We start from the raw sequence: 71,512 nt of genomic DNA on the forward strand, positions 1-71,512 counted from the left end.
AAATCCTAATTAATCCCTTACCCTCCCTAACAATGGGGCCTGCGCGCTCAAGCGCAATTATCCCAACCCTCCATGACTATGCGCAACAGCCCCTGTGACCCCGCTATTCATGCTGTCTCGTGCCTCCCGTGCTTGCCCCGTCGACTCGTGGGGGTGTGTGTGGGGGGAAATGCGCCTCAACCGCGGTGGCCGAATGCCCCACGCCGCGACCACACCATATTAAGGCCGGCAGCAGCGCCGCGGTACCACGTAGCACGGGGGAGGTCATCCAATTCCCTGATCGCCGGAAACCGTGAGAATTAATCCCGATAAGGGTCTCTCGGATAAAAACCGGTCGATCAGGTAACCTTCCCTTCCAGCTCTATGGGGGGGGGGGGGATGCGTGCGGGTGTGTGCTTATGTGGGGCGGGTGATGGGGGGCAGTGCGGTGGGGGAAGCCGGGCGGCTCCCTGGCTCGGCAGAGCGGCCCCGTCGCTGTGGCACCACAACTACCTAAAACCAAATGAGAATATAAAAAAAAAAATTCTGATTATCAGTGGTTTGTCTGGATCTCAATAGCTAATTCACGTGCCCGTTTAAAAACTGATCAGAAAAGTTTGTATTTATTTTATTTTAATTAGGCCCCATGGCGTTCCTAGGCAGTCTCCAACCCTTGTCCACTCTGTCTCTCCAGCCTATCTGTTTACGCGTTCCAAGAAGGAGCTATTGCCCGTAAAACGTCGCTAATATATATTTTTTAATCTTTTAAACAATGTTATTTTGATTTAAAGCTTTCGTGACTACAGCGATTCATATTATTGGTTCTTTCGGTAAAGTCACGTAGAAGGGAAATAATAAAATAATAAAAATATAAAACAATTAAATTCTCACGACGTTTTCACAATAAAATTCTCACGTCGTGAGAATTTTATTGTTTTATTTTTATTATTTATTCTTTCCCTTCTACGTGACTTTACCGAAAAAACCAAGAATATAATAGGGTTATTATTGACAAATACTTTGAGGGGTTTTTTTCCATCTTGTTAATGATTGTGCACCACTGCCAATGAATTATACGTCGCTAGAAATGTTTGTTAATTAATTAGTGGGGAGGTTCGATAATGAAGAAGTGACGTCACAACATCCACCCCCCCCCCTCCCCCAGACCTCTCCTCCCCCCAAACCCGCCCCTCATAAGACGACAGAACCACGTGACCACGGCTCAGGGGAAGTGGGTTGGGACAGAGTGGTTATGTAATCGCCCCACCCAACCTCTCTCCCGACTCGAACAACAACAAAAAAACTCAACACGCCCGTCAGCATACAATGTTTTTATTCAACAAATACATAATAGGCGACGTTTCGGACAATGGCCCCCTTTTTTTTCTTAGAATAATAATAAGTATTGCTGCCACGCCCATTTCCCCACCCGAATTGTTCACCCCCCACCTCCCCCAAACCCCCCCCCCAAACCTCCCCCTCCCCTCTTCTACCCATAACCCCCCCTCCCATCTGAGCCCCCCCCCTCCAGAGCCCCCCCCCCCCGCTTGAGCCCCCCCACCCGTTCGTATGAATGACCCCCCCCCCCGCACTGCGGCCCTCCACGACCGCATGTCCGAGCAGCACACGTGGCTGCTTGCTGGATTGCTTCACTTGAAAACGTGGGCTTTGCCAATGCTACAATGATCTGTATTTGTTTTATATGAGAACAAATCTGAATCAATAACGCTGTGTCGCGGCCTTGAAAGGAAAATAATCTAGGAGGCTGGCGACGTTTCCTAAGCACGTAGATGAATGGAACATTGAATGGAAGGCCATGCAAACCAAACTATTTGACCATATACTGTACTACGAAACCCACAGAGTTGCGTAGAGACTCATAGACACACCCGTAGAGATACATGAAGACAACTAAACATTCATATAGCAAACCATTGCAGTCTGCGCTCACTCCACGAACGCTCCTGAAGCCCACTCAGACCTCAACATGTATTGGTTTAGCCATGTTTATTTGTTGTAGTACAGAGTTAGACTGATGGCCTTAATCTAAGTTGTCTTGTGGTTGTTGTTGTTGTTGTTTGACTTGCATCCCACTGGGATTTTTGCACACAGCGTTGGTGTACGGTGTTTTTTTCTGCAATATTTTGCTGTCTTTTCTTGGATTTTCTGTTTGCACTTAGTCACATATTCACTTTAAGATGTTTTTTTGTTCATGTTTTTGTTTGTTGCGGTTGCACCCGATTCAAGAGCCGAATGGCTCACAGGGCTATGCCTAATAAATGAACTTGAACTTGAACAACATTGGCACTTAATTCTAGATTTGAAGCTTTCGTGACTGCAAGGATTCATATTCTTAAGTTTTTTTCGGTAAAGTCACGTAGGAAAACATAAAAATTAATAAAAGTAAAATAAAAAAAAATCACGACGTTTCGGAGGCAACACAAGCTTCCGTCTTCAGGTGGAACCGTCACAGCCACGACAGCTGTATCACGTAAATGAGAGATTGCAAGAGCTTCTTGCATTTAACTACCGAACTAATTGCCATCAGACACGAGGATAGAAGATAAACCAGAGAGATATATAGACTGCACTTTACGCCATGGGGGCTGATGAGAATTAAATTTCACACCTCAAATTAGCACGGTTGGCTACGTACGGTGCAAAAGAAGTTCAGCATATTATACATGCTTATAATGTGTCCTCTTAAGCATGGAGTAGAAAAAAATAACACATTTGTCAATAACAATTTGGCCTTAATAGGAAAAGTAATAGGTGACGTTTCGGACACAAGAACAGAGAGACTTGAGAGGTAAAGTGGATGAGAGTTGGAGAGTGATACTTTAAACCAAATGATGCTTCATGATATTTCAGTTTAAAAAAATAAATAGTTGTATGTTGAAACTGGCATATTAATTTTAAGCATTCATAAACATGATTTGGTGATGCTGCTGCTACTGCGTTGGCAGTAGTCAGTCCCTCCAGAAAAACGCGATTATGCGATCGCAAGATTCCACGCAAAATCAGCCAAAGTCCGCATATTTATGCGGGGGGCGCGTTTTTTCAAATACGCCGCACTTTCGCCGCATAAATTGCAGATTTCCGCGCGCAAAATATGCGGGCTTGCATGATTTCATAATCCACGCATTTTCGTTGCAAAAAGTCACATATATCTTAGCAGAAAGTTGAAAAATGTTGCGTTTACTTCACACAAGCGCAGCCATTTCCCCTGTTGCCATGGGAACGTTATGAAGTGTTAGAGGCTACGTAGTTAGTTTTATACTGGTAGGAACGAAGTGGACCAGACCACCAATAGATTATACTGGTAGGAACGAAGTGGACCAGACCACCAATAGATTAATGTGTCCGTCCGTCCGTCCGCGTTTGTCCGTCCGTCCGTCCGTCCGCGTTTGTCCGTCCGTCCGTCCGTCCGCGTTTGTCCGTCCGTCCGTCCGTGTATCAACATCGCCCCCTACTGCAAACACTTGGCATGACCCTGTCCGACAAGATGGCCGCCCGCTCCCCCTGCGATCTGTGAATTAAACAAGATGGCCGTCGCTTCCGGCGCCTCACGGCAAAACTTTAAACTTCGCTTCAAAATTACTTTACTGAAACGCAGCACGTTTTTTTAACACAGAGACAAGAAACATTTATTAACACAGAGACGAGATACATTTAATTGCCTTATTTGTGCACGAAAAGCACGGCGCGAGGCCTAGTGCGGCAGGCTTCGCGAGGCCTAGTGCGGCAGGCTTATTAACACAGAGATGAAACGCAGCACGTTAATTTAAAAAAAAATACTTTCCTGAAACGCAGCACGTTTTTTTAACACAGAGACAAGAAACATTTATTAACACAGAGACGAGATACATTTAATCACCTTATTTGTGCACGAAAAGCACGGCGCGAGGCCTAGTGCGGCAGGCTTCGCAAGGCCTAGTGCGGCAGGCTTCGCGAGGCCTAGTGCAGAAGGTGGTGGTGGGGGCTGGTGGTGGGGGCTGGTGGTGAGGGCTGGTGGTGGGGGGTGGTGGTGGGGGGTGGTGGTGGGGGGTGGTGGTGGGGGCTGGTGGTGGGGGCTGGTGGTGAGGGCTGGTGGTGGGGGCTGGTGGTGAGGGCTGGTGGTGGGGGGTGGTGGTGAGGGGTGGTGGTGGGGGGTGGTGGTGAGGGCTGGTGGTGGGGGCTGGTGGTGAGGGCTGGTGGTGGGGGGTGGTGGTGGGGGGTGGTGGTGAGGGCTGGTGGTGGGGGCTGGTGGTGGGGGCTGGTGGTGGGGGGTGGTGGTGAGGGGTGGTGGTGAGGGCTGGTGGTGGGGGGTGGTGGTGGGGGGTGGTGGTGGGGGCTGGTGGTGGGGGGTGGTGGTGGGGGGTGGTGGGGGGGTGGTGGTGGGGGGTGGTGGTGGGGGCTGGTGGTGGGGGGTGGTGGTGGGGGCTGGTGGTGGGGGGTGGTGGTGGGGGGTGGTGGTGGGGGGTGGTGGTGGGGGCTGGTGGTGGGGGCTGGTGGTGGGGGCTGGTGGTGGGGGGGTGGTGGTGGGGGGTGGTGGTGGGGGGTGGTGGTGGGGGGTGGTGGTGGGGCTGGTGGTGGGGGCTGGTGGTGGGGGGTGGTGGTGGGGGGTGGTGGTGGGGGGTGGTGGTGGGGGGTGGTGGTGGGGGGTGGTGGTGGGGGCTGGTGGTGGGGGGTGGTGGTGGGGGCTGGTGGTGGGGGGTGGTGGTGGGGGCTGGTGGTGGGGGGTCTTTAAATCTCACAGCGTTTCTTGTCAAAACAAACACTTTTAATTACGTTACACTAGAATACAGTAATTTTTTCTTTAACTCCTCTATACCCGGTCGATATCCCTGTACCGGTACTAAGTATTATTCCTACCAGCCCACCCCGCAGGGTCCTGTTTCAGGAGTTTATGCAACTTTACAGTTGTAAGATTGCACTTTTTTGTTAGTAGTATGTAAATTTACATTACTGTAAGACTGTACTGTTACTGTATTGCTTACGTTATTGTGCACTGAAAACACTTATTTTAACAGAAGATGTCTGTTTTGTATAGCTACCTCTGTAAAACAGGAAGCACACATTTTATTTTTTAATATTTTATTTTTTTATATTTTATTTATTCATTTTTACAGAAGTTGTAGCATATTCATTTAGTAAAGCTACAGAACTTGTTCGACTCAATGTTTTGTAAGTTTGAGCCATCTGTTTGTTAAGGTCTGAAATAAAACAAGATGAGAACTTAAATATTCCCAGCACTTTCTGTGATGTAGTATGCTTGCTTATCATAGGAAGTAATAAGAAATGACTCTTTACATTAAAGTAGTAGCCTAGTGAATAGGGTGTTGGGGGAATCACTTTTTTTTCTCTTTTTCATCAAACCGCAGTTTTTGCAAGTCCCCGCAATTTCATCGCATAAAATTGCATAAATATCCCGCATATTCCATCGCATTTTTTAAGAAAACGTGCCGCATAATCAACGATTTTTGCCCGCAACAATCACCAAAAAACTCCGCGTTTTTCTGGAGGGACTGAGTAGTGCGCAAAAAGCAATCAACAACAAAAATTCAACACGCCTGTCTACAATATTGCCTTTAAATTTCGATTTAAAGCTTTCACGACTGCAGGGATTAGTTTATTATGTTTTATTTATATTATTTTATTATGTTTTATTTATATTATTTTATTACTTCCCTTCTACGTGACTTTACCGAAAGAACCAAGAAGATGAATCCCTGCCTTTATTGAAAACATTGCCGACGTTTTGGGCAATGTCCCTTCTGCGCAGCACATAGGCCAGAGGTAGATTGGCACGCAGACCATACATAGTGCTTGGGTGACAAATGTGCCGCGGAGGGCATCACAATCAACATCTTTATTTATCCTGGGTAAATACGATGCGCTACTAAGCTATTTCTCACAATATTATCCGCAATAGAGGGTTTTTTGGGTTAGATCGCGTAAATACAAATGTGTCGTTAAACCCACCACCACCCAACAGCCAATTAGTAAGGTTTGTCATGTCAACAAAACGTGCCAATTAAGTTACGAATACAGTTAAATTTCGATTTAAAGCTTTCGTGACTGCAGGGATTCATCTTCTTGGTTCTTTCGGTAAAGTCACGTAGAATGGAAATAATAACATAATAAACATAAATATAAATAAAACATAATAAAATAATATTATATTTTTTATAAATTTTATTATTTCCATTCTACGTGACTTTACGAGTACAGCACACCGGTCGTGTGTTGGAAAGTAAACACGTAACATTCTACAATTCGGGTACGACGTTTCGCCAGTAATTACAACAACCAGCATCACCAGACGACAGCCAGATATGTGGAGACCACGCCCGCTTTCTCTCAAGCCACACCCACCCCCTAGATTTGAAGCTTTCGTGACTGCAAGGATTCATACTCTTCGTTCTTTCGGTAAAGTCACGTAGGTAAAAAATGAAATTAAAATTAATAAAAACAATAAAAACAATAAAATCACGACGTTTCGGAGGCAACACAGTTTCACCTGAAACGTCGTGATTTTATTGATTTTATTGTTTTTATTTTATTAATTTTAATTAAATTTTTTACTTTCGTGACTTTACCGAAAGAACTAAGAGTACACCACCCATCCACTCAAGACGCGAGGCGTCGAGGTGCGTTTGCGCATGCGCACTGCCTTGGCCTCCCTCCCCTCCCTCCCTCCCATCCCTCTGAATTCGACCCCGCAGTACACGTGGTTAGGGGGTGGTGCCCGTATCAAGTACCCGCCTCTCCAACAGTGGGGCCCACCTCCCCACTGCCTTATATAGTAGCAAGCACACACCCATCCGCTCCTTATATGGCGTGAATTACACCTACTTAAATCGTAACCGCCCCCCTCTCTGTTGTTGAGCGCACGCCTACTACACTCGTAGCCACGCCTTCGACCGCTGACGAACGTTCATCGCATGTTGCTTACGAAACGTCGTGATTTTTATTTAATTTTTATTTTACTTTTATTAATTTTAATTTTTTTACATACGTGACTTTACCGAAAAAACCTAATAATATGAATCCTTGCAGTCACGAAAGCTTCAAATCTAGATTCTGTATCACTTGATACCAGAGGTGGGACAAAGTCATTGTTATGCAAGTCCAAGTCGAGTCTGAAGTCATCAAATTCATGACTCGAGTCTGACTCGAGTCCAAGTCACATGACTCGAGTCCACACCTCAGCTTGATACAGATTTTTTGCTGTGACAGTTTCACCTGAACACGGAAGCTCGTGTTGCCTCCGAAACGTCGTGATTTTATAGTTTTTATTTTTATTAATTTTAATTTAATTTTTTCACCTACGTGACTTTTACCGAAAGAACTGAGGACGGCTGCTTGCGTTGTGGCCGAAACGTCGTGATAATTATTTTATTTTATTATGTTTTATTTTTATTATTTTATTACTTCCCTTCTACGTGACTTTACCGAAAGAACCAAGAAGATGAATCCCTGCAGTCACGAAAGCTTTAAATCGAAAAATAGAACTAAGAGTATTCAAATCTAGAGTTCATCGCATGGCCACGCCTACACTAATTTTAAGCCACGCCTACCAAACCCTGAAGCCACGCCCCCCCCACCCGAGAGACGCAGGCCGCAAGGCCCCCCGCGCATGCGCACTGCGGCCTCCTCGTCGTCGCCCGGAGTCGGAGTGGCACATGTGAGTGGCGGTGCGTCCCAGGCCCCGAGATTTTGGGGTGACTCGAGCGGTCTCCCCTCGCTCGCTCGCGGGGTCCCGGGCCGGGCGAGGGGACCCCGATCGGTGTGCCCGACGAGGCGAGCGAAGCCGCGCGGATGAGATATACGCGAGAGTTTTAGCGTCGGGACAGGCTTCTTACCCCACCCACCGTACACGTCCATTGCGGCCTAGCGCAGGCTCTGTGCTTTGGTGTGAATTGCGGCTTAAATGTTTAATTGAATCTAAGTAAAAAAAATTGACGCCGGTAATTTACAAAGAGAGAGGTTGTCGTGGCGGTTAAAGTGCCTGGAAAGGAGGTCTCGCCGCTATGGGCGATGCCGCTAAACGGCGCTTATTGTGTATAAATTGTGGGTTTTTGTTGAAGTGCTTAACGCGTGCGTTGCGGGCCTGTGTTTGAATTTGTTAAGGTAAAGTGCACTTGACGTGATGTATAATTTGTTATCTGATTAATCGTGCGCAGGTCTTGTTTTAAGAGAGGAGAGATCGTGATGTGGGCGCTTGAGCGCCTGGGCTCGGACTAGGCCTCAAAGTTTAAACAATTAAAAAAATAAAATTAGCGGCCCACGCGGTAATACTAACTTTACAATTGGCCTCCTGTCGATTCGACTAACCATAAATACACGTGTTCGACGTGATCAAGTGCGTACATTAATTAACAGCATTGGTGAAGTAAGACGATTTGTGACCGCATGCCCTGACCATGCTTCGTGGGAGGAGGCCTGAGCTAACTTTAATATCCAGTTTTTAAAAAAATGTATATATACAGCTTATAAAGATGTAACCACGGAAATTGTAAAGATATATTTGTGTGCATAGGGTTACATTTTTGCGAGTTTTGGTGTGTGTGCCACTTAGCTTTATTAAATAATGATTGTCAAAAAAAAATGCTGACTTGCCCGCCTATTGGCTCGTCTCGACCATGCGTTTGAAGAGCGTTTAAATCGTAATGGTTATAGTCTATTAACCACAATTGTGATTATAATTGTACACGAGTAATAGGTAAGCTAGCTGGAGTTCTGTAGTATGTTGGTACTACGATTCAATGCGTATAATATTAACATTCAGTTTTGGCGAATTTGGCCTGCATGCTTAACCGTGCCACTTACAAGGCTTACATTGGAATGAAAACGATAATTGATGATTTCAACATGGCAATTGATACTATTTGTAGATTCCAATCGTTTAACACAGTGCGCGTGTGCATCTTGCTGCTAAGTTTATTAGCATCAACATGCACACCAGTGAGTATTCTCTGAACCGGTCCCGGGCCTCACCTCGGTCGACTCGGCCTCAAATGAGCATGGAGTGCGGTGTGTAAACATCGCCACTAGGGGGACAAAGGCGGCCGGGCGTGGTGCTGGCAACCCACCCCCTCGTGTGTCGTGCCGGCCTTCATAGGTCCTCGCGAACAGCACTTGCCACAACAGTCTGTTAAGGCTGTACGGGGGGTTTTTGCCTTTGGTAAGTCCATTAAACAATGCGTGTTTATATTTAACATCAAATATGGATTTTCCGGCCACGCCGTTTGATGTCGTAACCACCAGATCCTTGATGTACTCTTATAATAGTGGCTTAAAGATGACATCGGGATAATTGCAGCAGTCTGCTTGAATAATATCGTTGGTGGCTAGTGTGGCTGAAGCTGATATATTATACCAACTAAGTGCCTATTTAACATACTCTATTTGTAATTGGCGAATTTCTCGCCTCCAACACCACCCGTTGCAGTCTTGAGCAAGTCTTGGTGTAGGGGTTAAGTGGGGGTGGTGAACATTCGTGAATGCATCGTCTTAGCTTAACAGCCACCTAAGACTGTTTAAAACTCTTAAAACGCTGGGGTTAAGGGCCATGTACCGGAATTCACGTTGTTCCTTCATCTACGTTAGTCCAATGTCTTAGTGAATCTTCATTTACCGGCACGAAGTTCGGTCAGATAACCCCTGCAGTCTGTAAATGCGATGGACTTGTACCCTAATAGTCGCCCATTGCCAGCATATAACCAATGTCCTTTGTATTCGTTTAAATAATTGCAGCATTTGACACGCTCAATAATTATAGTGCTAGCAGATTTCGGCAGTCATTAACAACACTGCCTCTTTCAATTATCTTCAGTTTGCCGAGTAATTTTATAAATTGAGAGAGAAAAAAATCTCGCCACCATTTCACGAGAAAAAATCAATCGCTCGAGGATAATGTTTGACTAATTATCCTGTTACCTTGTAAAAGTCAATTTGAACACGTGCGTGCAATGTCTGAAAAATGTAATGTTTTTATCAGCGCCCTTTTTTAATAGTTAAAACGTTTCTGGTGGTGGGGTATCGTGGAATATTTGGGTGGTGTCAGGCGAGGCGGGGACGTCTGCTGACTCTCTTGTTTAAAATAACACATTTAAAAAATATATATTTTATTTTCATGCGGTGAATCACCCCTGCTCAGGTCAGAAGCAGGATTGCAGAGAGGCTGGTGATGCATTTCCCATTTGAATTAAATTGCCCTCCTCCCCCGCCCCCCTCTTCACCCAAATCCAATTCCAGCTCTAAAACCCAGAGTTAACTTGGAGTTTTACGCAAGGGGTGGAGAGAATGCTGCAGTGGGTTAGTGTGCCTCGCTATTAACGTGGCCAGCTCTGCACTTGCGTTTGATTCCCTGCCATGGCTGCTAACATGATCAATAATAATAATAATGACATTTATATCGCGGCTTTTCATATCGGATCTCAAAGCGCTGTGCAGGTCACAGCAGCAGCGCACACTCTGCATGAGCATCGTTATATTATGATCCATTCACTAAATTAACTAAAAGTGTAATAAGTGATAACGTCACCTGTTAGGGGGACGAAGAAAAACAACAACTTAAACTTTGTATGAGCCAAACATCCCAATCTAGATTTGATTCAATTGAGATTGTGAATTGCAACATCATCCCCGACTGTTATAACTTGTCCCTACCTTCCTGAATGAGTCGTGAGACGCGGCGAGATTTTCTTAGGTCGACAAGCATAATAAACCAACACTAAACATGTTTTGTATTTTACCAGCTAAGGCCCACTAAGCTATATTCTCTTTCTCATAAGCAACCTGGCCACGAATGAGAGCTCAATGACGTGGCTTATGTGGAAATGTATAGCAACAAAATTCTCTCAACACATGTTCATTCGAAATGTGAAAGGAACCGGATGAGACTGAGAAAAATCAACGTGACCATGCAAACCCCAAAGATACAGGCGTCAGGGTCGGAATTGAACCCCCGGACCTCCTGTATACCCGGCGAGAGAGTTAACATCTTGCCACTGGGGCACCCCTATAATAACAAGATGCAGTCCTGCGTTTACCACTCTCCGCTTTACAAACCTGCAATGGCCATGGTGGTGAGGTGCTGTTAAAATCCGTAAACGACTTAGTGTGGGGATGCCCTCATCCAGCAGTGGGCTTAGAATGGCCCAGTGGTGTACCGCACTGCGTTCTGAATCGTGTGCGGGTCGGTGAAGGGTGGGCAGCAATGACGCGGGGACCATAGAAGTGCAGTAAAACAACAGACATTTCATTGCTCTCTGCTGACCACAAGGTAGCACAGTCCGGCTATGACAACTTTGGCGTGTGCATGGTGGTAAAATCGGCAAAGTCATAGGCGTGGCCTTTATCGCTTTGCCACTAATCCCTTCCCTGTCATCGAATTTCCAATCAATCACAAGCAGGGGATAAATGACTCCGCGTTTAAACGAGTAAATAGGATTCATCCTCAACGCATCCTAGCTGCATTGAAACAATAATTCAGTCATTTGTCAATTCACCAGCTCAACTGAGGCTCCGTTCCCTACGCCCGTATTCGGACATGGCAGTGGTTCGACCACGTTTTTGCCATTTTGGTCCGTATTGGCATGCGTTTATTAAGAATTTAAAAAAAATATCAGGATTAAGGACTTCTAAATTTGGTGATGGTGAATTATGACTGATTTTGGGTGGTTGTGTGGGGTAATTCGTTCTTTGTTAAATTAGTTTTGTATTTAGAAATTGCCATAACTGTGCCTCCCCGCACCTACTTTTACCATCCCGCACCTTCCAGCGTGGTGAAGTATGGTCAAATCAACCCCCTACAACCCGCATGGCTTATGGAAGTCCCTCTTCCGATATGTTATTGATATAACTGACTCGATGGTAACATGTTGGGACAGCTATTGACAGAAACAAGTCGACAGATTGTTAACGGCAATCAAATTACGCGATCACCGTTTTTTATTTTATGAAATGGTAATGTACTTGATTTGGCCATAACTGACCCAATGCCCATGCGCACGTGTTTAATACATATATGTACACGTGTGTATGTATGGGTAACATATATGTTTCCAAACATACAATACGACAAATTAACTCTCTGGGGTTAGGTAAAATTAGCACCACTTTGTGAGGGCGCAGTAGTGGAGGGAGCTGGAGTTTGTATGTGTGCTGTATGAACTAGGGATAGGTAGTGTGTGTGTGTGTGTGCTGTATGAACTAGGGATAGGTGGTGTGTGTGTGCTGTATGAACTAGGGATAGGTGGTGTGTGTGTGCTGTATGAACTAGGGGTAGGTAGTGTGTGTGTGCTGTATGAACTAGGGGTAGGTAGTGTGTGTGTGCTGTATGAACTAGGGGTAGGTGGTGTGTGTGTGTGCTGTATGAACTAGGGGTAGGTAGTGTGTGTGTGCTGTATGAACTAGGGATAGGTAGTGTGTGTGTGCTGTATGAACTAGGGATAGGTAGTGTGTGTGTGTGCTGTATGAACTAGGGGTAGGTAGTGTGTGTGTGTGCTGTATGAACTAGGGGTAGTGTGTGTGTGTGCTGTATGAACTAGGGGTAGGTAGTGTGTGTGTGTGCTGTGTGAACTAGGGGTAGGTAGTGTGTGTGTGTGTGCTGTATGAACTAGGGGTAGGTAGTGTGTGTGTGCTGTATGAACTAGGGATAGGTAGTGTGTGTGTGTGCTGTATGAACTAGGGATAGGTAGTGTGTGTGTGTGCTGTATGAACTAGGGGTAGGTGGTGTGTGTGTGCTGTAGGAACTAGGGGTAGGTAGTGTGTGTGTGTGCTGTATGAACTAGGGGTAGGTAGTGTGTGTGTGCTGTGTGAACTAGGGGTAGGTAGTGTGTGTGTGTGCGCTGTGTGAACTAGCGGTTGGTTGTGTGTGTGTGCTGTATGAACTAGGGATAGGTAGTGTGTGTGTGTGATATGAACTAGGGGTAGGTAGTGTGTGTGTGTGTGCTGTATGAACTAGGGATAGGTAGTGTGTGTGTGCTGTATGAACTAGGGATAGGTAGTGTGTGTGTGCTGTATGAACTAGGGATAGGTAGTGTGTGTGTGTGCTGTATGAACTAAGGATAGGTAGTGTGTGTTTGCTGTATGGATGATGGAGCGGCTGTACATATACATGTAGGTTCTAGCAACAAGAAAGCCTCATTGGAAACACAACGCGTGTCTCTCCTGACACGAACCCCGGCCAGACTAGAAGAGGGCAACGCCTTTGCCCAACCACACCCATCCCGGCATCTCCGCCTACCCTACCCTGCCGCCACCACCACCACCACGGAGGGTTTTAGATGAATCCCAAAGTCAATGCGTAGCTCAGTCTCTCGTCGAACGCGACGGTGCACTCGGGTTTCTGAGCGGGCGAGAGTGGTCGTGGAAGATTCCTCCACGCTTCCGTGGCGGTGGGGGACCCACGCTCCATCCGGACATTGTGCATGCTGCATTGTACAATTTGCCAAATTTGATAACGTGGATGAAATTTGCTGAACTTGAATAATACACTTTAAATTGCGATCATCGCCTCCCGCTGCGGAAAAACCTGGGCGCAGTGCCCTCCGTGGAAAGAGAGTCCTTAGACTCGGTGAGGCTTTCCCGGGCAAACGAGAGTAATATAAAAATAAGTATAACCCGTAAAAACAAAGTTTTTCACTCTAAATCCTTTATATGCGTGGCGGCTAGAGTCCTCTCGTCCTCTGGCTTGAGATGGCTGCCACCTATGGGTCAGATGATTGTGTGCCAGTATTAAACAATTGGTAATTAAATATTTAATTTGTTTTCCCTAAACAGTGTAAAATTTTTGAAAAAAATTTACACGAACATTAATTGTCTCGCACAACGAGTCTGTGTGCAAAATGTCAGCTCGATTGGATCACGGGAAGTGGGTTAAAAAACGACCGAAATGTTTGCACGGTCGTAAGCAAGCAAGCAAGCACGCAAGCAAACTTAATATAAAGGATTTAAAAATAACAGCATGTGCAGCGCTTTGTCATCCACTGCCGGGTTGAGAGACTTCTCGTACGCCGCGTGGGTGGCGGAGGGCGCAGGTCGAGAAGGTTTACCTTCACGCCGGTCCGTCCCTTGGGTGACAGCAACTTGTGTCAATTAGCCCTGGGCCCCAGCCCAGCGCCTCGAAGTCACTGCCGGTCAGTGCGGCTTGATGGTGGGGAGCATAGACGCGCAGCGTATAAATACAGTACGATGCTGGCCGTTGCCGCACTTACCCCTCTGGTGACGTGCAGCAGCCTATGCAGGGTGGTCACCCCCCCCCCCACCCAAACATTGTCCAGGCTTAAATACCTGCTTGGCTTGCGAGCTTAGGCGAGATCAGGGTGCCTTGCGGGCGATTTGCTCATGAGCTTCCAGGTAACAAAAAACAACTATTGGAATGGTTTTCCCAGGCAAGGGGATGCTCATGCAGACACGCCAGCATGCCCGCGTCACTCTTGCAAATGAGACTCATCACCTGGTCTCTTGAGCTCTTGCTTGGTTTAAACAAAACAAGCTTGAAACGATGACGGTGCCCATCCGATGCACGTTGGGTGGTAATGGTAACTGGCGGTAATAACTAACTTGTTTGCCTGGAAAAGCCTCGTCGGTAGGGTTTATTGTGTTTGGGCTGTCGGACCAAGTTAGTTCGTTTTAGTCGTTTTTATTTTTGCCGGGAGGAGCTTCGTCTCTCTCGGACATTTTCTGCGCTGCCTTGCAGGCTTGTGTGGGGGGGGGTCAAGAGAGACCTGGAGATGTATGAGAGGTGAGACCTCACCCCCCCCCCCCGGGGTGGTGGGGGGGAGGAATGCTGTCGCTTGATAAAGAGCAGAGAAGCTTGGGAAGGAGCGATGATCGCGGCCGGACGTGAGACGCGGGAAAGATGAGGAAACGGAGAAACGGGAGTTGTCGGAAGCTTGACCGCGCAGACTTTTTGCGGCCAATAATACGATTCTAAATTTATGCACAGTGTTGGGTTGGGTCACGCAATCATGCGGAGTTGTTAAGAGGTTGAAAGGCACGCTGGAGCGAGGTTTGAACGAGTTACGATTAAATAACATGTGGGCAGTGAATGAAGATGAGTGGGCGCTACGGGGGGGGGGGGGGGGGGGACCACTGAAAGTGAATGTAGAGCGGTGATATAGAAACGTTAACGCCGGAACTGCGGTTAGCTCAAGAGGGAGGGGCTGAAGTTGTAGAATTGACAAACTGAGGAGGGGGAGACTGCATGGGGTTTGGGAATTAATGAAATTGTCAGAATTCATGAAATTGTCAGATTGATCGGAGACGCATTTGGAAAGCCGCCGCGATCGTGGAAGCTGGGAAGAAGGGCACCATGGTGGTGAGACGTTAACTACCTCGCCTGCTATCCAGAAGGTCGTGGGTTCTATCCCGACTCTGACGCCTGCTGTATATTTGGAGTTTGCGTGTCTCTCTCTCATCATCACGGTGGCTAGGAGATGTTAACTACCTCGCCTGGTCTACAGGAGGTTGTGGGTTCTATCCCGACCCTGACGCCTGCTGCTGTATATTTGGAGTTTGCGTGTCTCCCCCATGGTCGCGTGGATTTTTCTCCGGGTCCTCCGTTTTTCCCCTCCACATTTCGAATCAACGTGCATTTAGAGTATTTTGATGCTACAAATTTCCACGCGATAAGCCACTTTGTTGAGCTATCGTTTGTGGCCAAGTCAGTGAGGCCCTTACCTGGTAAAATAAAAAACACAGCTCTGTAGTTGTAGAGCGAGTCGGGCGGAGCTTTGGGAGTAAGAGAGGCGACGTGAAGGTCAGACGGTGACGTAGAAAAAACTCAGCTCTGGCGTTTAGACCCTTGGATTAGAAGGGAGAGGGGAGACAGGAAAGTGACCGTAGTACACCTGGGTTCAAGACGTTTTTTGTTGTTGGTCCGGTCCGGGAGTAAGATAGACGTTAGGCATCGGAGAACGAAGACCTGGAGAAGATAGAGGGTGTGCGTTAGGCCAAAAACAAAAAACATTCACAATGTACTTGGCAATAAAGGTACAAGACAAGGCTTTGTTAAAGACGAGGTGGCTAGGTGGGGCGTGGTGGCAGAGGCAGAGGTCGCAAACGGGTTTCGATTCCTTACCCGTACCCGTACCCGGCCGCACCAGGGTCGCAAAATGGGTACGGGTACCCGTTCCCTACCCGTACCCTACCCGAAATGAGTGACAAACAGTTACTCACCAGTGACTCACGGGTATCGGGTCGGGTATTGGGTACCCGGTTGCGACCTCTGGGCGAAGGTGCTGGGGGGATGTGGTGGGTGGTGCGGGGGTGGGGTGCGAGATAAGGGGGGGGAAGATAAAACCTCTGATAATTAATGAGAGCGCCAGACAAACACGGCAACCTGAGGACGGACGACAAAGACGCAGCGTTAAATTGTGGTGCAGTCCCAGTGCCCGCCCGCCCGCGTGCCTCGCCCCGCAGACCACGACGATGATGATGATGCAGTAAAAATCCTGGCGAGGGTCTCTCGCTCTCGACTGCCGCTTGCTGCCGGTCACCACCAAGCAGCGCCGCCGCTGCTATTAATATTATCGTGACTTTCACCCCCCCCCCTTCTTGCAAACCATGGTTGATGGGTCGCACTGGTGTGGTGGTTGTGGGGGGGGTAGTGTCGTGTTTTGGGGAGCGGTGGTGTAACAGCGCGCTGCGTTACGAACCCGGCGACAACAGTTCGATTCCAGCTCGCGGCGGCCAACCTCGGTGACGATTATCTGAACCGGTCCTGAGCCTCCCCTAGGTCGACTCGGCTTCAAATGAGTTGCTGGCGCCGTGTGTTAAAACGTCGCCGCTGGGGGAGAGGCGGCCGGGGCGTGGCGCTGGCCACCCACCCCGGCGTGTCCCGTTTCCGGCCTTCATAGGTGCTCGCAAACAGCACTTGCCCCAACAGACTGTTAAGGCTACACGGGGGGACCTTTGTCTTTGGTGGGGGTAGAGAGGGAGTAAGGGGGGGGGCTGACGGAGAGGCAGGGCACACCACGTGGCTTGGCCGCTGGGCGTGGTAGCGGTGTGTTCGTGGAGGTGGTGTTTGCTGTCTGCGCTTGGTGCTGCTGCTGCTGTTGCTGGTAGTGGTTGCTGTTTGTGCTGATGGTAATGCTGCTACTGCTGCTTATTACGGGAGTGAGGCTTATTGTGCCGCTGGTGGTGATGATGCTCGTGCTGCTGACGGGCGCTGTTAATCGTGATGGTGCTTTTGCTTGATAATGGAACTGCTGCTGCTACTGCTGATGATTCTACTGCTGATGATAGTTGTGCTGCCGCTTATGGAACTGCTATTTATCGTACTGCTGGTGGTTGATAGTCTTGCCGATGATGATGTTAACTCTGCTGCTTATTGTATCGCTACTTATTGTGCTGCTGCAGATGGAAATACTGGCTGTTTATAATGAAAGTGCAGCTCGTTGGACCGCTGGTGATGTTAGTGTTGTTGATGTAAGCGATGCTAACGCTGCTGCTTTTGACTATCTTGGTGATGCTACTGATAGCCTTGGCGGTGATGAAAGTGTGCGGCTGTTGGCACTGTTGCTTGTGGTGGTGGAGGTGGCTGTGAATGTTGCTGCTGCTGGCGGTGTGTTGCTGATGCAGGCGCTAATACTTGCCGCTTGTGCTGCGAGCATTGTTGCTGAAGCTGTTGCTGGCGCCGCTAGTTGTACGGTCGCCGCTGCTACTTCTGTTGTTGCTGCTAGTGCCGACGCGCTGCCACTGCTAGTGGCGGTGCTGTTGCTCGCACTGCCGCAAGTAACATCGCCAATGCTTTGAATTCGTAGTGGCAGTATTGTGGTTTGCTATTGCTGGTGGCATTGTTGCTGCTGATGTCCGCTCGTGCTACGGCAGAGTGATGCGAGTGTGTCGTGGTGGTGGTGCCGGTGGTGCCGGCCTTAATTGGTGGTGCTGCTGCTCGCTAACAGCACTTGCCCCAACAGTCTGTTAAGGCTATCCAGGGGGTGGTGCTAGGTCGACTCAGCCAGCCTCAAATGAGTACGTGGTGTAGCGGTGTGTAGTAAACATCGCCACTCGGGAGACAAAGGCGGCCGGGCGTGGTGCTGGCCACCCACCCGCTCGTGTGATGTGCCGGCCTTCGTAGGCGCCACTCGCTGACAGCACTTTCCCCAACAGTGTGTTAAGGCTATATGGGGGGCATATTTGTCCGTTTGGTGGTGGTGCTGCTGCTGCGGTTTTAGCGAATGATAATGACGATGATAGCGATGACGACACCGATGGCGGGTGGGTGTTCGGCGGGAGGAGGGCGGCGAGGATGGCGGCCCTCCCGGACTCCGCAAGAGTCCCGCAGGCTTGGCCCGGCGCCATCCACGTGGCCCCAAGCCGGTGCCAGCGACGCAGACTCCTGCCTCGTACTCCCCCCACCACCCCCCACCACTTCTTGGCGGAGTCAATCGGCTGAGCAAACACAAATGCTTGAGAGGGGTTAACGAAGTGGCGAGCGTGAGCGGCGAAACGACCCCCACCCACACGCCATGCCAGACCCCAGGCGTGGCCACATGGCACTTTTGACCCCCCCCCACGGGGGTTGGGACCCGGGGGTAGATTTAGTCTTGGAGTGGGAGGGGGGACATGAGCAGGGTTCATCTTGGGGGGTCATAGAGAGTTTGGGGGGGGGGGGGAGTTGTGGTATTTGCTGTGCTGGGTACAAGAGTAGGTTTCGCTTTAGGTGGAGGTCATGGGGTAGATTTAGTCTGGGGAGGGTGGCGGAGGTCTGTGAAGGGGGGTAACGACGAGGATTTGTTGCTGATGTTGTAGCGCCCTCCTGTGTACGCCGCCCGCCGCCGGGGCGTCTCGGAGAGCGCCCCGCATCCGCACCTCCTTCGCCGCGGCACGTTTTGAAATGGCGCCAACCCACCCCTCCACAGTGGTAGCTGTCTCTGTGGGCACAAGGTGACTGCAAACTGGCATTCGTCTGCCAGCCGTGGGGGGGCGGGGGGGCGACAATCACCGCCGTGTTTGTGTTACGAAGGGTCAGAGTCAATCTCGGGGTAAATTTTTTCTTTGATTCTCAAGTTTGGCAAATTCGGCGACGTCGCGCCCGGCGCACGACGGCACGATCTTGCGGACGATGTCACGGGATCCCTTGTCTCGGCCGTCTGGAACGCTCTTCCTTTCTGATATTAGGAAGCCACTGGAGCCTTGTACTTTTAAATAATCTAGATTGAAAACTCGTTTCTTTAGAACCGCTCTTTGTGTTATATTGTCGTCCTTCCCCCCGCACCTCCGATTTAGCACGGTTGGCTATGTACTGTGCGAAAGAAGTTCACCAAACATACATACGTGTATGATATTAGAGCGCCACTGGAGCTATGCACTTTAAAATTACATAAATAAGCAGGCTTTGGATTTGAACCGTGAGCCTCTGCGCCCCCCCCCCCCCCCCAGCTGGGCCACGTGTCACCCTCCCGGGTACGTAAGACGCTGTGACCCCTCATTACCAATCGAGAGACCCGTTGAGACTTTAGGAGAGTCGGTCTCTCTCCTTTCCCTGTGATAGAGCCGGGCGAAATATTTTGGGAGGAGGGTAGCGTCTTGGTAAAGTTTCAAGACACCCGATACCGCACGAACGATGCGTGATAAAACATAAATACAGCCGCTTGTTGCCACAATTCCCTTGCGTCACCTCCCCCCCCCAGGCCAGCCTCGCGGATGACCCAATTAACTCATTGAGCCCTTTTTAACCAGGGCCCTGTCGTAGGCACGCGAAATTGCCACCTGCCGGCAAACGGAACCGGAGCGTGGTCGCGCGCGAGGTTGTCGCGTGAAGACGGTCCGTTGCAGGGATTTCGTAAACCCGCGCTGAGAAAGCCCGTTGAGATGAAAACTGAAAGAAATGTACAAGGGATTTTGTCAATTTGCATTTTAATGAGTGAACAAGCTGGGAGGCCCGGACAATAAGGGGGGTAGCCTTCATTTGAATATTCTTTGGGTCTTTCGGTAAAGTCACGGAGATTGGTTCAAAGAAAATAAACTACGACGTTTCGATCGCAGCACAAGCGATGATGACGACCTCTTGTGTTGCGATAGGAACGTCGTAGGTTTTTGTTATTTCCTTTGAACCGTGACATTACTCAAAGACCCAAAGAATATGAATTCCTGCAGTCACGAAAGCTTTAAGTCAAGATTTAGCCTTCATTTTGTTTGGGCATTTGTCGGAAAGGTGGGGGGATGGGGGGGGGGGCTTGGTGTGAACCAACGTGGCTTACTAGGAATGGGTAACCATATCACTAACCTATCATTAGGTTGGTGATAGGATTACCAGAAGCGGTAACCATATCACTAACCTATCATTAGGTTAGTAATAGGATTACCAGAAGCAGTATCCATTTCACTAACCTATCATTAGGTTAGTGATAGGATTACCAGAAGCGGTAACCATATCACTAACCTATCATAAGGTTAGTGATGGAGTTAATTGCAATTGAAAGCTAATTTCTTCAGAACACTTTTTTGTGTTTTTTTTTAGTTCTTCCCCGCACCTCCGATTATCCACAGTTGGCTACGTAAGGGTGCTAAAGGAGTTCAACGCTTGCTTGGCAGTAGCTGCGATGATACGTCGCCGGTTCTGATTATTCTTACTGGCGCTTGGCGGAGAGCGGTTGTGCGTGGCGGCGACGCTTGGCACTCCGCACGTGTTGGATGCGACGCGCACCGGTCCCGGCTAGTCTCGCCTTCGCCGGCCAGGGTGGGGGTGGGGAGTGGATCCGCCGCGCGTGCGCGCGCGCGCGCCTCGTCTTTGAGGTAATGTCGCGCGTGTCACAGATAGTTGTCTTGTTCTTGGTTCTTTCGGTAAAGTCATGTAGAATTGAAATAATAAAATAATAAAAATTAAACATGATAAAATAATTCTCACGACGTTTCGGCCACAACGCAGAAGACAGTCAGACTCTGTCTTCTCGACAGACCTATTCTCCACCTGAGGACGGCTGCTTGCGTTGTGGCCGAAACGTCGTGAGAATTATTTTATTATGTTTTATTTTTATTAATTTATTATTTCCATTCTATGTGACTTTACCGAAAGAACCAAGAAGATGAATCCCTGCAGTCACGAAAGCTTTACATCGAAAGTTGTCTTGTTATTACTACTGTAGTACCTTTGTACCCCATGGCACACCGTGGAAGAAGGGGAGAACGGGAAAGGGAGCGGTACACTGCCGGGACAGAAGCCCCCCCCAGAGAAAGAGGGTCAGGGGGGGGGGGCACGGCTCGGGATGAGCAGCAGGAAGGAGCGGGAGTGGGGAATGACCACGGGTCAAGATGTTGGGGCTGATGAGAGGGAGGTGAAAATGAGAGCGGAGGAAGGAGAGAAGGGGGGCATCACGGTGGCTATGAGATGTTAACTACCTCGCCTGGTACGCACGAGGTAGTGGGTTCGATCCCAACCCTGACGCCTGCTGCTGCTGTATATTTAGAGTTTGCGTGTCTCTCTCTCTCATCATCATCACGGTGGCTATGAGATGTTAACTCCCTCGCCTGGTACGCACGAGGTCGTGGGTTCGATCCCAACCCTGACGCCTGCTGCTGCTGTATATTTGGAGTTTGCGTGTCTCTCTCTCTCATCATCATCACGGTGGCTATGAGATGTTAACTCCCTCGCCTGGTACGCACGAGGTCGTGGGTTCGATCCCAACCCTGACGCCTGCTGCTGCTGTATATTTGGAGTTTGCGTGTCTCTCTCTCTCATCATCATCACGGTGGCTATGAGATGTTAACTCCCTCGCCCGCTATGCAGGAGGTCGTGGGTTCGCTCCCAACCCTGACGCCTGCTGCTGCTGTATATTTGGAGTTTGCGTGTCTCTCTCTCTCATCATCATCACGGTGGCTATGAGATGTTAACTCCCTCGCCTGGTACGCACGAGGTCGTGGGTTCGATCCCAACCCTGACGCCTGCTGCTGCTGTATATTTGGAGTTTGCGTGTCTCTCTCTCTCATCATCATCACGGTGGCTATGAGATGTTAACTCCCTCGCCTGGTACGCACGAGGTCGTGGGTTCGATCCCGACCCTGACGCCTACTTTATATTTGGATTTTGCCGTGTCTCTATCCCTCCCCCGGTTTTTCATTCCACATTTTTAGAATCGACGTGCGTTTCCAGTGTTTGGCTGCCGCTATAATTTTCGACATAATGATAATCCACTTGGTTATCATCTGTGGCCAAGTCAGCTTCTGAACAAGAGCTATGCAGCTCACTGGGGCCTTACCTCGTAAAATAAAAACAGTTTATGCTTTAGAATAGTGTTAGAGAAGGAGCTGCTTGCATGGAAGAGGAGCGGGGTCTGTTTTCACGGTGGGCGGGGAGATGGAGGGTGGGGCCACGTCAGAGGTCGCAAACGGGTTTTGATTCCTTACCCGTACCCGGCCGCACCAGGGTCGCAAACGGGTACCCGTACCCTACCCGTACCCGGCCGGGTACGGGTAGGGTACGGGTATCGGGTACCCGATTGCGACCTCTGGGATGAAGCCATGTTGCAGGCACGGGTGGGTTGATTCTAGGAACTTGAATTGTGAGAAGAGACAAGACGTTGGGAAATGAGTGACAAACGGTTACTCACCAGTGACTTATGGCCTACCCGTACCCGTACCCGGCCGCGCCAGGGTCGCAAACGGGTACCCGTACCCGGCCGGGTACGGGTAGCCGGGTATCGGGTAGGGTACGGGTATCGGGTAGGGTACGGGTATCGGGTAGGGTACGGGTATCGGGTATCGGGTAGCCGGGTATCGGGTATCGGGTAGGGTACGGGTATCGGGTAGGGTACGGGTAGCCGGGTAGCCGGGTATCGGGTACGGGTATCGGGTAGGGTACGGGTAGGGTATCGGGTAGGGTACGGGTATCGGGTAGGGTACGGGTATCGGGTACCCGGTTGCGACCTCTGGGCCGCGGTGGGCACGGGGAGGCGTTTGAGCCAATTATGTAAACGGGTAATAATAACAATGTTCTTTGTTTTATCTGGCACAGTTGGGCAACGGCATGGCGGATCATGACATCGACTTCAACACCGGCGACGCCGGCGCCTCGGCCACCTTCCCCCAGCAGTGCTCGGCATTGCGCAAGAACGGATACGTGGTCCTCAAGGGACGCCCGTGCAAGATCGTAGAGATGTCGACCTCCAAGACGGGCAAACACGGCCACGCTAAGGTGAGCGGGGGGCGGCCGTGCCGTCGTCGCCGGTTGCAACGGGGGGGGGGGGGGTGTTAACTCCTTCGCAGGAGGTCGTGGGTTTGATCGCGACCCTGACACCTACTGTATATTCGGAGTTTGCGTGTCTCCCTCTCTCTCCCCGTGGTCGCGTGAATTTTTCTCCGGGTCCTCCGGTTTTCCCCTCCACGTTGAATATTTGGCCGATGCAAATTTTCCACGCGATAAGCCACTTTGTTGAGCTATCATTTGTGGCCAGGTCGCTTTTGAAAAGAGCTATACAAAGCGAAGGGTGGGGCCTTACCTGTTAAAACAAAAATATAGTTTTAATAGTTCAGTTTTTATACACTGGATCCGTGGATCGGTTGAGGGGGTCCGAGCGGGCGGTGGTCGTCCTCGTGTGAGTCGCGTACAATTTGTAACGGGCGACGTTGGCCACGTTAACGCCTGCCGCCTTAATCCTTTCTCCCGTTTCGAGACGTTCTGCAAGTTGCAGGGGCGGCGTCCCCCCCGCTCGCCGCTGAATCTCGGGACGCTGCTCGGCCGTTCATTTTATTTAGAAAGGCGTAGTAGCGCCGTTGTTTTTAAAGCCCAAGGTGCAAATGCCGATTTTAAACCCTCCACCACCCGCATGGCATGGCCGGGCGGCCCGGCGCGTGTGCGGGGGGAGGACATCGACTGTCTAACCGCCTCTCGATTCCGCTCCCCCCCCCCCCCACGCGCGAACGCAGGTCCACATGATCGGCATCGACATCTTCAACGGCAAGAAGTATGAGGACATCTGCCCCTCCACCCACAACATGGACGTGCCCAACATCAAGCGCAACGACTACCAGGCACGCAGCCGCCCCCCCCCCCCCCCTCTTCTGCTGTCCGTACTCTCGTGGATTCTCAACTACGCACGGCCTCTCCTCTGCTGCTCTGCCATCGCCTCCCGCTCGCACTCTCCTCACCTCCCTCTCTCCTACGCTCCACTCTTACTCTCTCCTACTCACCCCGTCACTTCCCCTCCCATCATCTCCCTTCTCCCCTGCTCTCTTCCATCAGCTCGCCTCATCTCCGCCATCCTCCCATTCTCCCCCCTTATACTCTCCTCCCTCTCTCTCCTCCCTCTCCTCTCACCCTCTTGTCCCACTCGGTGATGACCACTCCTGCCACCGGGGCTCTCTAAATCACCGCCGGCTCCTGTCGTGGCTCTACACGCGTTAGCCCGGTGTAGCGCGGTAAAAACCGGGGAGAGACGCTGGGTGGCCAGGCGTTGCTCCGGCAATATCATCACCGCCCTTGTTGCGCCCGTGTACCTTAATAGGTGCTCGCCAACAGTGCCGCCTGTTAAAGGGGGGAGATCATTGTGCGGCGGGGAGCGGCGGAGACCCGAGTTCGATTCCCGCTCACGGCCAACGCCCGTTCACGATTACGCTAACCGGTCCTCGGCCCTCCCCTAGGTCGACTTGACCTCAAATGAGTACCTGGCGCGATGTGTAGACATCGCCACTGGAGAGACAAAGGCGGCCGGGCACGGTGCTGGCCCACCTCCCCACCCCCTCGTGTGCGGTTCGGCCTTCGTGGGGGCTACTTGCCCCAGAGTCTGCCGAGGTTACATTGGGGGGGGGGTTGATCTCTTGTTGTTGTGTTTGCATGCACAGCTGATTGGCATCCAGGACGGATACCTCACCCTTCTCATGGACAATGGCGAGCTGCGCGAGGACCTGAAGCTGCCCGAGGGCGAGTTGGGCAAGGAAATCGAGCAGAAGCACGAGGCCGGGGAGGAGATGCTGGTGAGTGGGGAGGGCTCCTTGGTCGGCAGCCGAGATGGTGCCAAAATAGGTGCCCTTTTGAGGCCCGTCGCGTGAAGCCGTTGCAAGGCTCTCGATGCCGCCGGTGGAGCTGACGGGGCAAGAACCCCCCCCCCCCCTCCCACCAGGCGCTGTGGGTGGACGCACCGAGGCGACCTGGCAGATGTCACCGTGCACCACGTGCGCTCTTGCCACCTTCTTGGTTCTTTCGGTAAAGTCACGTAGAATGGAAATAATAAAATAATAAAATAAAACATGATCAAATAATTCTCACGACGTTTCGGCCACAACGCAAGCAGCCGTCCTCAGGTGAAGGGATTCATCTTCTTGGTTCTTTCGGTAAAGTCACGTAGAATGGAAATAATAAAATAATAAAATAAAACATGATCAAATAATTCTCACGACGTTTCGGCCACAACGCAAGCAGCCGTCCTCAGGTGAAGGGATTCATCTTCTTGGTTCTTTCGGTAAAGTCACGTAGAATGGAAATAATAAAATAATAAAATAAAACATGATCAAATAATTCTCACGACGTTTCGGCCACAACGCAAGCAGCCGTCCTCAGGTGAAGGGATTCATCTTCTTGGTTCTTTGGTAAAGTCACGTAGAATGGAAATAATAAAATAATAAAATAAAACATGATCAAATAATTCTCACGACGTTTCGGCCACAACGCAAGCAGCCGTCCTCAGGTGAAGGGATTCATCTTCTTGGTTCTTTCGGTAAAGTCACGTAGAATGGAAATAATAAAATAATAAAATAAAACATGATCAAATAATTCTCACGACGTTTCGGCCACAACGCAAGCAGCCGTCCTCAGGTGAAGGGATTCATCTTCTTGATTCTTTCGGTAAAGTCACGTAGAATGGAAATAATAAAATAATAAAATAAAACATGATCAAATAATTCTCACGACGTTTTGGCCACAACGCAAGCAGCCGTCCTCAGGTGAAGGGATTCATCTTCTTGGTTCTTTCGGTAAAGTCACGTAGAATGGAAATAATAGAATAATAAAAATCAAACATAATAAAATAATTTTCAGGACGTTTCGGCCACAACGCAAGCAGCCGTCCTCAGGTGAAGGACGGCTGCTTGCGTTGTGGCCGAAACGTCGTGAGAATTATTTTATTATGTTTGATTTTATTATTTCCATTCTACGTGACTTTACCGAAAGAACCAAGAAGATGAATCCCTGCAGTCACGAAAGCTTTAAATCGAAATAAATCTTGCCACCTTGCTGCGTTTTAGCCGCACCGGCATGACCTCCGCTCGCTTGTTGCTCGCGAGAGCACCGGACGCGCGCGCTAGGACTTGACCCGCCTAGTGACTTCTTTCTTTCGTGTGGCTCGTACAAATGGCTTGTTGCGGTGGTGGTGTTGTTGTTGTTGCTGCTCTGAAGACAACCGGGAGGTCGATTATCGATTCGATGTTCGGTCGCCGCGTTGATGGCGTTCGTCGTGACTTCTCACTTGAGGCCTCGTGAGGGCTGTTGCCATCTTCCGCTCCGACTGTGCCACCCACGCCCTGCCGCGTGGCCGATAGTTATTTTACTTTTCAGTTTTTCTTCCGGTTTCCGAACGGAATGGGAAGGAAAAACCGAGAGACGGACCCGCGGGAGACAAAGTACGCACACCACACGGACGGGAGACCTACCCCGGAGACGGACACATCGGACGCCGACGGGACGCACGGACAGACAGACGCCCTGATTTGCAGAGTTTCGGGCAAAGAAACACGCCAACGGACGTCACCCATAGCCTGTCGGGGCCAGATAATTTTTAGACGGATCGCAGCACAATTGACAAATCGAGTTACGGAAATGTTAAAACTGGACGCGCAAACAGAGCGAGGGTAGTGGGGGGAGTCGTAATGCGATTCGCAATGTGTGTGGGTAGAGACTTCCTCATCTCCCCCCCCCCACCTCCCAGGCCCTCGCCACGTCCCCCCCCCCCCCGCCCCTAATTTGTACAGCACCCTTGAGATGCGTTCGCGTCGGAGACGTTTCACGCATTTACACCATTGGAACCTCATTTGCCAGTAAAAAAAACAATTATAATTGGTTTTTTACCCTTCTATCTGGCAACAAAACTGACACCTTTTTTACAAGGAGTCATGTTTGCATAGACCACAATACCTGCAGCAGTAATGCAAACAAAAAACATAACTCTGATAATATCAACTTCAAGGTCAGTGCATATATTATCAGAGTTATGTTTTTTGTTTGCATTATGGCTGCAGGTATTGTGGTCTATGCAAACATGACTCCTTGTAAAAAAGGTGTCAGTTTTGTTGCCAGATAGAAGGGTAAAAAACCAATTATAACGTTTCACGAATCCAACTTGGCGACGTGAAAGCCTCCCCAGAGAGGGGAGGGGGGGGTCCCCCTTTAACTTTTTGCTGCCACATTGGCTGTTTTTTGCCTGCTGGGTAATTGTTGTTGGTTCCCCCTCCCCCCCCGACTTGAGATCTTCGTGGGTCGAGGCTCGTTCCCTGCGGGTGACGGGACTTTATGCAGTGCAGCTACCGAGCTCTTGGGAACGCTTTAGCCCCTTGCTAATGAGACGGTGGGAGCCTTTCAAAGTCCCGTCTTGACATCTCGCCTTCTTAAATTTGGCCTTCATATCCGCTAGCTTTGGCCGTTTACTCTGCAGGTTCTGTTGATTTCCTGTCCGAGTCAAAGTGCTATGCGATAAATAAGGGCCATAGCCTGAAACGTCGCCTGTTAAATATATATTTTTTACCTTTCAAGGGCCTCTGTGTTGTTGACGAACGTGTGTTGAGGAGTTCTCTCCAGCAGCAGAGCGTGCAGGGGGAAGGTGTATCGTGTGGGCCTAGGTGGGGTCACTTGGAATTAATCTCGGATATAGTTCTGTGGTGTCTCATTCCGCGGGTTGCCCTCGTGGTGCGCCGCATTTTGCCAAGCGTGTGGCACGTCACGGGGTGGCGTGATGTTATTAACTCCTTCGTCTGGTATGCAGGAGGTTGTGGGTTCGATCCCAAACCCTTGACGCCGGTTGTATATTGGCGTTTGCGTATCTCTCTTTGCGTGGTCGCGAGTTTTAGTCCGGGTCCTCCCGATCTTTCCCTCCACATTTAGAATCAACATCGTGGCTTTAGAGTATTTTGCCGCTATCGGATACTTCAGGGCAGTGAGTGCAGCCCTTTGTATTTTGTAAATCTCCACCGAAGCGGATATTACAGCTACCTCCGAGATCCCTTCAAGTGGCCTTGAGGGTATTTTTGGCTGCTATAAATGTTCACACGACAAGGCACTTTCCTTGAGCTATCGTTTTCGATAGCCAGGCGGCAGTTTGGGTGGACCTTACCCTGGTGAAATTAAAAGTTTTGGTTTAATTTGCTTGTCGACCCATGAAAACCTCGCCAAGTCTCATGACTCATTCAGGAGGGTCAGGAGTACGTTTCAACAGTCGGGGGACCCATTTTGCAATTCACAATCCCAATTGAATCAAATCTACAGGTCATTTCTCAGCATTGGGATGTTTGGCTCGTACCCAGTTTAAAGTCCACGTTTTTTTTCTCTTCCCCTCTTAACGGGCGACATTATCGCTTATCACACTTTTAGTTAATTTAGTAAATGGTTTCGAATATAATTGTTTTCACGTCGAGTTGTGTGTTGCTCCTGTTACATGTACAGCGCTTTGAGATCCGATATGAAAAACCACTCTATATAAATGTAATTGTTATTGCTCATGTTAGCAGCCACGGCAGGATGTTTAGCTGGCCAGGTTTATCGCGAGGCACACGAACTCCTAGCGCCAACCCTCTCCGCCCCTTGCGTCAAACTCAAAGTTAACTCTGTGTTCAGAGCTGCCGTTGGATTTGGGTGAAGAGGGGGGGGGGCGGGAGAGAGAAGGTCAATTTAATTCAAATGGGAAACGCGTCACCAGCCTCTCCGACGCCCGCGCCAGCGTACAGACGCGCTCTCTAGCGACGGATCTCCGACTGTGGACGTGCGTGTGACTCCTCCTCCTCTCTTTCTTCTATATTCTATATTTAGTGTAATTTTTTCTGTCTACACTCGTTTTTTGTCGTTCTTATGTTCTGCTCTGTCTGTGTGTCTCCGTTCCTCGTGTTTTTATGTTTTGTCTTTCTTTGGAATTTTCACACTTAAATTCTAACTTAGCAATCTTTGAAATACGTAATCGACCAGGCTATGCGTTAATTGTGTGTTGACCGACTCTCTGTGTCATTTTACATAACATTTCGATACTTTGCTGGGTTATTTAATATAGTGTGTTCTTTCTCCCTCTAAGCCTGCGTACTTTACTACGCGTTTCATTGACATGTAACTCATTCGTACTCATTGACATGTAAATTTTTTCTCTAACCCCTCCCTCTCTGCCTCCGCCCCCCTCTGTCTATTTAAGGCCACCCCACAGAGACGATCACCCCTCTCTGTACCTGGGTTGCTCTCTATGTATCTTGGTGATATCTGTCTGCTAATATGTCTGTCTATAGTTTTCTGGTTAGATTTTATGTCGCTATTTCATTTATACCTGATGATGATTGCTTGTGTTGCAATCGAAACGTCGTATGCTATTATTTAATTTATTATTTTATCTTTATACGTGACTTTACCGAAAGAACCAAAGAATAATTCCTGCAGTCACGAAAGCTCCAAAATTAAGATTCCCCTCTCTCTGTGTCGTCTTCGTGTCTCCAGGTCACAGTGCTGTCCGCCATGAATGAGGAGAGCGCTGTGGGCATCAAGGCGATGGCTAAATAAGGCGGGTTGTGGGTGAGTCACGCACACGCAGGGCCCAAAGCGCCACTCTCACCACCGACGATTCGCACGATTCGAAATCGCAACCTGTGGGCGCCCGGCGGTGCCAGTCGTGCGTCGGGCCGCTGACTAAATCGACGCGTCGCGATGCAAGTGTTGTGAACAAGCCGCCCCCCCTCCGCTCTCCTAGCCGCTACCGAGGCGTGTTCAGTCCCTTGCTGTCTAAGAAGTGAGACGACGCGGGAGCGGGAAGCGGATGGTTAACCGACTGGCGTGTGTGTGCGCGTGTGTGTGTGCGTGTGTGTGCGTGCGTGCGTGTGCGTGTGTGCGTGTGTGCGTGCGTGCGCTCGTCTTTCTCTCTTCCTTGCCCCGACCCTGCAGCCTTGCTTATTGGAGGTGTGAATGCTAACAAGAGAAGACAACACAAGTTTATTAAAATAACAGAAATCACTGCGATCGACCGACATTATCCAGGCCCAACCCAAACATTTAGTTTTATTTTCCATAAAAAAACAACCCCCCACACACACAATCTGCCGCCCCCCCCTCCACACAACTCCTGAAAACTAGAAGACAAATTAGCAAAGAGGTTTTTTTTTTAGCGAGATCTCTTGATGCCAAGGGACACCCCCCCCCCCCCCCCCCCCCCCGTAAGAAGGCGTTCGGCCCATTCCAGTCTCGCCCTGTTCCTTCGAACCAACCAAACCACCCACGGCGGTCAGCGTCGCCGCCGGTCAAGCACTGCTGAGACCGCGCTCCGCTGGCAAGGGGTAAAGGGGAACGAGGCGGCGCTACCCATCCGTGCGTCCCTTCAAGTCCTGCTCCCCCCCCCCTCCACCTCGTATCTACACGCAGACTCACGGATCCGCTCACCCCACCCACCCCAACCCGTCCCTCGTCACCAAGCCCCCCACACGAACCGCAGACGTCTGTGACTCGATCACCCGTGGGTTTCTGATCTCGAGATGGAATGCGAAGCGATGCGTGCGCACAGAAGCAAAGTGTAACCGTCGACAACAGCATTTTTTGGCCACAACGCCTTAGCACAGCTTTGCCTTTTTACTTTTTTTTTCCCCCCCGTACCCGCCGCACCCACCGCCCCCCCCCCCCCCCTCCTTAAAAAAAAAAGCCGACAAGTAACAAAAAATAAAAATTCTACACAACAACAAACGTTTGCTCGGGTCCGTTGCGTGGTCTAAACCTTCCACACCCTCCCCCAATACCACCGCCTCGCAATCCCAGAATCAAGAGGGTTGGTGGGGGTCGCGAGAACTGCCGACCTCTGCCAAGCGACGACGGTTTAGCGGTGGCGCTCGACTGGAATGCGGTGGCCGCACCTCGACCAAGACTTGGCGCTCCTCTGGGCTGCTTGCGCTGTCCGTCACTCCCCCCTCCCTCCCCCCGTCCACCCCCCCCCCCACCCCGCCGTCCCAACACTGCCGATCACCCGCCCCGCCATGACGGCCGACGGATAGGAATAACTTCGACTAAAAAAAAAGCCGAATGGATGTTCCTGTTCGGAGGAAGAAGACGACGACGATGGTGGAGGGTGTGGGGGGGGGGCGTTGGTGGCCGTCACGTTTCTTGCGTCGTCGAGAACCGAGAGAGGACGGGACAGAGAGTCGGGAGAGGTGCGTCCGCGCTCGTGACAAAAGTGAGATCAAGGAAACAAATTAAAACCACGACAAGCGGGAGGAGAGAGGAGCCCCGTTTGTAATCGATACACCCCCCTTACCCCCCCACCCCCCCCTGTGTTGTGGGCGAAGCGAGCGGACCGTGCCGGCGAGGGCGACGATCCCCGCCGGCTGCCTGTGACCGTAGTAAGGCGGTCGCACGGCGTGTGTCTGGCCCGCGTCATACTCCAATGTTGCTGCGCAGTGCTATGAATAATAAACATTACGAGGCCAGCTGGCGTCTCCGCGTCTTCTTCCTTCGCGCCGTCTCCACCTGCGTCGCCGCCTTTCCCGGGGTGGTGATGGGGGTTGAGGGTGGGGTGGGGGTCGTGCGACGTGGCCGCTCGCGGCTCTGGCGCAACAAGTCGCTGTCCCCTATTCGTCCCCCTCACCCGGTTGGGGGCGTTCCCTCCTTTGGCTGCCGTTCCATCGTTGGGCTTGACCGCGGGCAGCCGCTGCCCCCCAGGCCCAGGTGGTCTCTACCTCCCGACTTTGCCGGATGGATGTTGGGCGATCCAAGGTTGGGGCGATTTTTGGAAAAATGTAACTGGTTAAAATAAATAAAAAAAAAGCAGCTTTAGACTTTGGGGCGAAGATTTTATTCGGCGTACATTGCCCGCTGTGACTTGAGTTGCAGTCTCTGTGGGTTGCATCTTAGCCCGTGGGTTCTGTGAGTTGTGTGTGAGTAGATACAGCCCCAGTGTAAGCCAAGCAGACCTGTTCCAAGTCTGGAATAGGGGTTTTCTGGTAGTGGCTGCGTCATGCAAGTGTGTGGGTCTCGAAGACAAAGTTAGCTCTGCACGTACTGGGGGTCCCGTGCTCCGTTGATAGGCCTTGTGTGAATCAATGAGTCTTATTACTGGTAGGAACCACCTGGTTCCACCAGCCCACGGGATTATTGTGTCCATCCGTCTATCCAAAAATGGGGTGGGCTGGGTGGGGAGGGGCTGGTCACCCCGTGGTGCCGTTATAAAACTCAACGTTTAACCTACTCACGCCGGCTTGTGCCCGCCCTTACAGTCAGGCATATTTGCGGAATGCACCACGCCGCCGTTGACCCTGGCCATTGACCAAGCAACCCAACGTTCCTACCAGCTCCCTCCGCAGGAATGTGTTAATATATGGGTCTTGTGTAAGGGTCCTGTGTAGGTCTATGGGTCCCGATGTGAATGGGTTCTATGCAAGTCTATGGGTCCTATACAAGTCTGTGCCTCTAAGAATTGCTGTGTGGCAATGTCTGAGGTCCTACGGTCGTCTTGAGTCTACGAGCCCTTTTCATATTTCTGGTAGGGGTCCTGCAAATAATGAGCCATTTTTTATTTGGTAAAAATGTTGAGCCGCCAATGAAACGTGAGTGTGAGAGGGTCATTTTAAAGATCCCGCAGGCTTGCCGACCCCGTGGTCTTGTGTTAATGTTTGTTCTCTGGGTCTTCCGTGGCGAGCCACAACTAAAACCCCCCACGGGGCGGACCTGTCTCGAAAGTTCGAATGGGGCAACAGCTCCTGAACACTGGGGAAGTCGATCACACGCAGGGCTCCAGTGCCAGCCACACAGGCAAACTATATATATTTTTATTATTTTACTAGGTAAGGCCTCGCAGAGCTATGTAGCTCATTTTCAGAAGCGACCTGGGCACAAATGACCACTCAACGAAGTGGCTTATCACGTGGACATTTATCGCAGCCAAAAACTCAAACTCACGTCGAGTCTAAATGTGGAGGTAAAAACCGGAGGACACGGAGAGAAATCAACGCGACCACGGGGAGAACACGCAAACTCCAAATACAAAGGGGTCGAGATCAAACCCACCTCTTGTCTACCAGGCGAAGTATTTAACGTCTCGCAGAGATGCGAGTGGCACTCCGCAGAGGGAGATTCACTCCCCTCGCGATGGGTTGATAAAACATCAACACATCTAGGCACAGTTTTTCACCCCAAGGTCAGTACAGATGGCAGCGGCATTTTTAAATCCTTTATATTAAGTTTGCTTGCTTGCTTAGGACCGTGCAAATCTTTCGGTCGTTTTTTAACCCACTTCCCGTGATCCAATCGAGCTGACATTTTGCACACAGACTTGTTGTGCGAGACAATGTTCGTGAAAAAAAATTCCAAAATTTTACACTGTTTAGGGAAAACAAATTAAATATTTAATTACCAATTGTTTAATACTGGCAGACAATCATCTGACCCATAGGTGGCAGCCATCTCAAGCCAGAGGACGAGAGGACTCTAGCCGCCACGCATATAAAGGATTTATAGTGAAAAACTTTGTTTTTACGGGTTAATTTTTTAGATGCCTTTTTCTGCTCACGAGTTGTGCGTGGCGACATTTCACATCGTCCAGCGGCACGCGTCCGATTTCACAACCACGTTTTGCAGGGAAACTCCCAACACAACAAATGCCACGCGGTGCGCGAAACGCTCACGTGCGGAACAGGGAACACTTTGTCAAACTGGAATGATGGAGCGGTGAGAGATGGCACTGGTTTAGTTTTGGCATTTAGCCTTTCAAAATGAGCCACGTCGTTTATCCCGCAAAGCCTCTGAAGAGTCTTGTGGGCTCATTTTTTCAGTCTCCCACGAGGTTGAAAGCGTGAATGCATTGCGCGTAACCGCGGGGTCGCGATGCTTCTCGAAGATGATCACAGTGACATTTTTGGTATAAATTTGTGTCGCTACGAGGGGACTTGCCTCATGGAAAAATCGCCGATAAAAAAAAAGAGCCTTTTCGGCCAAGGCAAATAACATCGTCTGTGACGACATTAAAATAGGATGCGATGTCACGGTGCCGGGAGTAACGTCACTACTAAATTAAACGCGAGAACAAACGCGGGTTGGAAAGACGGTGCACAACCTCCGTTTAGGAAATGTTTTCCACGTGGAAGCAAACCGCGTACGAGCACGCGTTCACGACTCCACTTGCTGCTGCTGCTGCTACCGCCTCTTCTTGGTCGCAGCCCCTGCACGTTTGCGGACCTCCGAAAATCTTCCTGCGAGCCGCCAACCCCTTGCTTCCACGGCGATGGGTCGCAGGCGTGCGGCCACGCACCTCGGAGGTTCACACCGAGGGACAAGGTTTTTTCGCCGCCTCTCAACTTTTTTCGAACGAGTCTTATCGCCGTTGCTGCTGCTGCTGCTGGGACCGTTCGCGTTACATTCCGATGCTCGGAGGCAGCCCCTTCTTCAGAAGAGTCATGAGATAGCTTCCCAAGTCTTCATCCTGCACACACGGATCGCAACGAAGACAAAGACCCCCCACAGAGTCTTAGACTGTTGGAGCTCTTGCTGTTAGCGAGCACCTATGTTGGCGAGCCGGCAAGGCACACAAGGGGGGGTGTGGGTGGGCAGCACCACGTCTGGCCGTCTTTGTCTCCCCAGCGGCGATGTTTACACACCGCACCAGGTTGACCTAGGGGAGGCCCAGGCTCAGGCCCAGTTCAGATAATCGTCACTGGTGTCTGTGGCCGTGAGCGGGAATCAAATTTGGGTCGCCGGGTTTGTAGCGCAGAGCGCGTGGTTGTGGTGCACAACCACAACAACTCGACAACATCCACCATTTGACAAAAGGAAATCCGATTGACTTAAGTTTCAGGCAACAATCCTTCATCATGGCCTACAATATCATGACCCACACGCACTCGCTCGGACGCACCGATGAATGCGCGTGACTCTGGCGGGCGGGCGGGCATGCACTGCGGCACGTGGGTGCATGGGTGCGTGGGTGGGTGGGTGCGTGGGTGGGTGGGTGCGTGGGTGGGTGCGTGGGTGGGTGCATGGGTGGGTGCGTGGGTAGGTGCGTGGGTGGATGCGTGGGTAGGTGGGTGCGTGGGTAGGTGGGTGCGTGGGTAGGTGGGTGCGTGGGTGCGTGGGTGGGTGCGTGGGTGGGTGGGTGCGCGGGTGGGTTCGTGGGTCGGTGCGTGCGGCGCACCTGATAGGACCAGGACACGAGCGTGCTGCGAGCCCCCGCCTCGTCCTGCACGCCGCTGCTCTTGATGAGGACCGACTCGACCATGACAGAGCCGTCCGCCAGCTGCTGCACCGCGTGCTCCTTCAGGACGCTGCGTCGGCACGGCAACGAGGGGCGGGGGAGGTAGAGTGGAGGTTTGAGACAAAGATCCCCCGTGTAGCCTTAACAGACTGTTGGGGCAAGTGCTGCTAGCGAGCACCTATGAAGGCCGGCACGGCGCACGAGGGGGTGGGTGGCCAGCACCACGCCCGGCCGCCTTTGTCTCCCCAGTGGCGATGTTTACACACCGAGTCGACGGAGGTGCGGCCCAAGACCAGTTCAGATAATCGTGAGCGGGAATCGAACTCGAATTGGCACATTCGTAGCGAGGCGCGCTAACCACTGCGCCACGCACGAGGCACACCCACAATGCACAGGGGTCACGGGATCACAAACTGCAGCGGCATCGCCAGCCCAACCCCCCCGAATGCCGATACAAAAAACATTTGGCAGGACCCTCCTGAAAGCGAGTCTTGAGACTCTCTGAAAATCTTTCCTGGCCGTGGTGGTGGTGGGGGTTGTTGGACGGCCGGTGGCTCGCTGGCCTCACCCCTTGAGGTGTCCGTAGAGACGCTGCATGGTGTCCGCCTCGCTGGCGCCGCCCGCGTCGTGCAGCAGCGGCGGCAGCGTGGAGGTGAAGCGCAGCACGTGCTCGCTCAGCCCCAGCTCCCGCATCGCCTGCTCGGGCGCCAGCAGTCGCAGCGTCTGCGGAGACCACCACCACGACGACGACGACAAACACAAAGATTTCCCTTCCCCCCACCACCACCACCACCACCTCCATCTCTGTGTAGCCCACACAGACTGCTGGGGCAAGGGTGTCGCCGTGGCAAGATGTTGACTCCCTCGCCTGGTACAACAGGAGGTCGTGGGTTTGATCCCGACCTTGATGCCTGCTGTTGTATATTTGGAGTTTGCGTGTCTCTCTCTCTCATCATCATCACGGTGGCTAGGAGATGTTAACTACCTCGCCTGGTGCACAGGAGGTCGTGGGTTTGATCCCGACCCTGATGCCTGCTGTTTGTGGTGTCTCTCTCTCCCCGTGGAGATGTTAACTACCCCGCCTGGTATACAGAAGGTCGTGAGTTCGATCCCGACCCCGAAGCCTGTTGCTGTATGTTTGGAGTCTGCGTGTCTCTCTCTCTCTCTCATAATCATCACGGTGGCTAGGAGATGTTAACTACCTCGCCTGGTATACAGGAGGTCGTGGGTTCGATCCCGACCCCGACGCCTGCTGCTGTATGTTTGGAGTTTGTGTGTCTCTCTCTCCCTGTGGTCGCGTGGATTTTTTTCCGGGTTCAATCCGGTTCTTCCCTCCACATTAAGAATCAACATCGCGCGTTTAGAGTATTCGGCTGCTGTAAATTTCCACGCCATGAGCTACTTTGTTGAGCTATCATTTGTTGCCAGGTCGCTTCTTAAAAAGAGCTATAAAGCTGAGTGGGCCTTCCCTGGTAGCATAAAAATAGTTGTTAAGTTAATATGTTCGTGTGTTGAACTTCTTTCGCACCGTACGTAGTCAACTGTTCTAATCGGACGTGCGGGGGGAATAACAGCAAACTAAGCGCAAAAAACAGTTCTAAAGAAATTAGTTGTCAATCTCGATGATTTAAAAAGTGCTCAGCTCACAGTAGCTTCCTAATAATCATAAGAGCCTTCTAGGCGGGCCACAAAACCGCGTCTGAAAGCGCGCGATGTGGTGACCGTCTTTGGTTTCGATGGTTAGCCAAAAGCCGCTGCTGCGAGCATGACTCGAGGTACGTGGGTGTGGTAGCTCACACAGACCGCTGGGGCAAGTGCTGTTAGCGAGCACCTATTAAGGTTTTAAGATTCCCCATATAGCCTTAACAAACTGTTGGGGAAAGTGCTGTTAGCGAGCAGCACCTATGAAGGCCGGCACGGCGCACGAGGGAGTGGGTGACCAGCACCACGCGCGACTGCCTTTGTCTCCCCCAGTGGCGATGTTTACACACCGCACCAGGTACTCATTTGATGCCGAGTAGACCGAGGGGAGACCCAGGAACGGTTCAGATATTCGTCACTCGTGATGGCCGTGAGCGGGAATCGGACATGGGTTGCGGGGTTTGTAGCGCAGCGTAGCGCTAACCGCTGCACCAACGCTTCCCACGGCGGTGCGTGTGTGGTGGGTGTGTGTGTGTGGTGTGTGTGGTGGCTGTGTGTGGGTGCGTGTGTGTGGTGGTCGTGCGTGTGTGTGTGTGTGGGTGTGTGTGTGTGCAGTGGGGAGCGGTAGTGTAGCGGTTAGCGCGCTGCGCTATGAACCTGGCGACCCGGGTTCGATTCCCGCTCACGGCTAACACCAGTGACGATTATCTGAACCGGTCCTGGGCCTCCCCTAGGTCGACTCAGCCTTAAATGAGTACCTGGTGCGGTGTGTAAACATCGCCACTAGGGAGACAAAGGCGGTCGGGCGTGGTGCTGGCCACCCACCCCCTCGTGTACCGTTCCGGCCTTCATAGGTGCTCGCTAACAGCACTTGCCCCTACAGTCTGTTCAGGCTATACGGGGGGTCTTTGTGTGTGTGTGTGTGGTGGCTGTGTGCGTGTGTGTGCGGTGTGTGTGGTGGCTGTGTGTGTGGGTGCGTGTGTGTGGTGGTCGTGCGTGTGTGTGTGTGGTGGCTGTGTGTGTGTGTGTGGTGGCTGTGTGTGTGTGTGTGTGGCTGTGTGTGTATGTGGTGGCTGTGCGTGTGTGTGCGTGTGGTGGCTGTGTGTGTGGGTGCGTGTGTGTGTGTGTGGGTGCGTGTGTGTGGTGGTCGTGCGTGTGTGTGTGTGTGTGGCTGTGTGTGCGTGTGTGTGTGGCTGTGTGTGTGTGGTGGCTGTGTGTGTGCGTGTGTGCGTGTGTGTGGTGGTCGTGCGTGTGTGTGGTGGTCGTGCATGTGTGTGTGTGTGGGTGCGTGTGTGTGTGTGGTGGCTGTGTGTGTGTGGTGGCTGTGTGTGTGGTGGCGGTGGGTGTGTGTGCGTGTGTGTGTGGCTGTGTGTGTGTGGCTGTGTGTGTGTGGCTGTGTGTGTGCGTGTGTGCGTGTGTGTGGTGGTCGTGCGTGTGTGTGGTGGTCGTGCATGTGTGTGTGTGTGGGTGCGTGTGTGTGTGTGGTGGCTGTGTGTGTGTGGTGGCTGTGTGTGTGGTGGCCGTGTGTGTGTGTGCGTGTGTGTGTGGCTGTGTGTGTGTGGCTGTGTGTGTGTGGCTGTGTGTGTGCGTGTGTGCGTGTGTGTGGTGGTCGTGCGTGTGTGTGGTGGTCGTGCATGTGTGTGTGTGTGGGTGCGTGTGTGTGTGTGTGGTGGCTGTGTGTGTGTGGTGGCTGTGTGTGTGGTGGCCGTGTGTGTGTGTGCGTGTGTGTGTGTCTGTGTGTGTGTGGCTGTGTGTGTGTGTGCATGTGTGTGACGCTGGGTGTGGGGCTCACGCCGTCCTTCATGACGAGGGCACCGTGCATCGTGCGCGGCCTCTTGGGGTCCGGCGGTGTCCCTGATGCACCCATGCACACAAAGACAAAGATCCCCCGTATAGCCTTAACAGACTGATGGGGCAAGTGTTGTCTCCCCAATGACGATGTGTACGCACAGCACCAGGTACTCATTTGAGTCTGAGTCGACCTAGGGGAGGCCCAGGACCGGTTCAGATAATCGTCACCGGTGTTGGCCGTGAGCGGAAATCGAACTTGGGCCGCCGGGTTCGTAGCGCAGTGCGCTAACCGCCACACTACCGCTCCCCACACACACGCACCCACACACACACGCAACCACACACAGACACGCACACACAACAACAACAACCGCGATTCGCCACTAAGTGGCGGTGACGTCACCACGACGCTTGTGCCAGGCCAAGTGCACCTTGAGGCCACGTGAAGTGTCGAACGCCCGCTGGCAGGAGGTCACGGGGCAGACCCAGCAGGTGCCACGGGTCGACTGACCGAGATGACTGACTGATGCACCACCTGTGCCCCCTACTGTACCAACTCGCTGTGCTTTAGCCACCCGGCGCTCCGCTCGTTGTTGTGAGCGTCGCTCCTCCGCCCTCCGTTGTTGTTGGAGGGCGACTGCCTCCAACTGCCCAGTAGCGTCCTTCACGAGCCTCCTCCACAGAGGCCGAACTTGACACCGCTGATACCAGTAATCGGCAAGTCCACTCAGCTCCACGTCCTCCTGTACCACATCACTCCATCTCTTCTCTAGCCCGTGCCGCGCCCGTTTAGCCCCCTCGATCCGGCCGAACAAAAGCTGTTTAGGCATGCGGTAGCTGGGCATGTGGGCTACATGACCCAGCCAACGCAGCCTTGCCTGCCGGAGGAGCTCACCGATGGGACTTTGCCCAGATCTTTCAAGGATTTGTGAGCTCCTCACACAATCCAGCCTGGTTAAACCCAGGATGGATCGTAGGCAGGCCAGCCTAAATGTTTCCAACCGACGACTGACACAACCGCACACACACGCACACACACACACACACACGCACCCACACACACACGGCACCCACACACACACGGCACCCACACACACACGGCACCCACACACACACGGCACCCACACACACACGCACACACACTGACACAACCACACACACACGCACACACACACACACGCACCCACACACACACGGCACCCACACACACACGCCACAAGGCGATGGACCCACACATAGAACCCACAGACTCACACAGGGGGTAATGTTCACGAGAGGGATAGAGCCGGAGCTGAAGTTATGGGAAGGTTGTCAGGGTTAATGGGTCGCGAGTTAGGGGCTACGGATTACAGTTACGGGTTAGCACGAGAGTTTGGGTGTCGCGTCAGGGGCTACACAAGTGATGAAGGATTAGGCGACTGGGGCCTGGGTTGGGGTTAGTATTGGAATCACTGCTAAGGTTAAGTCTTGTGCTAGGGATTGGTTGCAGTTAGGGCCACAGAACCAGCAATGGATTAGGTATTTACGCTCGTGCGAGCGATGGGTTGGGGTTAGTGCTAGTGCTATGGGTAGCGATAGGGTTAAGCTTAGTGTTCCGAGTCGATGAAGGATAGCAATGGGGTACGGGGGCCGTGGTTAGTGCCGGGGTTCTGAATCGGTGAAGGTCACCGATGGGGCGCGGGGGCCGTGGTTCGTGCCGGGGTTCTGAATCGGTGAAGGGGCTCCCCCTCTGTGGTTACCGAGCGAGGCGTCGCGCTTGAGCAGGCCGAGCGAGATGTCGACGGGGATGCTGGGCGCCGTGGGCAGGGAGCACGTCTCCCCGTTGGCCGGCATGAAGCACGAGATCCCTACGCACGCACGCGTACGTACATACAGGTGCTAGCATCATGACCAACTCGGGCGTTGAAGTCACCCAACAAGATGACTCTATCCCGAGGAGCTACTTTAGCCAGCACCTGTAACAGAAGATCATAAAAATTAACCCGTAAAAACAAAGTTTTTCACTATAAATCTTTTATATGCGTGGCATCGGTTTTATTTTATTATTCATTTCTGTTTTCTTGAGTAAGAGTTTCATTTTTATCACATTGGTATTTTAAATTAAATATGAAAAAAAATTTTCCCAAAAAGTGGAAAATTTTGGAAAACATTTTTCACGAAAATAAATTGTCACGCACGACGAGTCTGTGTGCAAAATGTCAGCTCGATTGGATCACGGGAAGTGGGTTAAAAAACGACCGAAAGATTTGCACGGTCGTAAGCGCGCAAAGCAAGCAAGCAAGTGAACTTAATATAAAGGATTTAAAAAGGCATCGGACTCATCTGCTTTGCCTGCATCCCTCCACGTATGTTCGTCTTTGGTGGGGGCATAAGTAACCACGACCACCACTCCTCACCTTTGGTTGATGGGAAGGCGAGCCCAAAGTAGCCTGGGGCTTACAGCTTCCCACACCTCACCGCCACGCTCCCACGCCCCCTTCATTATTTTGTTCAGAAGAAGAGCCACACCCTGTTGTTTGGCAGTCTCCTGCCCCGAGTAGTGGACTGTCCACCCCTCAAGGTGGCAGGAGCCAGAGCCGGTCCACCGGATCTCCTGAATACCAGAGATCCAGGCAGTACCGGTCCAGCTCCCGACAGAGGAGTGGCAGCCTTTTCTCCGCAGTGAGCGTTCGAACATTCCACGTGGCCATCTGTAGTGGCTTTTGTTGTTTCTAGAGGAGCCCCGAGGGTAAGGATTCAGTCTCCTGCGGCTTGGCCAGGAGAGGTCATAGATGCCTGTCCCCCCGGGGCCTCCGGCACAAGGTTAATACATTTTTTTGTGGTAATTCATTGAAGGTGGAGGGGTTACCAGCCGCTTGTACCCGTCCAGAGCCCCCATTTGGCCGCTGTGGTGGTTACAAACGCCATGAAGGGAAAGGCCCTCCTCCCACGGCACTGCCCACAACGTTGCCGTCCGGCACCACGAGGTAGGGGGTTGTTTTTGCGTACACACACGTGTACACACACAACAACAACAACCGCCATTCGCCACGTCACCACGACGCTTGTGCCAGGCCATGTGCAAAAAAAATGTGCACACACACACGCGTACACACACACACGCATACACATACACACGTACACGGACGTGTACGCAAACACTCATATGTACACATGCGCCTATGAAGGCGGACACAGGACACAAGGGGGTGGGTGGTCAGCACCACGCCCGGCCGCCTTTGTCTCCCTAGTGGGGATGTTTAACGCACCGCACCAGGTACTCATTTGAGGCTGAGTCGACCTAGGGGAGGCCCATGACCCATTAAGATAATATAATCGGTCACTGGTGTTGACCGCGAGCGGGAATGGAACTCGGGGCCGCTGGGTTTATAGCGCTGCGCCCTAACCGCTGCACCACCGCTCCCCACTATTCCAAAGACGAAGCCACACACACACACGAGCGTGCGTGCGTGCGCGCACCAAACTCCATCTCGATCTTCTGCTTGAGGAACTCCATCTTCTTGGCCTCCCCGTGCACCAGCAGAACGTTGCGTGGCTCCGCCATGCGCACCAGCTGCATGATGCCCTTGGCGTCGGCGTGCGCGCTGAACGACATGTACTCCACCTGCAGCTTGATCTCCAGCTGCTCACGCACACACGCACGGAGACACACGCACACACACAGCACATTCACGCGGGCACACAACACACAGCAGCAGGACACACGCGCACGCACACACACGCGGACACACGCACGGAGACACACGCACACACACAGCACACTCACGCGGGCACACAACACACAGCAGAAGGACACGCGCACGCACACACACGCGGACACACACACGCGCACATGCACGCACACACACACAGTACACTCACGCGGGCACACAACACACAGCAGAAGGACACGCGCACGCGCATGCACACGCACAGCACACACACAGCACACTCACGCGGACACACAACAGCAGGACACGCACACAACACACACACGGACACACGCACGCACACATGCACGCACAGCACACACAGCACACTCACACACAGCACACTCACACACATCACACTCACGCGGACACACAACACACAGCAGAAGGACACGCGCACGCACACACATGCGGACACACGCACATGCACGCACAGCACACGGAAGCGTACACACACGGACACACAGACACACTCACGCACACACAGTACATGAAAGCGGACACACGCAAGCATGAATGCACATACAGCACACACACGCACAGACACACAGCACAAGAACGCACGCACACAAAGCACACGCACGCGGACACAGACACAGCACACATGCAAATAGCACACACACACAGGACACGCACAGCACACTCACACATGGACACACAGACGCAAAGCACACAGACAAACACAAGTACACACAGCACATACGCATAGTCACATTTACACATTGTAGCGTTTGACAGACTGACTTTCAACAGACTGCCATTAGCGAGTAGCACCGATGAAGGCCGGCACGGCACACGAGGGGGTGGGTGGCCAGCACCACGGCCGGCCGCCTTTGTTTCCAGGTACTCATTTGAGGCCGAGTCGACCGAGGGGAGGCCCAGGACCGGTTCTGATAATCGTCACTGGTGTTGGCCATGGGCGGGAATCAAACTCAGGCCGCTGCGCTAACCGCTGCGCCACCGCTCCCCTTGACGCAGCCACGTGCCTTCATCCTCGGGCAGAGCGGTGGCAAAGTGGTTAGCTCACTGCACCGCAAACCCGACGGCCCGGCTCCCATTCCCAGCCACGGCTAACATCGGCGGCGAGCGGTAACAGAACCGGTCCTGATGTCCCCTCGCCCCGTCAACAACACGCACCGACCAGCGTGGTGAAGTACGGTCAGGGCAAAGATCTCAGACCTTCATACGGGGAGATCTTTGTCTTGTTCATACTTTGGTCGAACAACCCCCGTGAGAGTCGCGGTATGGGGGAGGCCTGCATCCGGTTTACGGTGACTCGGGATGGCCGTCAGCGCTCACCGTCTGTCGGCCCTCGATCTCCAGCTTGCGCTGCCCGCTCAGGATCTTGTGGCCGATGGTTCCTTGCACGCAGTAGCCCGGCATGATCACCTGGGCGAGACGGGGGTGGCGATGGCACGGGGTCACGGGGTCACGAGCACACGCGAAGCGTACGCGGTAGTGTCGGTGGTGGTAACGGTGGTGGTGGTGACGACGATGACGAAGCTAAGTGGGTGGTGGTGATAACGATGGCAATGAGGATGGTGTGGCGGTGGTAATGATGATGACGGTGGTGATAGTGCTGTTGGTGATGATAATGATGGTGGTTGGTGGTAGTGTAGCGGTTGGCGCACTGCGCTACAAACCTGGCGACCCGAGTTCGATTCCCGCTCACGACCAACACCAGTGACAATTATTTGAACCGGTCCTGGGCCTCCCCGAGGTCGACTCAGCCTCAAATGAGTACCTGGTGCGATGTGTAAACATCACCACTGGGAAGACAAAGGCGGCCGGGCGTGGTGCTGGCCATCCACCCCCCTCGTGTGCCGTGCCGGCCTTCATAGGTGCTCGCTAACAGCCACTTGCCCCAGTTCAGGCTATACGGGGATCTTTTTCTTGGTGGTGGTGAAAGAGATAATGGTATTAGCGACAATGATGGTGACGAGGATGGTGGTAGTTGATGACTGTGGCGGTGATCATGGTGACTGTGGTGGTGACGATTAAGGTTGGTAGCAATGAAAATTATCCTTGCCTTCCTTGTACCGAAAGTTACATTTTTACGTGCAATGTAATTGAGGGACTGTGTTGTTGTTGTTGTCTTAGTGTGGTGTGAGACTGTTGTTGTTTTGCTGCCTTACCCAAGCTTGCATTTAGTGTTGAAAAATCGGCAGGAATCGATGTACTTCTATAGATACTTTATGTATTTTTATTTACTTCTTTAGCGTTCCTATACTTTCCACTCCTGTCGTGTCTTTGTACTGTTTGTTCTTGTGACTTTCTGAGCCGCCCCTACTGGACACCTGTGAAAAAGATCTGTGTAGCTCATCGGATTCCTCCAGGATCAATCAAGATTCTGGTCCTGCTGGGTGACGATGACGGTGGCTGGTGGTGCCGATGAATAAGACGGTGGTGGTGATGGTGGTGGTGACGGTGGTGGTGACGGTGGTGGTGACGGTGGTGGTGACGGTGGTGGTGATAGTGGTGGTGACAACGACGACGAAGCCAACGATGACAGTGACGCGGACGATTTTGGCGACGATAATGACGATGATGACGATGATGACGATGATGACGATGATGACCGTATCGTAAGTGACGACAGCCGTGATGCCGACACTAAGTACGGCGACGACGATGATGACGACGATGATGACGACGATGACGATGTAGATGACGATGACGACGATGATGACGATGACGACCATAATGACGACGATGACGACGGCGGCTGCGGTCTGCCCCTCCTCCTGCTCCAGCACCTCTCCGCCACCCCCTCACCATGTTCTTCTCGCTGCCCGCCCACTTCTTGAAGATGTGCAGCGACTGGCCCGCGTGCAGCATGCCGGGTGTCGCGAACACAACCTGCGACACGGGGTGGGGGGGGGGGGGAGGTGGTGGGGGGAGGTGGAGGGTGGACATCGGTGGATAGGCACGGCGACCAATCGCCGATCGCTACAGACAGCCGTGATCGATTCACTGCTGGGTGAAGACCTCCCCCTGAACCGCTGCCATCTCTCCCGAGCGCGGATTCAAACTGCGTACCTGTCACAACCAATACGGTTTACCCCGTATTCTTGTACAGGGGAGTTTAGTTTCCAGGTCCATACGGCGAACAGCCGTTTCAATACGGGCAACAACAACAACAATTATTGTCTATTTGTTTGTGTTTCTCTCCTTGTGATGGGACTTTGTAGGATAAACGTTGAGATGTATAAGGGCACGGGGCGACCAATAAGGTCTGAATTGGTCTGTGAGAAGGTAGGGCACTGATAAGGGGTTGACAGGAACTGAGCCGGAGAGATCCCATGTGGAAAAAACCCGCAGCGCGCCGAAGAACCGCTAAAACTAAATTAAACTATTTTTATTTTACTCGGTAAGGCCCACCGAGCTATGTAAATATTTTTCAGAAGCGACATGGCAATCACAAATGTTAGCTCAACGAAGTGGCTTCTCATCATCACGTGGACATTTATAGCAGCAGCCAAATACTCTAAAAACGCGTGATGCTGATTCTAAACGTGGAGGGAAAAAACCAGAGGACCCAGAGAGAAATCCACGCGACCACGGGGAGAGACACGCAAACTCCAAATATACAGCAGCAGGAGTGAGGGTCGGGATCGAACCCACAACTGCCTGCGTACCAGGCGAGGTAGTCAACATCTCCACGGAGAGAGAGAGAGACATGCAAACTCCAAATATACAGCAGCAGGCGTCAGGGTCGGGATCGAACCCACGACTGCCTGCGTACCAGGCGAGGTAGTCAACATCTCCGCGGGGAGAGAGAGACATGCAAACTCCAAATATACAGCAGCAGGCGTCAGGGTCGGGATCGAACCCACGACTGCCTGCATACCAGGCGAGGTAGTCAACATCTCCGCGGGGAGAGAGACACGCAAACTCCAAATATACAGCAGCAGGCGTCAGGGTCGGGATCGAACCCACGACCTCCTGTATACCAAGCGAGGTAGTCAACATCTCCGCGGGGAGAGAGAGAGACATGCAAACTCCAAATATACAGCAGCAGGCATCAGGGTCGGGATCGAACCCACAACTGCCTGCATACCAGGCGAGGTAGTCAACATCTACGCGGGGAGAGAGAGAGAGAGACATGCAAACTCCAAATATACAGCAGCAGGCATCAGGGTCGGGATCGAACCCACGACTGCCTGCATACCAGGCCAGGTAGTCAACATCTCCGCGGGGAGAGAGAGAGAGACATGCAAACTCCAAATATACAGCAGCAGGCGTCAGGGTCGGGATCGAACCCACGACCTCCTGCGTACCAGGCGAGGTAGTCAACATCTCCGCGGGGAGAGAGAGAGACACGCAAACTCCAAGTATACAGTAGCAGGCGTCAGGGTGTGGATCGAACCAACGTCCGCCAGCATACCAGGCGAGGTTGTTAACATCTCATAGCCACCGCAGCACCCTCAACCACTTCCTGGCGGTCCCCCACCTCCGCCCTTCGCCCCTCACCATGGGGCCTGGGTTGTCGGCGTAGGAGCGGTCGAAGGCCTTGATGTGCTTGAACTCGAACATGTTGCGCTGCACAAAGGTCTTGCGGATCTTCTGGTTGGTCCAGGTGATGAAGAGCTTGTAGTAGTGGTTTGCCTTCTCCGTGAGGCCCGTCGAGAAGTAGATGGGCGCCTTGAGGTTCATGCGCTCCCTGCGCCCGTGCGGTTGGGGGATGGGGGAGGTCAGAGCCATTCACGGATGACTCGCGCAGAGACCCAAAGAGTCACACGGAGAGACCCATAGATTTACACAGAGAACTAAATAGACTCCTCACATAGAGACCCATAGATTCACATAGAGACCCACAGATTCACACAGAGACCCACAGATTCACATAGAAACCACAGATTTACAGAGACCCATTGATTCACAGACACCCACAGACTCCATGTAGAGACTCAGAGACTTACACATAGACCTTACATAGCCAACCGTGCTAGAAATAACAATTGTTATTATTAACAATAAGAATTCTGATTATAACCACTAAGCTTCTTTACCCAGCAAACCCTCAAGACTCACTTTCAGGAGGGTCTTGTCAATTGTTCGCGCTAGATGACGACGCTGCCGCTGCGTGTGTGTGTGCGATCCCAATTGAGTAATTTTCAGCTAATCCTATAAAACATTGGGATGCTTAACCAAAATCAGCTACGTCGCACATTTGTTTTAGATAATGACGATAAGATGTTAATTATGAATTGCATTGCCGTTGCGCTGTTCCACGGCGCGTGACACTAATCCGATACGCCGTCCGACAGCCCAAATATAAACATCATTCGCGCATTGAATATTAATAACTCGTCACCCTACAGGCAGTCCCCCCCCGGGTTTACGGAAGGGTTAGGTTCCCGAGAAATATCCGTAACCCGAGTTTTTCGTGTGTCGGAAACTGAACAATTTCCCCCCAAAATCAACGACAAAATCCCGTATCGGGGAATAGCTTGTGCCTCTCCTGTCGTTTTCTCTCGGTGCCGCATCGCGCCGTCGTCCGTTTTCCATCGCTACCCGCATCGTATCGCCGTACGTACGCTCCCCATTTATACCGCAACACTACCCATAATTCAACTAAGGGAACATAGACTGTACCGTGTCCAATCGTTAATGAATACCACGAAGCGTAGGACACAAGCAATGACGTAATGCTACGAAAGGAAACGAGACGGTGTGGCGGGGTAGAGTCGACTCAGGGTAACAATGTAACGACGCGACTCATTGGGGAACGTGCGGAGGCAACCGCCTTACGCCTCGCTCCGCTGTATTCATCCGCAGCCTCACCGCGCCGCACTACTTGCGCTCACGGAACCAACGCTAACATTTTTTTCTACACGATCTATGGGAACATTTCCGTAAAGTCGGATTTCCGTAAGCCGGGTCTTCCTAAACCCGGAGACTACCTGTATTCTATTATATCTTGGATATGTAAAGCGCCTTTAACCGAAGCGCTCACTCAACCATTTGACGTATGTTCCTCCTCTTCATAAGCCCTACAACATTAAGCCCGCAGAGTTTCACAGTGCGCTCAAATATTCATCCAAAAGCAATGCGTTTTCGTTTTACCACACTACCTCCAATCATAAGCCTTGAAGCGTGTGGAGCATCCTGTGTATTGGTGCAATGTGCTGTGTGTTGGTGTTACGGTGCGATGCGCTGTGTGTTAGGATGATGTTACCTTGTATTGGTGCAATGGTGATTGTGTGATGTTGTGATTGTGTCATGTTGTCATTGAATGATGTTGCGATGGTGTGATTGTGTGATGGTGTGATTATGTCATGTTGTGATTGCGTGATGTTGCGATGGTGTGATTGTGTCATGTTGTGATTGCGTGATGTTGCGATGGTGTGATTGTGTGATGGTGTGATTGTGTCATGTTGTCATTGCATGATGTTGCGATGGTGTGACACGGTTCGAACAGAGCCTCTCACCAGAACGTCTCCAGCAGGATGCACAGCTCCTGAGCTCTGCCGAGAGCAAACACCGGAATCAGCACCTACCCCGCCACACACGGAGGGCACACACGGAGGGCACACACGGAGGGCACACACGGAGGGCACACACGGAGGGCACACACACGGAGGGCACACACACGGAGGGCACACACACAGGGCACACACGGAGGGCACACACGGAGGACACACACGGAGGGCACACACATGGAGGGCACACACACGGAGGGCACACACACAGGGCACACACGGAGGGCACACACACGGAGGGCACACACGGAGGGCACACACACGGAGGGCACACACACGGAGGGCACACACACAGGGCACACACGGAGGGCACACACGGAGGACACACACGGAGGGCACACACGGAGGACACACACGGAGGGCACACACGGAGGGCACACACGGAGGGCACACACGGAGGGCACACACGCAGGGCACACACGGAGGGCACACACGGAGGGCACACACGGAGGACACACACGGAGGGCACACACGGAGGGCACACACGCAGGGCACACACGGAGGGCACACACGGAGGGCACACACGGAGGACACACACGGAGGACACACACGGAGGGCACACACGGAGGGCACACACGGAGGACACACACGGAGGACACACACGCAGGACACACACGGAGGGCACACACGGAGGGCACACACGGAGGGCACACACGGAGGGCACACACGGAGGGCACACACGGAGGGCACACACGGAGGGCACACACGCAGGGCACACACGGAGGGCACACACGGAGGGCACACACGGAGGGCACACACGGAGGGCACACACGGAGGGCACACACGCAGGGCACACACGGAGGGCACACACGGAGGGCACACACGGAGGGCACACACGGAGGGCACACACGGAGGGCACACACAGAGGGCACACACAGCAAACTGCTAAGGAGCGCCGCCCGAGCCAATCACCGAGTGGTCACAACTACGCCGAGCAAGCGTGGCAGAGTGTGTGCGTGTCTGTGCGTGTCTGTGCGTGTCTGTGCGTGTCTGTGCGTGTCTGTGCGTGTCTGTGCGTGTCTGTGCGTGTCTGTGCGGGTCTGTGCGTGTCTGTGCGTGTCTGTGCGTGTCTGTGCGTGGGGTGGTTAAGCGCTGCGCAACGAACCCGGCGGCCCCCGAGTTCGATTCCCGCTCACGGCCGACACCGGTGACGATTATCTGAACCGGTCCTGAGCCTCCCTTAGGTTGACTCAGCCTCAAATGAGTACCTGGTGCGGTGTGTAAACACCGTGACTTGGGAGACAAAGGCAGCTGGGCACGGTGTTGGCCACCTACCCCCTCGTGTACCATGCCGGCCTTCATGGGTGCTCACTAACAGCACTTGCCCCAACAGTCTGTTAAGGCTACACGGGGGATTTTTGTCTTTGTGTGCGTGTGTGTGTGTGTGCGTGTGTGTGTGTGCGTGTGTGTGTGTGCGTGTGTGTGTGTGCATGCGTGTGTGTGCAATAAATAGCGGTGACGTGGCCCTGCGGTAGCACGTTCCCCCCTCGTGTTCCACAGTGTTAAAGATCGAACTGCCTGCCCCCATCTCTACCCCCTGCCCCCTGTCTCTACCCCCTGCCCCCATCTCTACCCCCTGCCCCCATCTCTACCCCCTGCCCCCATCTCTACCCCCTGCCCCCATCTCTACCCCCTGCCCCCTATCTCTACCCCCTGCCCCCATCTCTACCCCCTGCCCCTCACTCCCTCCCCCGTTGCCCCTGCCTGTGGCACAGACCTTGCCGCCCTTCTCCACGGTGTCGTGCACTTTCTTGAGGAAGTCTCTCTCGCGGCAGCGCTTGGAGTCGCGGATGGTGGTGGCGTACGTCGACTCACTGATGAGCAGGTCCGGGCGGCAGCGGTCGATCCACGCCGCGCTGCACACGCACGTACAGACACACACGTACAGACACGCACGTACAGACACGCACGTACAGACACGCACGTACAGACACGCACGTACAGACACGCACGTACGCACACGCACGTACAGACACGCACGTACAGACACGCACGTACAGACACGCACGTACAGACACGCACGTACAGACACGCACGTACAGACACGCACGTACAGACACGCACGTACGCACACGCACGTACAGACACGCACGTACAGACACGCACGTACAGACACGCACGTACAGACACGCACGTACGCACACGCACGTACAGACACGCACGTACAGACACGCACGTACGCACACGCACGTACAGACACGCACGTACAGATACGCACGTACAGACACGCACGTACAGACACGCACGCGCACGCACAGACACGCACGCACACGCACGTACAGACACGCACGTACAGACACGCACGTACAGACACGCACGTACAGACACGCACGTACGCACACGCACGTACAGACACGCACGTACAGACACGCACGTACAGACACGCACGTACAGACACGCACGTACAGACACGCACGTACAGACACGCACGTACAGACACGCACGTACGCACACGCACGTACAGACACGCACGTACAGACACGCACGTACAGACACGCACGTACAGACACGCACGTACGCACACGCACGTACAGACACGCACGTACAGACACGCACGTACGCACACGCACGTACAGACACGCACGTACAGATACGCACGTACAGACACGCACGTACAGACACGCACGCGCACGCACAGACACGCACGCACACGCACGTACAGACACGCACGTACAGACACGCACGTACAGACACGCACGTACAGACACGCACGTACAGACACGCACGTACAGACACGCACGTACAGACACGCACGCGCACGCACAGACACGCACGCACAGACACGCACGTACAGACACGCACGTACAGACATGCACGCGCACGCACAGACGCGGAAGCCTACGTGTTAAACCGACGCACAGACGCACGCACACTCGGGTGTACAAGGCAAAGATCCCCCGTATAACCTTAACCAGACCGTTGGGGCAACCGCTTTCAGCGAGCAGCACACCCATGAAGCCTGGAAACGGTACGCGAAGCGACGGGTGGCCAACACCACGCCAAACTCCCTTTTGTCTCCCCAGTCGCGATGTTTTCTCACCGCACCAAGTAACACCCTCAAGGCCGAGTCGACGTAGGGGAGGCCCAGAACCGGTTCGGTTACTTCACCGCGGTGCTGCGTAGCTCCCCAGTGGCTTTCTAATATCAGAAAGGAAGAGCGTTCCAGACGGCCACGGAAGCAGCGCATCTGAACGCGCGTGACGCAGTCTTTGTTCGCACAGTGGGGGTCACAGGCGGTGCATCGGCCAGTCATTATTTTATTACTTCCCTTTTTACGTGACTTTACCGAAAGAACCAAGAAGATCATCTCGGCCAGTCAACCGCATGGCACCTGCTGAGTCGACGCTTCACGTGGCTTTAACGTGCACTTGGCCTGGCACGAACGCCGTGGTGACGTCACCGCCACTTAGTGGCGAATAGCGGTTGTTGTTGTCGTCGCCGGTGTTGGTGGCCGTGAGCGGGAATCGAACTCGGGTCGCCGGGGGTTCGTAGCGCAGCCGTGCCAATCGCTACACTGCACAAACCCTCCCTCTCCATTCAAGATCTTACGATTCCACGCCGCTACACATGGACTTCGATCGACTTAAGCTAATTTAACAAGAGTGTGCGCCGTCGTACCCGAGATGCCGGTCTGGAGTCATATTATAGTCTCCCTGCAAACACACACAAAACAAAAAGAAAGACAACGATCCCCCATATAGGGTTAACAATTTTTGAGTCAAGTGCTGTTAGCGAACACCTATGAAGGCCGGCACGGCACATGCGGGGGTGAGTGGCCAGCACCACGCCCGGCTGCCTTTGTCTCCCCAGTGACGATGTTTACACAACGCACCAGGTACTCGTTTGAGGCTGAGTCGACCTAGGAGAGGCCCAGGACCGGTTCAGATAATCGTCACTGGTGTTGGTAGCCGTGAGCAGGAATCGAACTCGGGTTTCCGGGTTCGTAGCGCAGCGTAGCGCTAACCGCTACATTACTGCTCCCCCCAAACACACACTCTCTTTGCAGGGGGTGTAGAAGGCTGCTTTAATAATGATATTACTGCCTTTTATTCAGCGAGGAAATCTAAGACACAGCTGAGACACAGCCAGCTCCAGGACTCAAACCCAGGAGCTTGGAACTGCTAAAGTAAACTAAACTTTATAAAATTTTTACCAGGTAAGGCCCACTGAGATGTAGAGCCTTTTTCAGAAGTGACTTAGTCACAAACGATAGCTCAACAAAGTGGCTTCTCATCGTGTTGAAATGTATAGCAGCCAAATACTCTAAACGCATCTTGATTCTAGACGTGGAGGGAAAAACGGGAGGACCCGGAGAAAAATCCACGTGACCACGGGGAGAACACGCAAACCCCAAATACTGTACACAGGTGTCAGGGTATGGATCAAATCCAAGATCTCCAGCATACCAGGCGAGGTATTTAACAGTGTCCCTGACATTGCCATTAGTAAATCGTGTCTGAGACTTTGAAACTAGATTTTCAATGACGTTGTGTCAGCGTCAATGGCATGGACATTAGGAATCTTCCTTAAGAGAAAAGACACCAAACCCCAGTTCTTGAACCAAGGTTTGCACGCGTTTACAGTATTTGGCTGCCATAAATTTCCACACGATGATACGCCCACTTCGTTGAGCTATCATTTGTGGCCAGGTCGCTTCTGAAAAGAGCTATAAAAATCTCAGTGGGGCCTTATCTGGTCAAATAATTTTTGTAAAAGTTAGTTTTTAATTTCCGACGCGGCCGTGACGACCTCACTCACCGTGTAGACGACCGACTCGGGCCCCACACGCATCTCAAACATGGCGGCTCCCAGGACGTGTCCAGCGTAGTACGCCTTGATCTCCAGCTCGTCATCCACCTAGCGAGGATATACACAGCACAATTCACTCACCACACACTCACCACACACTCACCACTCACTCGCCACACACTCACCACTCACTCACCACACACAGCATAGTACGCCTTGATCTCCAGCTCGTCATCCACCTAGCGAGGATATACACAGCACAATTCACTCACCACACACTCACCACACACTCACCACACACTCACCGCACACTCACCGCTCACTCACCACACACTCACTCACCACACACTCACCGCTCACTCACCACACACTCACCACACACTCACCACACACTCACCACACACTCACTACACTCACCACACACTCACTGCTCACTCACCACACACTCACCACACACTCACCACACACTCACCGCTCACTCACCACACACTCACCACACACACAGCGTAGCAGCCTTGATCTCCAGCTCGTCATCCACCTAGCGAGGATATACACAACACGATTCACTCACCACACACTCACCACACACTCAATCACCGCTCACTCACCACTCACTCGCCACACACTTATCACACACTCACCACACACTCACTCACCACTCACTCACCACACACAGCATAGTACGCCTTGATCTCCAGCTCGTTATCCACCTAGCGAGGATATACACAGCACAATTCACTCACCACACACTCACCGCTCACTCCCCACACACTCCCCACACACTCACCACACACTCACCGCTCACTCACCACACACACAGCGTAGTACGCCTTGATCTCCAGCTCGTCATCCACCTAGCGAGGATATACACAGCACAATTCACTCACCACACACCGCTCACTCACCACACACTCACCACACACTCACCGCTCACTCACCACACACTCACCGCTCACTCACCACACACTCACCACACACACAGCGTAGTACGCCTTGATCTCCAGCTCGTCATCCACCTAGCGAGGATATACACAGCACGATTCACTCACCACACACTCACCGCTCACTCACCACACACTCACCACACACTCACCACACACTCACCACACACTCACCACACACTCACCACACATACAGCGTAGCACGCCTTGATCTCCAGCTCGTCATTCACCTGGTGAGGCTATACAGCATGATTCACTCAGCTCTCACTCACCACACCCTCACTACACACACCCCGACACACTCACCTCTCACTCACCACACACTCACTCACCACTCACTCACTACACACACCCCGACACACTCACCTCTCACCAAACACTCACCATACACTCACATCCCAACACACACCGCGTAGTACGCCTTGATCTCCAGCTCACTGACGAACGGAAGGACGGACTGATGGACAAACGGACGGACGGACGAATGGACACGAATGGGCAGACAGACAAATAGACTAATTAATTAACGGGTTGATAGATAAAAGGACAGAAAAATGGATGGACAGATGGATGGACAGATGAATAGATGGACAGATGGATGGAAGGACAGATGAATGGATGGACAGATGGATGGAAGGATAGATGAATGGCTGGACAGATGGATGGAAGGACAGATGAATGGCTGGACAGATGGATGGACAGATGGATAGACAGATGAATGGATGGTAGGACAAATTAATGGATGGACAGATGGATGGATAGATGGAAGGACAGATGGATGGAAGGACAGATGGATGGAAGGACAGATGGATGGATGAACAGATGGATGAAAGGACAGATGGATGGATGAACAAACAGCGGCGTGCGTGTGTCCCTGCTCACCTGCACGCTCTGGTGAAGGTTGACGGCTACCACCTTCTTCATGCAGTCCTTGATCATCTGCGAGGTGAAGAAGTTGGTCTCGCCCTTCTTGTCCACCGTGATCTTGCGATAGTCCTCCAGCAGGATGGGGCAGATGGCCTTGGTCGGGTGGGTCATGTAGATGGGCCCGTCGTAGCCTACCATCTCCGACATGTACGGCAGGGCACCGCAGTGGTCCAGGTGGAAGTGGCTGGGTGCAGACGGTGGGGGCGCAAACTTGTCAGTACCGGCAGCATCCGCGACACAGCGGCAGTGTAAAAGCAGCAGTAGCAGCAGAAAAACAAGCGAATGAATGAGCAACATCAAAGTAAACAGCAGACGGCAGCAACATAAAGAGCAGCGGTAGCAGCGGCAGCAACATCATCGAAATCATCAAACACGTCAGTGGCAGCGGCGTCACGGACAGCAGCAATAGAAGCAACAACGAAAACGGCGGCGGTAGAAGCAGCAGCACAAGCAATTGCAGCAGCAGCAGCAACAACTCAAAAGCAGCGGCCGCAATAGCAGTGATACAACCATAACCAGGGCTACAACCATCGGAATCACCACCATCACAGGTACCGTTAGCATCAACCCACCTCCGATTTAGCCCGTGCCGCACCAATTAAAGGCCCTCATATCAGGCCAAACAGAAACTGCTTGGGCATGTGGTCGCTGGCCATGCGGGTAACATAATGTAATGAATGCAACTTTGCCACCACCACAACCGTGATCATTACCATCATAACCAATGCGATCATCACCACCACAATCGTCATCACCACCGCAACCACCGGACACCACTACCACCAGTAGCAGCAGCAGGACCTCCGGTTCGCCACGCTTTTACCGCAAACAGTGACGGCGAAAGTGTGATGGCCCAGGTCACGGGCACTACCTGATGATGACGCAGTCGAGGAAATCCGTAAGCCGCCCGTTCTGCGTGATGTAGGAGAAGTCGGGGAACCTTCGCTGCACGCGATCGACACGGAGGCACGGCAGACAAGACACGGGCAGGGGCAAGTTACTCACCGCGTCGCGCCGTTCACTCACGCCGTGCCGTGTCAATGACAAAGGTCCAGGGGGCATACGACGACTCCTCCATTTGTCACATGTGATTCGTGTGTCTTAAGACAATATTTATGATTTGTGGAAAATGAAAATTTGCATTTACGTGAACGTTTTTGTCAAGAGATGAGGATTTTTCATTCGCAACTTTGCAGTTCGTACATCACACTGTGTCAGAACGGCTCCTTGGAAGATGACATGACAGGAGTACATCTGAGGTTACTTCAGTAAGCCCCTTCATCCACACAGATTCCAAGAACACAGGATGAGATGTTACTATCCTTTGAGCAAGCACTTCCAAGAGTTCATGAACAGTGAGCCTGGTGAAATTTGGGGAGCACATCGTCAGTAGTGTACCTTTGGTTCCTAGGGTGTTTCGGCCTTTCATACTATACACCCTCCCCAAAGGCGGCCAGCGACAGGGTGATCAATCCTACGCTTGCGTCCCATTCCCAATTAGTCATAGGAGTTGCCTTGTTGTTGATAGCCAACAGCTTTCATATACCCAGCAACAAGTGTTTGTTGCCATGTCAATCAAAACAAAATGTTTAAATGATGGCATTTTGATTCATATTTTGTCTTGAGATGTGGTCACATTTAGATGCAATACAAATTTTACTAGATAAAATGTTCACTGTATTCAAATTAGGTAAAAAAAAGTCAAATTAATATTTTATTTTTGTGGACCATTCATTGGTAGCCAGCGATGAGACCTAAAAACTTGCTACACTTTAGAACCGGTATTATTCACGGTTTGGGAGGCTGAGACCCAGATTCAAACATAGACTCTGAGTGGTGCTGATGCTGGCTCGGCTGTCTGCAACCTGAGCTAATGAAACAATTTTTCTATTTCAACAGGTAAGGGTCCCACTGAGCGATGTAGCTTATTTTTAAAAGCGACCTGGCCACAAATGATAGCTCAACAAATTGGCTTATCGCGTGGAAATGTAAACCAGCCAAACACTCTAAAACGGGCGTTTTCTGAATGTGGAGGGAAAAACCGGAGGACCCTGGAGAAAAATACACGCGACCATGGGGAGAGAGATATGCGTATACAGGTTTTAAAGGTCGGGATCGAACCCACGACCTCCTGCATCCCAGGCGAGGTAGTTAACATCTCCTAGCCACCGTAGTCAGAGCAATCTGACCACCTCAATAAAAAATATTCCAGGAGAGTGGCAAAGTGCTGACCGCTACTGTATGCGGATCCCGGGACACTTGTATGTAGGGATCTCAGAGGTAGGTCTGTGCTATCCGCTTCGGTCGAAAAGTTCCCGAATACAAAGGGCTGCACTGCCCCGCAAGCTATCTGTAGGCAGATGCGTTCCAAAAAGGCCACACGATGTTTCCCCTCGTCCGACCGCCATAGCCGCGTGCGAGTGAAGTGAAACCGCATACAGCGAATTGTGTAGAAAAAGGGGTTAGCTGCGTATACGGCGTGGAATAGCGCACACACCGAAAACGCATAAAGCGAGGGGAAACCTCTTCATCTTCTTGATTCTTTCGGTAAAGTCACGTAGAAGGGAAATAATAAAATAATAAAAAATACAACATAATAAAATTATTCTTACGACGTTTCGGCCACAACGCAAGCAGCCGTCCTCAGGTGAAGACCAGGTCTGTCTGGGAGACAGCGTCTGAATGACGGGCTTACTGAAGTCACCTGAGGACGGCTGCTTGCGTTGTGGCCGAAACGTCGTGAGAATTATTTTATTATGTTTTATTTTTTATTACTTTATTATTTCCCTTCTACGTGACTTTACCGAAAGAACCAAGAAGATGAATCCCTGCAGTCACGAAAGCTTTAAATCGAGGGGAAACCTGTACTTTGTCTCATGCCGTGACGCTAATAGCACCATCTTGATAAAAAATCCGGGGAGAGGGTGTAAATTACAAACAAATGTAAAAACAAGGCTATGTAATTGTGAATAACCCCACCAAAAATAGATATACATTGCCATTTATATGGATACATTAACTCCCCCCCTCCACCTCTGGTCTTGGCACCTGATTGGCTCACAGGATGTCGGCGTCACATCTATCCGCCGTCCATTTAAAACACAGGAGGAGGATTCCTCCACAACTCTGGCTGTCGCCTGATGATGCTGGTTGTTGTAATTACCGGCGAAACGTAAATGTTGTAGTGGGTTTACTCTCCAACACTCATCCGGGTGGTGTGCTGAAACGGTACCTAACTTGGCCCGTTTTGTTTACGTGACAAACCTCACTAATTGGCTGTGTCAAGTGGTGGCGGGCGGGCGGGGGTTATCGACACGTTCATATATTTACGCGATCTAACCCAACTACTATCGTGGGTAAAAATGAGTGCTATCCCTGGTGTCGTTACGTCGTCGTTGAAGCCCATGTGCATCCCGCAGTCGAGCATGATGTTCTTGCCCCTGATGGAGACAAGAATGCAGCTCCTTCCCACATCTTGCCCGGCTCCTACCGGGGCGGGGGGGGGGGTGATATAACGAGGGCACAGTCACACAGGGTTAGCGGAGACGCACCCCGTGATGAAGTGTCCGTCAATTGGCCCAGAAGCCCCCGACTGGGCATCTGTGGAAAAAAGAAAGAGCTTTATAGCTCATCGGATTCCTCCAGTATGAACACATTCCTGCGGAGGGAGCTGGTAGGAACGTTGGGTTGCTCGGTCAATGGCCAGGGTCAACGGCGGCGTGGTGTATTCCGCAAATATGCCCGACTGTGAGGGCGGGCACAAGCCGGCGTGAGTAGGTTAAACGTTGAGTTTTATAAGGGCACCACGGGGTGACAAGCCCCTCCCCACCCAGCCCCTCCCCACCCAGCCCCACCCCTCCCACCCCCCACCCAGCCCCACCCAGCCCCTCCCCACCCAAACCCTCCCTCCCCACCCAGCCCCCCCCCCCGCACGACGGACGGACACAATAATCCCCTGTGGTCTGGTGTAACCAGGAGGCTCCTACCAGTAATACACATCTTCACACGGCTTCATTTCTCCAGGAATATTTCCAAGACCCCCTTCCCCCAAACACCTTCCCAACCTCCAGACCAAGCGGGCAAGACGCGTTTTCCGGAGCTCAGCCCCGGGCATCTCTGGCTGAAATGAACCCGAGTCTTGAGACCAGAATCACCCGGGCTGCGACCGAAAATGTCGTGTTCCTCCCCCCACACCTCAGATCAGAGGTCGCAAACGGGTTTTGATTCCTTACCCGTACCCGGCCGCACCAGGGTCGCAAACGGGTACCCGTACCCGGCCGTACCCTACCCGTACCCGGCCGGGTACGGGTACCTGATTGCGACCTCTGGGATGAAGCTATGTTGCGGGCGCGGGTGGGTTGATTCTAGGAACTTGAATTGTGAGAAGAGACAAGACGTTGGGAGATGAGTGACAAACGGTGACTCACCAGTGACTCACGGCCTACCCGTACCCGGCCGGGTACGGGTAGCCGGGTATCGGGTAGGGTACGGGTATCGGGTACCCGGTTGCGACCTCTGCCTCAGATTAGCACGGTTGGCTACGTACGGTGCGAAAGAAGTTCAACAAACGTGCATACAGCATGAACAGAGATCGGATGGTGACCATTCACTGCACGAGGGCAATGCAGCAATATTCATAGTTGTACAGTACTCTCAGTATGTATAGATGCGTCCCACGCCGATTGCCCTCATCCAGCAGTGGATTAACAGCCGCACTCATCTCTCCCATTGCTTCACTCACCAAGCGGAGTCACTTTTATCTCGGGCATCTTCCACGGATCTCACCGGCCGGCGGCCTTGTCTAGGCTTCCCGCGGCGAAATCCAGGCGACGGCGTCCGCTCACGGCGACCCCCGAGAAAAAATACAAAATAAATCGTAACCACGCGCAACGAGTGGCCTCACTCACTTAGCGAACGCCCCCAGATTGTGACATAATTTATTCACCCACAGCGAGGATTAGATTAGACAAAATGTGTTGTTTTGCTATCAATTTAAATGCACGTGCTGCATTGCTTTAGCATAACTTGTGTTGATTGACGTAAGCAGGCCGCACGAAATGTGACGTCATGTCACCCCCCCCCACAATGAAATGACGTTGCCGCCACATTCACCAACAAAATGGCGTTACAGTCTCCCGTGACGCCATCCTTAAAAACTTTGAAGTGACGTCACGCGAGCAACGACGTCACGTCCGTGTATAATTACAGGCAGTCCCCGACTTACGATGGAGATGTGTTACGACGACCTCATCGTAAGTCGAAAATAACGTAAGTCGAAAATATCGTAAGTCGAAAATATCGTAAGTCGAAAATATCGTAAGTCGAAAACGTAAGTCGAAAATATCGTAAGTCGAAAATATCGTAAGTCGAAAATATCGTAAGTCGAAAATATCGTAAGTCGAAAATATCGTAAGTTGAAGATGGCCTAGCTTACCCAGGAGTCTTAAAGAATGGTGATAAATTAGCAAAACAGAGCAATTTACAGTACCGTACTGTATAAACTATATACTGTATGTATTTATTAATCACAATACATGCTTTTTTCACTAAAATTGTGTTTTTAAAAACAAAAAACACAGAAAAAACTACACGCGCTAACACCGCGACAACTTAACTCCGCCGACCGCTGGTGAGAGTGAGAGGCAAAGTTCAAAGTTCATGTATTAGGTATAGCCCTGTGAGCCATTCGGCTCTTGAATCGGGTGCAACCGCAACAAAAAAAAACATGAACATGAACAAGAAAACATCTTAAAGTGACTATGTGCAAACAGAAAATCCAAGGCATCACCACACAAGGCGAAAGATGCGTTCAGTACATGCTGCTGCGTTTGCCTGCCGCACGAAATGTTAAATATTTTACAATTTTGTCAAATCGATATCGCCATCGTAAGATCGAAATATTTCGATTTAAAGCTTTCGTGGCTGCAGGGATTCATCTTCTTGGTTCTTTCGGTAAAGTCACGTAGAAGGGAAATAATAAAATAATAAAAATACAACATAATAAAATAATTCTCACGACGTTTCGGCCACAACGCAAGCAGCCGTTCTCAGGTGAAGAATGAAACAGCACCAAGCTTGGAGCGTATATTTAAGCTGGGTTGGAGGTGGGGAGGTGGGAAGAAGAGCGCCTTGACAAATAATTTGCATATCAAGAGGAATTTAGCATATTTATGGAAAATGCGTAGGAGGTGGGCGGGGGGGTGAGAATTATTTTATTATGTTTTTATTATTATTTTATTACTTCCCTTCTACGTGACTTTACCGAAAGAACCAAGAAGATCGAAATATTGTAAGTCGGATCATCGTAAGTCGGGGACTAGCTGTATGTGAGAGCACGTTTGGCCACAATTCGCGTCTGTGTGTGTGTGGCTCTTGCAGACTTGACGCCTCGCTTTCTACTTGGGTCGCTGGTTCAGCAGTTCCACTGCTGGATTATATTTTTCCTCGCCTGAAGACGACCGCTTGTGTTGCGATCGAAACGTCGTGATTTTTATTTTATTTTATACCCCACGTGACTTTTACGGGGCCGTCCATAAATGACGTCACGCGATTTTGGACGATTTTTGACCCCCCCCCCCCCCCCTCGTCACACGGCGTCACAAAAGTCAGACCCCCCCCACCCCTCAAATGTGACGTCACAAAGCTCGGCCTCCCCCCCCCAAGAAAAAATAAAACATGTTTCAAATCGCTTTAAACTATTGTTGTCATTGAAGTGCGTATTTAATGTGGCGCTGCACTCTGATGTAGGAGAAAACATTTATTAAAAAGTATTTTTAATTAAGTAGAACGTGTTGGCTATATTGATTTAAAGTTGCGCATTTTGATGTGACGTCACATTTCTCACCCCCCCCCCCCCCCTAGGTGCGGGGGGGGGGTAAAAAATCGTCCAAAATCGCGTGACGTCATTTATGGACGGCCCCTTATATAAGCGCACAACTTTATCCATCTGCATGTGATGAACGCTGCACTTTCCATCGTTTTCATGCAGGGGGCGCTGCAAACCCACGCGCCCCCTGCATGAACAACGGAGGCGCAGGGACAGACGTTCGATTACGTTGGGATCGATCTGCAGATCGCACAGCCAGCAGTTGTGTCGCCTTATCTCGATCGCGCAAACCCAAGCAGGTGAAAGTCCGCATCGCACCGAACCCCCCGGCAAGGCCATCTACTTCACGACGAGAGAAAATTCACGCGAAATGTCCTTTTCAATGAAGTCTTCCAGATTTAAAATGACGTAACCTTTTAATGAAGAAATAACATTATCTAATTCAAAACAATACAATTCAAAGATGTTTCATTTTAATGCGTCGTTCGTGTGCAACTTTTTAGTGACTTTCCTGGCCGAAGGCTGTAAATGATTGTGAGTGGCGGCGAAGGTGACCCCGAACAACCCCTAGTTCATAATAAAAGGTTTTTGGTTCTAGATTTGAGGCTTTCGTGACTGCAAGGATTCATACTCTTAGGTTTTTTTCGGTAAAGTCACGTAGGTAAAAAATAATAGAAATAAAAGAATAATGAAAATAAATCAATTGCTTCATTTTATTTCTATAATTTTTTACCTACGTGACTTTACCGAAAAAACCTAAGAGTATGAAAGTTTTTTGGGTTAGATCGCGTAAGTATAAATGTTGTATTTCGATTTAAAGCTTTCGTGACTGCAGGGATTCATCTTCTTGGTTCTTTCGGTAAAGTCACGTAGAATGGAAACAATAAAAATAATAAAATTAAACATAATAAAATAATTCTCACGACGTTTCGGCCACAACACAAGCAGCCGTCATCAGGTGAAGACCAGGTCTGTCGGGGAGACAGCGTCTGAATGTTGTGTTGTAACCCTCCACCACCCGATGCAGCCAATTGGTAAGTGATGTCACTGTGGTGTGTAATGTAGTGTATAGTGTAGTGTACTATACTACTTGAGCCCACCGGTGTGTTGGAGAGTAAATCCACAACGTTTACAATTTGAGTAGTAAAACGTTTCGCTGGTAATTACATCCAGCATCATCGGACGTTAAAGTTGCTTTTAAGATTATTTTACATCATTTGGCTGCTATAAATTCCCACGTGACAAGCCACTTTCTCGAGTGATTTCTTTACCTTTCCCACACTTTGCACTCATATCGTGTTTGTGTATTGTTTGTTATTGCCACTTTCCGACCCGCACCTTACTGGACATGTGAAAACAATTGCTGTGGAGTTCATCGGATTCCTCCAGTCTAAATAAAGATTATGCAGTCTAAATAAAGATTATTCCAGTCTAAATAAAGATTCTGAAGTCTAAATAAAGATTATTCCAGTCTAAATAAAGATTCTTAAGTCTAAATAAATATTCTGAAGTCTAAATACAGATTATGCAGTCTAAATAAAGATTATTCCAGTCTAAATTAAGATTCTGAAGTCTAAATAAAGATGATTCCAGTCTAAATAAAGATTCTTAAGTCTAAATAAATATTCTGAAGTCTAAATAAATATTCTGCAGTCTAAATTAAGATTATTCCAGTCTAAGTAAATTTCTGCAGTCTAAATAAATTTCCTGAAGTCTAAATAAAGATTCTGAAGTCTAAATAAAGATTCTGAAATCTAAATAGAGATTCTGAATGAGACCAAAACTGAGCATCAGCTGGCAGGTCTCAACAAATGGCAAACCACTTAAAACACAGCTTCATGATCGGCCGCTGCACAAACAGCATCCCTTTGTAGGTGAATATATGGTCTGAAAAAATAAGAATCGGGTTGACCCTTTCTGGCAATAAAACAGGTGTTAAGGTTTCGATTTGAAGCTTTCGTGACTGCAGGGATTCATATTCTTGGTTCTTTCGGTAAAGTCACGTAGAAGGAAAATAATAAAATAATACAAATATAAAACAATAAAAATTATCAGGTTTCGACTGCAACACAAGCAATCATTATCAGGTGTGAAATCCACAGCAAGAAAATTTGAAAAAAAAATGTTGCTGTCGTGAGGATTTTTGTTTAATATTTTTATTATTGTATTATTTCCCTTCTACGTGACTTTACCGAAAGCACCAAGAATAGGTGTTAAGGTGTTCAAACGCCAAATAGAAACCTGTTGCCAGGAATCAAGTCTGCATTAACCACACAGTACTTGTGGGGAACATGCAAACACAACATGCTCTATATATAGTCTCGTGTCTCTCAGAGCTCTCTTCACTTGATACAGTAATTTTGCTGTGACGGTTCCACCTGAAGACGGAAGCTTGTGTTGCCTCCAAAACGTCGTGATTTAATTTTTGTTTATTTTAATTTTTACCTACGTGACTTTACCGAAAAAACCAAAGAGTATAAAACGTGCTCTGATAATCATACGGCATTGTCTTTGAAACTGATTGGTCTACAACAGAAACAGCAGCCTTTTTAAATCCTTTATATTAAGTTCGCTTGCTTGCTTACGACCGTGCAAATATTTCGGTCGTTTTTTAACCCACTCACCGTGATCCAATCGAGCTGATATTTTCCACACAGACTCGTTGTGCGTGACAATACATTTTCGTGAAATTTTTTCCCAAAATGTTACACTGTTTAGGGAATTTTTATTTTATTTAATTACCAATTGCTTAATGCTGGCAGACAATCATCTGACCCATAGGTGGCAGCCATCTCAAGCCAGAGAACGAGAGGACTCTAGCCGCCCCGATGCCACGCATATAAAGGATTTAGTGAAAAACTTTGTTTTTACGGGTTAATTTTTTTAGGGCCTAGTCTCAACCAGTGGTAGACCAGAGAACGCCAAAGGAGAAACAATATGGTGGAACTTCCTGTTGGAACACACATTTGTCTAGATAGCAATTGATTTCTCAATTGGACGGCAATGACTAAACACCAAAATAAAACTTCGTTTTTAAATGATCTCCTGCATGTTCATCGACGCTGCTTGCAAAAGGCTTGGGGAAATCAAACATTTACGCAACACAATCACATGGCACACGGTTTAAAAAATAAACATTTTATTCATCATCTTTCAAAAAGAGGTTACAATTTCCTTGGCATATTCCAACATTAGCGAAAGCATGAACATCTATTTATGAAATCCCTTTCAACCGGACCGGGAACATTCACTGCAAACGCTTGTACGTGTGCCGCATTCATCTTATAGTGGGTTTACTCGCCTGACACACATCCAGTGTGCTGTACGAGTAACGAATTGACACGTTTAGGGCGGGTTTAACGACACATTTATATTTACGCGACCTCACCAAAATAAAACCTCTCATGGATATTGGTCGCGAAAGCCTGTGTGTTAAACCAAAAAAATAACACTCTCCGAATTGCAGTTTGAGTTATACTTATATGTGTGTGTAGAGATGGAAGCTCATGAAGGACACTACTGGTCAGTTGGAGGCAATCGCCCTCCAACAGCAACGGAGGGCGGAGAAGCAACGCTCACAACAACGAGCGGAGCGCCTAGCACATAAAATTCAGTGAGTTGGCACAGTAGGGGGCACACAGCTGCCGATCAACCCATGGCACCTGCCGGGTCTGTCCTGTGACCTCCTGTCAGCCAGCCTTCGACACTTCACGTGGCCTCAAAGTGCACCTGGCCTGACACAGGCACCGTGGTGACATCGTCACCGTCACTTCGTGGCGAATGGCGACTGTTGGTACATTGTTGGGAGATGTTCTCGATTTTGAGAGAAAACATGGAAAAAAAGAAATTAGGCCTCGTCACTAAATTTGTGACGATGCAAAACTAACATCGCACCCAATGAAGGCACCCACGGCAATGTGAGCGAGAGGCTTTCGCTGAAGCCGCGTTAGTCAACGTTGGACACGACTCCGCACCGACCGCCACAAGCAGTCGTGCAGCGTTGGGGCGACCGTCGCTTTTCTCGCGCGAGGGCGCCTCATGAGTTCGTCCGCAATGGAAACAATCGCCAAAAATCCGAACACCGCAACTCCGAATTTTACGCGAAAAATACTAAATGTTTAAATCCGAAACCCATTCCTAAGATGGTACATGTATGTGTGGCTCCAATTATGAACACAAACTCTGTATAAATACGTGATTATTTAATATCTTGGACCGTTTATATAAAAAAAACGAACAGCAAAATACACAACAGAATTCTGTTCATTTAAGTCTTATAGACATTGATGGGCCCCTTAAAGCCTTTGAACTGGCTCTGCAAGACACTTTACTCAGGAAGCACAAAAACCCACGGGATGGCATCTACGTTCGAGGCAACTCCGTGACGCTGCAGTTAAGTGTGCACACTGGCGATGGTTTTCATAAACGAAGTGTCTTTTCACCCCAGCTTGGTCCAGATTGTGCTCACGGTCACAAGACAAAGGCATCCATTCAGAACTCCTGTGAAGCAGCGTAGCCCTTCCTGTTAATAAAATGGTCCACGTAAGTTGATATTACAGAACTACCGCTGCGATCCAAACAAAGTAGCCTCTGGTCCAAACGGCAGCGGGGCGACCCTTTCCCGGCCGCCCTGCCAGAGAGAAAACCTTCATCGCATAACCATTCAAACTGATTATTGTTTTTATTGTCAAAGACATTAATTTCGGCATATTTTACTACAGAACCAAATTCGATGCGACGGAGTTTTTGCTTTTTTCGATTTAAAGCTTTCGTGACTGCAGGGATTCATCTTCTTGGTTCTTTCGGTAAAGTCACGTAGAAGGGAAGTAATAAAATAATAAAAATAAAACATAATAAAATAATTCTCACGACGTTTCGGCCACAACGCAAGCAGCCGTCCTCAGGTGAAAAACAGGTCTGTCGGAAAGACAGTGTCTGAATGAACACCACCACGCTTGGCAGCGTATATTTAAGCTGGGTTGGAGGCGGAAGAGCGCCTTGACAAAGAAATTTGCATATCAAGAGGAATTTAGCATATTTATGGGAAATGCAGATATGGGATTAGTCACTACTTGTGAAATGCCTACCTCCTACGCAAACCTGTTCTTCACCTGAGGACGGCTGCTTGCGTTGTGGCCGAAACGTCGTGAGAATTATTTTATTATGTTTTATTGTTATTATTTTATTATTTCCCTTCTACGTGACTTTACCGAAAGAACCAAGAAGATTTCTGTTTTTTGTTTGTTGCTTTTTGTGCAGTCGTTGGTGACCCCGGCTGCCTGAGAACCCGCTTTAATCGCAGGCGGCTGTCACCCTGGATTCGAACCCAGACCTTCGAGCCACCCGGCCACCACCTTGGCAGTTGTTAACACGCCGCTTTTAGAGTCTCGTGAACCCCATTTAAATCCACGCAACGGTGATTAAAACAATTTAACTGGTGAGGCCTACGAAAGTTCCGCGGTGTGAACCAGTGGCGGGCAGCACATGGAAGTGCAGCAAAGTCCACTTGGACTGTGCTATGCTCCAAAGCTGCACCGACCGGCGTGGTGAAGTATGGTCAAATAACCCACCACGACCCGCACGGCGTGGGGAGAGACCCTCGTCCAACAGTGGCTTCATAAAGGGGCAGTACAAAAAAATACATATCATACACAAAGCAATATAAATACTAATCATTTAAATAAATACGACAACAATATCATCACCTGTATATGGAAGACGCAGCCCCAATCGTAAATTTAGCTCGCCACACGCGCACTCTCGTACGGGTGCTGTAGCGATGCTAAACTGTCGCAGAACCGACTCGAAACCACTTCAAACAACACTCAAGGCCCCCCCCCATAAAACGCCAACAGTCGATCGTGGTGGAGTCTTGTTCAACGACGTACTGACTCGTTAGACTGACTCGTCAGACAAGTCCACGGTGCGCTCACTGCAGCGACGCAGGATGATGCTGCCGACGATGCTGCTGATGGTGGTGACGGTGGCTGATGCAGCGACGCTGATGATTGGTGTTCACTTCGGGATTTTTAGCGTCGTTGATAATCGCACGCAGGAAACGATCACCAATTGATTATCGGTTCTCCGCCCATATCCACATTTCTGTGTGTGTCGGTCGGTGTGTGTGTCGGTGTGTGTGTCGGTGTGTGTGTATTTGTAGGGAGTGGTGGCGCAACGGTTAGTACGTTGGTGCGTTGCGCTACAAATCCGGCGACCCAAGTTCGATTCCTGCTTAAGGCCAACACCAGTGACGATTATTTGCACTGGTCCTGGGCCTCCCCTAGGTCGACTCAACCTCAAATAATTGCCTGGTGCGATGTGTAAACATCGCCACTGGGGAGACAAAGGCGGCCGGGCGTGGTGCTGGCCACCCACCCCGTCGTGTGCCGTGCCGGCCTTCATAGGTGCTCGCTAACAGCACTTGCCCCTACAGTCTGTTGAGGCTACACGGGGGATCTTTGTCTTTGTTGGAATTCGTTTCTAAGAGATAGATACCCGTCCGACCGGGGAAAGCCACGCTCAGTCAGCCCCCGGGCAGAGTAGGGTGCAGAGGTCGCAAACGGGTTTTGATTCCTTACCCGTACCCGCACCCGGCCGCACCAGGGTCGCAAACGGGTACCCGTACCCGGCCGTACCCGTACCCTATACCCGTACCCGGCTGGGTACGGGTATAGGGTACCTGATTGCGACCTCTGGGATGAAGCCATGTTGCAGGCGCGGGTGGGTTGATTCTAGGAACTTGAATTGTGAAATGAGTGACAAACGGTTACTCACCAGTGACTCACGGCCTACCCGTACCCGTACCCATACCCGGCCGCACACCAGGGTCGCAAACGGGTACCCGTACCCGGCCGGGTATGGGTAGCCGAGTATCGGGTAGGGTACGGCTATCGGGTACCCGGTTGCGACCTCTGGTAGGGTGACAAGAGTCTGCGTTGCCTCGGTGGTTTTATCAAGGTCGCTTCTCCAGGAAAGGCTTTCAACCGAGTCTCAAGACTCCTGTTTTTCTGTCAGGAGGCTCCTGCTGAGAGGGATTGTTTGACCAAGGAGGTGTGGGTCCCCGCGCTTACGAACGAGGACTCGGGAGAAAACCCACCGCTCGCACGTAGGGGGATAACGCTTTAAAATAAAAAAAATGTAAAAATCTTACAGGCGCCGACAGCAAACCTACTTGCTGCACTGCTGTTGATGACGCCCCCACCTTAGAGGTCATCATCGGGTTCTGCTTCTAGGCGCAAGTGGTGCTGTTGTTGCTGCTGCTACGACTCTTGCTGCTGCTACTACTCCTGTTGTTATCGTTGCTGCTGCTGCTGCTGCTACTCCTGTTGTTATCGTTGCTGCTGCTGCTGCGACTCCTGTTGTTATCGTTGCTGCTGCTGCTACTCCTGTTGTTATCGTTGCTGCTGCTGCTGCGACTCCTGTTGTTATCGTTGCTGCTGCTGCTACGACTCTTGCTGATGCTACTACTCCTGTTGTTATCGTTGCTGCTGCTGCTGCTACTCCTGTTGTTATCGTTGCTGCTGCTGATACTCCTGTTGTTATCATTGCTGCTGCTGCTGCTACTCCTGTTGTTATCGTTGCTGCTGCTGCTGCTACTCCTGTTGTTATCGTTGCTGCTGCTGCTACTCCTGTTGTTATCGTAGCTGCTGCTGCTGCTACTCCTGTTGTTATCGTTGCTGCTGCTGCTGCTACTCCTGTTGTTATCGTTGCTGCTGCTGCTGCTACACCTGTTGTTATCGTTGCTGCTGCTGCTACTCCTGTTGTTATCGCTGCTGCTGCTGCTACTCCTGGTGTTAATTTCCACTACTACCCCTTGATGCCGCTGTTGCCGCAACTGCTGTAGCTACTGCCACTGCTGCTCATGCTGAAGCTGCTGGTACTGCTAATACTGCTGCTACTACCGGTTTTGGTTGTTGTTGCTAGCTCGTGCTGCTGCTGCTGCTGCTGTATCTACTGCAGCCACCACCACCGCTTACGCTGCTGCTTCTAATTGCCACCACTAGCCTTGATGCTGCTGCTGCTGTTGCTGCTGCTGCTGTTGCTGCTTCTGTTACTGCTGCTGTATCTACTGCAGCCACCACCACCACTTACGCTGCTGCTTCTAATTGCCACTACTAGCCTTGATGCTGCTGATGCTGCTGATGCTGCTTCTGTTACTGCTGCTGTATCTACTGCAGCCACCGCCACCGCTTACGCTGCTGCTTCTAATTGCCACCACTAGCCTTGATGTTGCTGATGCTGCTGCTGTTTCTGCGTCGCTTTTCTGTCGCCGCCGCCTCGACCGGTGCCACCGCAGCCTCTTGCTGGCGCTGTTAAGAGTCGCTCGGCTGGCCTCACGGGGTGAGGTGGGAGGGGCGACGGCCTATCCGCCGAGCAGGTAGACGACGACCTCGTACGTGGCCATCATGATGGCCGTGTTGGGCACCTGCCGCAGGAGGTGAGCGGGGAGGCCGCGGTACAGCGCCCGGCCGCCCTCCTCGCGCGCCACCACGCGCAGCGTCTGCACCAGCGAGCGGTACTTGGTGCCCTCCTCGCGCAGACGCGTGCGTGCCACCTCTGCTTCCGCAGCCAGGGACGGAGGGGGGAGGGGACGGAGGTGGAGGGAGGAGGAAGGAGGTGGAGAGAGTGAAAGACGGAGGGAGATCAAGAATGGCATGCAAATAAAACAATAACAACAATTCCGGAGCGACTTTCACGGACATTCACCCATGGTCCTTCGATAAACGATCCACTCCTGACTTACATAGGGCTCAGACTTGTTTATAAAGAATCCCAAAATCAAGAAAGGACCCATAGATGCACAACATGTGTGCAGCGGCAATATCACCATCAGCAACAACAATTCCCACCACCATTACCATCGCCGGAACAACTACCATCAGCAACAATACTGAAGACAAAGATCCCTCGGACAGCCTTACGAGACTGTTGGGGCAAGTGTTGTTAGCGAGCATCTATGAAGGCCGGCACGGCACACGAGGGGGTGGGTGGCCAGCACCACGCCCGGCCGCCTTTGTCTCCCCAGTGGCGATGTTTACACATCGCACCAGGCAATTATTTGAGGTTGAGTCGACCTAGGGGAGGCCCAGGACCAGTGCAAATAATCGTCACTGGTGTTGGCCGTCAGCAGGAATCGAACTCGGGTCACCGG

At 51.3% G+C, this 71,512-nt stretch overlaps 3 protein-coding genes across 5 annotated transcripts in view; 1 reads left to right on the plus strand and 2 right to left on the minus strand.

The window, feature by feature from the left end:
* The first annotated feature begins 7,529 nt into the window (after window positions 1-7,529).
* On the plus strand, window positions 7,530-31,558 carry EIF5A (eukaryotic translation initiation factor 5A). 2 transcript variants are annotated; one of them, XM_061568100.1, is made up of 6 exons: window positions 7,530-7,648; window positions 22,931-23,110; window positions 23,842-23,946; window positions 24,757-24,888; window positions 29,591-29,665; window positions 30,032-31,558. In XM_061568100.1, the coding sequence occupies exons 1-5, from the start codon at window positions 7,601-7,603 to the stop codon at window positions 29,651-29,653; spliced, it is 528 nt and encodes a 175-aa protein (XP_061424084.1). In that variant the 5' UTR covers window positions 7,530-7,600; the 3' UTR covers window positions 29,654-29,665; window positions 30,032-31,558. The 2 variants fall into 2 exon arrangements, with proteins under 2 accessions (XP_061424084.1, XP_061424085.1); XM_061568101.1 differs by having other exon boundaries at window positions 7,584-7,658.
* Window positions 31,559-31,986: 428 nt separating this feature from the next.
* Window positions 31,987-60,593, minus strand: INTS11 (integrator complex subunit 11). Its single transcript, XM_061568060.1, has 17 exons — window positions 60,277-60,593; window positions 58,924-59,021; window positions 56,407-56,480; window positions 55,491-55,719; window positions 53,677-53,775; window positions 52,537-52,571; window positions 50,636-50,774; window positions 48,868-48,932; window positions 46,907-47,096; window positions 45,209-45,292; window positions 43,733-43,822; window positions 42,204-42,366; window positions 40,484-40,591; window positions 38,746-38,807; window positions 35,881-36,035; window positions 35,253-35,382; window positions 31,987-34,544 (listed from the first exon to the last, which is right to left on the minus strand). The coding sequence occupies exons 1-17, from the start codon at window positions 60,302-60,304 to the stop codon at window positions 34,476-34,478; spliced, it is 1,818 nt and encodes a 605-aa protein (XP_061424044.1). The 5' UTR covers window positions 60,305-60,593; the 3' UTR covers window positions 31,987-34,475.
* A 6,963-nt stretch (window positions 60,594-67,556) lies between these two features.
* Window positions 67,557-71,512, minus strand: part of LOC133352432 (solute carrier family 25 member 36-like) — a 25,129-nt gene continuing 21,173 nt past the window's right edge. For both annotated transcript variants that reach the window (XM_061568072.1, XM_061568073.1), the window contains exon 7: window positions 67,557-70,917. In XM_061568072.1, coding sequence (XP_061424056.1) covers window positions 70,724-70,917 — 194 coding nt within the window. In that variant the 3' untranslated portion in view covers window positions 67,557-70,723. The remainder of the gene's footprint in view (window positions 70,918-71,512) is intronic.

Source organism: Lethenteron reissneri, chromosome 40 (genome assembly GCF_015708825.2).
Source record: "Lethenteron reissneri isolate LAM-NWPU_2019-01 chromosome 40, ASM1570882v1, whole genome shotgun sequence".
NCBI classification, from domain to species: domain Eukaryota; kingdom Metazoa; phylum Chordata; class Hyperoartia; order Petromyzontiformes; family Petromyzontidae; genus Lethenteron; species Lethenteron reissneri.

Coding starts and splice junctions, on each gene's coding strand:
- EIF5A (XM_061568100.1), top strand. CDS start 7,601: ATGCGCACTGCGGCCTCCTCGTCGTCGCCCGGAGTCGGAGTGGCACAT. Junction 7,649..22,930: donor CCGGAGTCGGAGTGGCACAT/GTGAGTGGCGGT, acceptor TATCTGGCACAG/TTGGGCAACGGCATGGCGGA. Junction 24,889..29,590: donor AGGCCGGGGAGGAGATGCTG/GTGAGTGGGGAG, acceptor TCGTGTCTCCAG/GTCACAGTGCTGTCCGCCAT.
- INTS11 (XM_061568060.1), bottom strand. CDS start 60,304: ATGCCCGAGATAAAAGTGACTCCGCTTG. Junction 40,592..42,203: donor GAAGATCGAGATGGAGTTTG/GTGCGCGCACGC, acceptor GTGCGTGCGTAG/GGATCTCGTGCTTCATGCCG. Junction 38,808..40,483: donor CAAGCGCGACGCCTCGCTCG/GTAACCACAGAG, acceptor TGGGTGCATCAG/GGACACCGCCGGACCCCAAG.